General features: G+C 42.7%; 1 protein-coding gene across 1 annotated transcript; it reads left to right on the top strand.

The window, feature by feature from the left end:
• The first annotated feature begins 25,531 nt into the window (after positions 1 to 25,531).
• On the top strand, positions 25,532 to 36,886 carry UFM1 (ubiquitin fold modifier 1). Its single transcript, XM_068142466.1, has 6 exons — positions 25,532 to 25,622; positions 25,709 to 25,765; positions 26,149 to 26,206; positions 32,654 to 32,693; positions 33,116 to 33,148; positions 35,594 to 36,886. Coding segments are annotated over exons 1-6 (258 nt in total). The 5' UTR covers positions 25,532 to 25,620; the 3' UTR covers positions 35,662 to 36,886.
• Positions 36,887 to 72,089: the final 35,203 nt, after the last annotated feature.

Here is a 72,089-nt window from a genome sequence, read left to right as displayed (position 1 = left end):
TGTAACAAAATAAAACTCATGTTTGGAAGTTTTTGTCCTATGCAAACTTTTTCAATGAGTTTGTTAGATAAAAGGGTTTGTCTGAAATTTCTCTGTTCCTTTGAACTGAGAATTTATTTTTTTTCCCTGTTTTACTTTATGTGGGATAAATATAGTAGATTAGGTCAGAGAGAACTGGACCACAATAATTCATGACAATGATATAAACAGGATAATACCTTAGAGATGTTTAATGATAAAGACAAGAAGGTTTAATTTCAGGCTGGAAGAAAGAGATGTGTAAAAATGTTAGGTATGTTATTTTGACTACACTGTAAAAACAATAACCCATAGGAGCAACCAAAAAAGATATGGCAGATAAGCCAGTAACAAAACTTACACATTTAGCTTAGGCTTGGATAAATTGCTCCACATAATCACAGAACAGCTAAATTGGAAGAGTCATGGGTCAGAGTGGCTGGAGAGCAGCCAGGCAGAAAGGGACCTGGGGGTGCTGGTCGATGGCAGGCTGAACATGAGCCTGCAGTGTGCCCAGGCAGCCAAGAGGGCCAATGGCATCCTGGCCTGCATCAGGAACAGTGTGGCCAGCAGGAGCAGGGAGGTCATTCTGCCCCTGTACGCTGCACTGGTTAGGCCACACCTTGAGTACTGTGTCCAGTTCTGGGCTCCTCAGTTTAGGAAGGAGGTTGACTTGCTGGAGAGTGTCCAGAGAAGGGCAACAAAGTTGGTGAGGGGTTTGGAACACAAGCCATATGAGGAGAGGCTGAGGGAGCTGGGGCTGCTTTAGCCTGGAAAGGAGGAGAGTCAGGGGTGACCTTATTGCTCTCTACAACTACCTGAAGGGAGGTTGTAGACAGGCAGACGTTGGTCTCTTCTCCCAGGCAGCCAGCACCAGAACAAGAGGACACAGTCTCAGGCTGCACCAGGGGAGGTTTAGGCTGGATGTTAGGAAGAAGTTCTATACAGAGAGAGTGATTTGCTCATTGGAATGGGCTGCCCGGGGAGGTGGTGGAGTCACCATCATTGGAGGTGTTCAGGAGGAGACTTGATGGGGTGCTTGGTGCCATGGTTTAGTTGATTTGGTGGGTTGGATTGGTTGATGGGTTGGACGTGATGATCTTGAAGGTCTCTTCCAACCTGGTCTGGTCTATTCTATTCTATTCTATTCTATTCTATTCTATTCTATTCTTTATGGTACAAAGTCCATTCACAGCCATGTCAGCTGTCTCAACTCTCCACTGGACTTGCTCCAGTGGTCGTTATTTGTCTTGTTATATGGAGCCCAAAAGCAAAACATTGCCATCTCTTGCATGCTGAACAGAAGGGAATGATCACTCCCTTCAATCTGCTGGAGAAATTATTGCTCATACAGTCCCAATATTTCCTGTGTGCCCTTTCCAGAAATTGGTTTAATGATTCTTCCTTTCCATATTCCCCCCAAAGTGTTCTAAGGAACAGCTGACTCATGAGTTTAAGAATAAGATATACATTTACATTGCAATACTTGGGCATGGTAAATGTCCATATGTGTCTGAAGAAAAAATGAGGTACTTATTAGCAATATTCAAATATTTGTGATGAGTTGCACATCTCAAAATGTAAAACTAAAAAACAGAGAGAAAAGAAACAGAATGGAAGAAAACGTGTATCAGAGCTGACATGTTGTCTCGGTCCGGAGACACAGTTCTTTTAAATATTCCCATGTTGTGAAATTAGAGGCACAAATGAGGCCAAAATATCAACAGCTAGACTATTTATTACATAAATAAAGTGGACATAAGAAGAGGAGAGGGAGAAAAGAGAGAGTGAGAGAGAGAAGAGAGAGAGAGAAGGAAAGGAATTATATTACCACACCCCTCATGCCCCCCAAGACAGTTTGAGTCTGTGGAGGAAAGGTGCTGCAGGAGATATTGGGTCTGTAGAGAAACGGTGCTGAGGCTTTTGCTGGAGAAGAGCTGTGGTCCTCTGGGGAGATGTTGGGTTGGTACAGGAACAGTGCTGAGGCTCTGGCTGGAGAAGAGCTGTGGTCCTACAGGAACAGTACTGAGGTTCTGGCTGGAGAATAGCTGTGGTCCTACAGGAACGGTACTGAGGTTCTGGCTGGAGAAGAGCGGTGGTCCTCTGGGCAGCCTCTTTTCTCCGGAGCAGCATTGTCCTGGCTTTCCCTTCTCAGCGGCATGGTCCGTCCCCTGTGTTTTCCTTCATCTCCATTTTTCTCCTCCTTTAATCATCCAGTCCGGGAGACACAGTCCCCCACATTTTCCTTCTGCATTTTTCTTCTTCTACTAGCCAGTTGTGGCTCTAGTCTTTTATATAGTTTTTAGTATGTGTCCAAGTATTGTCCCTCAGGAATTCCAGGGGCAGGAAATAACCCTTAGGTCTACCCTTTCCAGGGTACTTGATGGGTGGAGATTATCTTGTCCTGAAGGCTTGAATGGCTGGGTCGTTGTTGTAGGCCAGCTGTGGTCCAGTGAGCAATGTTATCTTTGCACCTTCCAAAAGTCATTCCAGAGGCTCTGTCAGCTATTGTCTGCGCAAGCAGCAAGTGATTTTATCTTTGTTGACTCACACCAAGAGAGACAAACTTTTAGTCTGTCATACATGTTCAAGATGGATTTGGACTTAGCTTACCTTTTTGATGTAAGAGGACGTAGTAGAGAAGTGTAACTGAGAGGACGCTAATGGATGAGGAGCTTTAGTGGATGGAATGCCAAACTGATGATATTTCACTGTAATGATTTTGTAGTAGCACACAGTGGGGAAACAGAGTTCCAGTTGCAAAATCGAGTGAATCAGAAACATATGCAAAGAACAGTATTCATGCTTATTCCTCCTAGGAACATGGCTTTAAATGAAAAATAAGTTGTGAAATTGAGATACCTCAGAGAAAGGGGTTGCAAAACAAATTGTGGTTTCATTGTACTAGAGACAATGTGTTGATGTGCACGCTCCACAACGCAACAAAACTATAACCTGCGTTATAATTGGTCATTCAGCCTGATTTGATAGCATTTGACATATTCAGCCTGATCTGACATTTTTGTGAACTTAAGGGAACAAAGATACAATAGCAGTGTAAAGCATTTCAACCAGCATAACATATTCTAGCAACAAATTGGACTTTCTGTATTCAGAAATAGCTGCAAACCAAAATGGTATGCATTGTCTTACATGTATGGCATGCAGTGTGCATTCTCTAGCGTGACTAAATCAAAAAAATGCAGTATCCCATATGTAATTTCATGTGTGGTATCAACAAAATTAGTAAGGCCATTTCAATCTTATAAGGGTAATACATTACCTTTGTTCTGAGCTCCTAACCCTCTTAATTGTTACTCACGTGATGAATAAATAACACGCCTCATTTGAATGACCTCCAGATTATATTCACTTACATTTCAACAAACATTCCAACAGGAATCCAGGATTTTAGCTGCAGTTAGATTAATAAAAATGCATTTATATTTAGTGACAACATTGTCTACAAGCAAACAAATGTCTTGCTTCAGGTTTGAAAGACATCATAGACTCTGTTATGCAAATAACTTGGAAAAATAATCCACTGCCACAGAAAATGAGGCTTTTCATTTAGCTTAATAAATTCAACATGGCCAGTAGAAATGAAGAAATCAAACATGAGCAAGCAGTCTCTGCAGTGTGCAAAATTGGAGACCTTGTAAAAAGTCTGTGCAGAGAATGATGTACCACTCGACCAGAGTTTTCCTTGCAGCTATCTCCACTTCATGCATCTAGGTTAAAACAAGGCAAGGGAGAAAATCTGAGAAGCTCTTTTGTCACTTTTAGTATACTAGAACAGAGCCTGAAGGTCAGCAGTAGTAATTAGCTGGACAACTCCAACATTAAATAAAGTTCAAGTATGGATGGACATGTTTAACTACCCAAATGTACTCTGCAGAGCTGCTGAATGGGCAGTACCCAGAGGCTGCAGAGGCCTGAGCCCTCTCCAGCTCTACATGCGCTTGGCTAGATCTGTATGTGAATTATCCTTTTGGCTTTGCACCACAGAATCCCACTCAAGAGCAGGGCAGCTGATACCTGGTCATATGCTTTCTATGTCAATCTAGACTAAGAAGTTGAATTTTAAAGTGTTCCAAACTTGTCTGCCATCAAAAAAATAATGTGTAAAAGGCCATTCAAAATTGCTGGTTTAGGACTGCCAGTCTCGGCCTTTTGGAACAAATCTGCCTTGGCTTAGAGCAATTTTCTGATTCATATAATGAGCAGCTATGGTTTTGGTGTCAATGGTATTACTTAGGCACCTTTGCTTAGAATGATTGCAGATGTGAAAAATAACAAATGAATTTCAGTAAAACTTAAGTCTTTCTTGTGGATATTTTATACTCCTCTGCCGTATCTCAGTGTCTGTCCTCCACCTCCACTCTGAATTAGTATTTCCCAGCTCAGGAAACTGTCACCAAAAGGATTATTGAATTAGTTGTAATAAAATGTCATATCTTGCTCTCTGTTTTGACATTTTCTTGATCAATATGATGTCAATGTACACACAAAAAAAAAGAAAGAAAAGGACACAGCTACTTAACTTTCTGCATGCAAAGAAAGAATATGAGCTGTTACCGGAAGGCCAAGCAGGGAGACATGAAAGACATAGCCCACGATCGTGGAGAGCCTTGGTGAGATCAAATGGGAAGAGACAAGACAGAGATGCCACAAATTTGTAAATGAAGCAAGAAAACAAGGATGAAAAAAAAATTGGTTTTATTGTCTAAGGAATTCTATGAATACTTGAACTATTTGGGGTTTTTTTCTCTTACAGTTCAAGATGTAATGAAAGGCAACCAGCACCAGAACAAGGGGACACAGTCTCAAGCTGCACCAGGGGAAGTTTAGGCTCGAGGTGAGGAGAAAGTTCTTCACCGAGAGAGTCATTGGTCATTGGAATGGGCTGCCCAGGGAGGTGGTGGAGTCACCATCCCTGGACGTGTTCAAGAGGAGATTGGACGTGGCACTTAGTGCCATGGTCTAGTCACGAGGTCTGTGGTGACAGGTTGGACTCAATGATCCTCGAGGTCTCTTCCAACCTTAGCGATACTGTGATACTGTGAAAGAAGAGGCAGGTCTGGTCATACCACTGTAACAACTTATCTTTGATGTTTTCCTGCTTCTTACTTGAGTTGTGCATACCCAAATTTCCAAAAACTTTGGACACAGGCAAAACCACCTGCCTGTTATCTACAGTTTTTTAAAAAATAGAGATATCTGAAAATTAAAGGAAATATGTAGAAGGGAAGACCATTTTGATCCATGATCTAAACATCCTCTGGTGTGCCTTTGCTATTAGCATGATTAGGCAAAAGTCACAGAGAACAAGCTGATTTTCAGACACAGCGCATGAGAGCATTTTTCAGTCTCTTGCAAATCAGAATTTTAGGTTTGATCTTTGGAATTATGTTCTTGGCTACTTTAGATGTCAACAGTAAAATAAACCATGTGTGTGTGTGGCTCCAACAACCTGATGTTCCATTCCTTTGCAATTACAGAAATATTGCATCACACTCTCGCCAAGGTCGGGGAGTTCTTGGGAAAGTAGCCAGTGAAACAAGGCCGAGAGAGAGGGAGAGACATTTCCAACTCCATCTACAGAACAAAAAAGTAGCAGCAGAGCTCCTTTGTAACTTGTTCAGCACTGTAGCTTACAATGAAAATCCTGTTTACACTTCTAAAATACAGTGTATTGTGGGGTTTTGCTTATTTTATCATTGAATGATTGCACTGTATCATTTTCCACTCCTGTCCCAAGGTCTGGCTGAGCCTTTTCCACTTCCATAGGGCATTGTAGATATAGGGTAATATGCATAAGTCTCGTTTGTTCTAATTTTAGTTAGATAAAATGCTGTTTTCCATGAGAAATTTTCAGGAAAGCAACATACACAGCGTCCAAGCATAATTATTCCAAAAACTTATTATTCCAACTAATTCAAAAGGTCTGAGTGTTTAAACATGTATTGGTTAAATGATCCTTAGCAAGTGAGGGAAGATTGGGTTTGGAAATGCCCTGGGGAAATGAATTAGGCACAGACACAAACCTATGTTTTTTGTCTTCACTTCCTTGTTTTCTGTTTCTCATAGAGTCGAAGTGTTTCTTCACAGTATTTTCAGCTTCATTCCAATGTTCTGCTCCTTTGACCACTGGTAAAACCTGTGAATAAATTCCATATCACAAGGTACATATCTATTTTAATGACTTTTCCACATGCTGAGAACATCTGAAGGGTGCTGAGTACAATTTGGTTTAGTGTAAAATCAAGCTAATGAGAAACAGTATCTTTCTCAGACTTTCCACACAGAGAATGCAAGTTCTAATTAACAAAAAGAAAGAACACCTTTTAATCCAGAGTAGGATTACTACAATGAATAAAAACTACAGTACTTATATATATGTGTGTGTGTGTGTATACCAGAATTTATTTGCACATGAAGAAACTTACAAGTCCTAAATAAAAATGGAGTATTTAGTTACATCTAGATCTTTAATATTGTCTTATAAAGGACAAGAAAACCTGGGAAACTGATTTCTTTCATCATAGTATCACAGTATCATTCAGGGTTGGAAGGGACCACAAGGATCATCTAGTTCCAACCCCCCTGCCATGGGCAGGGACACCCCACATTAGATCAGGCTGGACAGAGCCTCATCCAGCCTGGGCTTAAACACCTCCAGGGACGGGGCCTCGACCACCTCCCTGGACAACCCATTCCAGGGTTTCACCACTCTCATGGTGAAGAACCTCCTCCTCACGTCTAGCCTGAATCTCCCCACCTCCAGCTTCATTCCATTCCCCCTAGTCCTATCACTACATGAGATCCTGAGAAGTCCTTCCCCAGCCTTCCTGTAGGCCCTCTTCAGATACTGGAAGGCCACAATTAGGTCACCTCGGAGCCTTCTCTTCTGCAGACTGAACAGCCCCAACTCCTTCAGTCTGTCCTCATAGGAGAGGTGCTCCAGCCCTCTGATCATCCTCGTGGCCCTTCTCTGGACATGTTCCAGCACCTCCACATCCCTCTTGTAATTTTCTAGATTATGAATGTGGGTTTAGTTTTTAAATGCAGGTATCTTACACCCAGTTCTCTGGATCTAGAACTTTAATACTGAAGATTCAGATTCTTAATGTTTGGTATCTGAGTAAGAGCTTTTGAGTTTTCAGTTTCATTACCTCTTTTTCAGATTCCTGTAGGTAGAAGGGAAGGCTACTTCACTGAAACATCCACATTTACATTCTTATTATGCTGTGCAACATCATTAACACCCAGAGAAGAATAATGCACACAAAATATGACTGGAGAGACAGAAACTGGAGAGATAACATCAGTAGCCACAATTAAGGCGTGATAAGTAATAATAGCAAGCCATCAAAATTATCAAAAATAATTGGAATGCTTTTTAATCTACAAACCATGTGGGTTGTAGTAAGACAATTAATTTGATGTATCATGCAAGCAGAATTTGACAAGAAGATTCAATATTTTCTATGCCAAAATCTGTCTGCATTGTTAAATTGCACTGCTGAACCGTCAAACACAAATGGAGTGGAATACACAGAAATCAGACAGAGAAACCTGCATATAGGATCCCTCAACAGTGAATAACAAAACCCAGACATTTCAGGGATGTAGCTTAAGGCAAACATTTCAAATAGTGCAGATGAATCTTACTTTAGAAGAACTGTCTTTTCTCTAATGGGAGTCTAGGCAACCAGAGAGGGATTTAGTCAGAGGTTGTGACCAGTTAACTCTAGGTGGTTAAGCTATTGTTGTCTGCAGAGAAACAGACATTATGCCAGAGCCTAAAGAACGGTTCAGTGCTCCAGTCACATGATACAGGATTCAGATGCACAATGCTGGCAGTCAGGGTCATGTTACCTGCCTTTGGGTATCCTGGGTATCAGCCTGATAAGCAAGAAGGATGCAAATCTTTCTGAAGTGTGTGATATTTGCCAGCCCCACACAGCTGGCTTAAATCAGCAAAGAGTGTTTCAAATGGCACTAGCAAGAATACTTTCAGGAAGTAGAATCTTGCCCCTATGCACATGCTGCTGTCCTGAAAGGATCTAATTAACATTAACAAAGAACATCACAGGAAAATCAGACTCTTCGTTGGTTTTCATACCCTTTCAACAGTGAGAAAGATGTATGCTGGATCATTCATAGTTTCATAGTTTCATAGTTTCATTCAGGGTTGGAAGGGACCACAAGGATCATCTAGTTCCAACCCCCCTGCCATGGGCAGGGACACCCCACACTAGATCAGCCTGGACAGAGCCTCATCCAGCCTGCTCTTAAACACCTCCAGGGATGGGGCCTTGACCACATCCCTGGACAACCCATTCCAGGGTTTCACCACTCTCATGGTGAAGAACCTCCTCCTCACATCTAGCCTGAATCTCCCCACCTCTAGCTTCATTCCATTCCCCCTAGTCCTATCACTACCTGCGACCCTGAGAAGTCCTTCCCCAGCCTTCCTGTAGGCCCCCTTCAGATACTGGAAGGCCACAATTAGGTCACCTCGGAGCCTTCTCTTCTCCAGACTCAACAGCCCCAACTCCTTCAGTCTGTCCTCATAGGAGAGGTGCTCCAGCCCTCTGATCATCCTCCTGGCCCTTCTCTGGACACGCTCCAGCACTTCCACATCCCTCTTGTAATAGGGGCTCCAGAACTGGACACAGTACTCCAGGTGGGGTCTCACCAGGGCTGAGTAGAGGGGGAGGATCACCTCCCTCGACCTGCTAGCCACACTTCTCCTGATGCAGCCCAGGATCTGATTGGCTTTGCGGGCTGCAAGTGCACACTGAGAGCTCATGTTGAGCTTTTTGTCCACCAGCACCCCCAAGTCTTTCCAACCAAGTCTTTCAGATACTGTAAAAGAAGCCACTGCCACAAGAGACACTATAGCTAAGAAATGTGGCTTTCCAAGCAGGATTTTCAGCAGGGGTTTTAGACTGAATGATCACACAGACTTGAGATCCACAAGGCAGAAGTCCATGCAGACCCGAGATGGTATAAGATGACATATGACATACTGCTCCATGCTAAAAGGCCCTTTGCCTCACTCTCCTTGACTAGTTCCTCCTTGTCAGATAACAAAGCAGGTTTGATTGCTTCCTAAAGAAAAATTGATGAGAAAGTCATACCATTGCTAATTGTTTTTTATGATACTGGGGTACAAAGTGAAGAAAAAATCCTCTAGGCTGACTAGGTAAGCATTATTACGGAGCAAAACAAGCATTTTTTGAACAAGAAAACCAAATATTAACAAACTGTTTCTTAACACGTGCTGCACAGCTGAAGTTTTTCAAAAGCAAAACCCACCAAAGCCTAACTGAACTGTAGCCAACAGCAAGAAACAACTCTCCTCAATGAAGAAATTTCCGAGTATTAAATGTGGGATGTATTCATTTTCAGTTTCCGTTAAACAGACTGGATGAAGCATCTAGTTACTCGAGCATAATAATTCTAGGCCTTTTGATCTGAATCCACTATTTCATGTGGGTCAAAACTAATCCTCTCCCTTTTCTAAGGGTTTGTAGAAGCATGTCTTATAGTTCAGTAAATATGACAAGTAAAGTATACATTTAGAAAACGTTTTTCTTCCTTTTCATGGAAATTTATTAGCCTCTAGCTTGAGTTGTAACCAAATTTTCACCACCTGCCACTGTCTTTGGCTCTCCCAACTGTCATTACAAACCAGTGAGAAAATTCTATGTCCCTTACTTGATTTTTCCACTAATTTTCTGATCTTCCACTTCCACTGTCTATCACACTGATGTTCATTATACTGAGGCAGTGAAGACTTGCATGTCTCATTCAGTTCCCTAACACATCCGCTGGACACTGCCTAATGCAATCTCTTTGCCTCCAATGAAAGAGTTTCAGTGTAGATTCACATATTTACAACTGCCCTAAAATGGCCAGTTTTCTCTTTCTTAAAGCAACTGGTTTAGTGCTTAAATGTGTTTATACTTTTCATTGTGTGCATATCATTTGAACATCTGAGTGGACTCTGTACGTTTCTGACTGTGTAAATCTGACCAGGTAAAGTGCCTGCAATTGCTAAGCCACTCCCAGGAGAAATTTCACTTTCAAACACTGTCTCTTTTTGTCACCTTCTTGCCTGCTACATGCAAAGTACACATTCTTGGTCAGAAGAATGTCTATTTTCTACGTTCCATGTTTAGAGTTTGTATGAATGTAGTCACATGGGTGGGTTAATATTGAGTCAATAGAACAATGTGTCAATCAAAAAATGGAAGGTCATCATGTTCCATTTTTTCACAGAATCTGAAGACTTCATTGAAAAAAAAAACCCCAAACAACTTTGAATGCTCTAACTTTTCAGGGTTTGCAGTTTTCTTTTAATTATTATTCAAAATCTTACTAATTTTTCTCTCTAAATCTTCAGAACTGTTTTCAAAGACTTTTTTACACTCAATTCAAAAGCAAAGTGTGTTACACATAAATACCGCAAGTGTAATTTTGCATCCATTGGAGCGAATGGCAAAACTCCTCCTCAGTTCAAAAAGTCCAGGGATCTAAGTTCTATTCTCATAAAAACCTTACCAATGGCTTGGAATTACTCTACACAAATATTAACCTATACATGTCTCTCTTTCTAGATATAAGTATGTATACAAGAAGTGAGAGAGAGGCAGAAATATGCATGCTAATGTATGATGTCTGAGATGGTTTAGTAGAAAACCTCTGAGATAAAGATACTGCTGGGGGAACTAACCAGTGTCACTGAGGAAGGTAAAGCAGGTATTTCTAGAGGTTCATTCTATCTTGAACTGCTCCACAATTCTGCAAATAATGTAGGTAACAACATAAAAAAACCTTCAGAATGCCACAAAATTGCAAGATTACCTCTTTCCTATGGACATTCCTGGTCTGAAAACCACACAAGCAGCTCTAACAGAATAATTGACTCTCGTCAGTTTGGTTTCTTAGAAAATCTACTTCCACAATGGCAAAAGAGCACTTGATAAAACATACCTTCATGGGCTTTGAAACAGAGTTAACAAGAATCTCTTTGAAATCAAAAGGACTCGTTTAGTCTGACAAAAAAAATCAATAGCAAGGAGGACTACTTTGTATGTGACAGCAGTTCACTGAACAAACACAATCATGCCAAGTTCTACTTCAGAAGAGCATTACTCCTCTTTTTATCTAGGAAGTCAAAAGGAGCTTTAGCTTAAAAAAAGGAAAAAAGAAGTCCACCTCATGTATTAATTTAGCTTAAACTGTGCAAGAAAACATCAGGCAAAACAGATCAAATGCACTCCTTTCTGATTTGGGGTGGGGTTTTTCGGCTAACAGAATGTAGAATGTAGCATGAACTTTGCTTATTACCTAAGAAAACTCCAAAACCTAAGCTTAACTAATACCTCTCTCATGCTCTCCCCCTCAAGATGAGTGTTTTTAATTAGAAACAAAATATTTTAAACATCAAAAGTAAACAAACAAACAAAAACTTCCCAAATTCCCTAAACCACCTAAACCAATTATTTCCTATATAAGTGACAAGAATTTTGGGGCCAATAGCATTTCCTTGAACTAAAACCAGAAGTTTTTCCACAACAGTTATCTTGAAGATGATTTGCCCATTTGTGATACAGAGACAATTTGCATTAAAAGCTATGGCAGAGATTTAGCAGAAGCAGTAAGTCCAACAAAAGAGTTTCATTAATTTATGAGGGGATTTGTCTTTACTTGATCTCTTATGCTATTATGATTTTGGAACCTACTAAATTATGAATGCCCAATTCTGTAAAAATTGAGTTCTTGTTACAACTTGTGTATTGACTGGCTATTATGTCATAATTAATGTCACATAGAATCATAGAATGGTCTGGGTTGGAAGGGACCTCCAAAGGTCATCTAGTCCAACCCCCTCTGCAGTAAGCAGGGGCATTCTCAACTAGATCAGGTTGTCCAGCACATCTCCAGGGATGGTGTCCAAACCACCTCTCTGGGCAACCTGTGCCAGTGTTCCATCACCCTCATAGTAAAGAACTTATTCCTAACATCCAATCTAAATCTGCTTTTCTCTAGTTTGAAGCCATTGCCCCTCATCCTATCTTTATAGGCTTTTGTAAACAGTCTCTATCCATCCTTCTTGTATACCGCCTTCAGGTACTGGAAAGTTGCAATCAGGTCTCCCTGGAGCCTCCTCTTGTCCAGGCTGAACAACCCCCGCTCCCTCAGACTGTCTTCACAGCAGAGGTGTTCCAACTCCCTGATCACTTTCATGGCCCTTCTCTAGGCCTGCTCCATCAGGTCCACATCCTTCCATTATTGAGGGCTCCACACCTGCATGCAGTACTCCAGGTGAAGTCTCACCAGAGCAAAGTGGCAGAATCTCCTCTCTGGATCTGCTGGCAATGCGTCTTTTGATGCAGCCCAGGATGTGATTTGCCTTCTGAGCTGCAGGCACACACTGTCTGCTCATGTCCCGTCTCTCACCCATCAGCACCCCCAAGTCCTTTTCCACATGATTTCTTTCTATCACCTCATCCTCCAGTCTGTACTGATAGTGAGGATTGATCTGGCCCCGGTGCAGAACCCTGCACTTGCTCTTGTTGAACCTCATGAGGTTCACTTGGGCCAACCTCTCCACCTCGTCCAGGTCCCTCTGGATGACATCCTGTTCCTCTGGCATATCAACAACACTACTCAGCTTTGTGGCATCCAGAAACTTGCCAATGGGACACCATTCGTCTCTGCTCTCCAGCTGGACTTCAAGACATTGAACACTACCCTCATCATCTTAGTTTCTGACATTTCTGAAAAAGCAGCATACATCATTGTGCATCATATAAAAATAAGGTAATTTGTTTATTATGACATATTTTATTATGTAATGTATAGGTTCTATTTTTTCCATGTGGTATTTTTAGAGTAGGTTTCCTGTGTTTGGAAATCTGCTGTTGCAGTAGGTCGAATGTGGTCTGTCATAGAGGAAAGACACTAGTCCTCTTTCTGTTCAACATTCCCATTTGTTCCTCCATATGGGTGATTAATTTGGAATATAGGGATGGAATCTCTGCCACTGATTACTCTGTATGGGAAAACAAACCAGACCCAGGAGCTTACTATCCACAACAGACAGCACATTTCCAATATTTTGATGTAATAGATAATATATATGTAACCTTATAACTTTAGGGTTACATAACAATATTGCAGCAGTCGTGTTTTGGCTTACATATTAGGGGAAAACAGATGGAAGGTGAGAACTGGTACTTTGTGCAATACAAACCACATGACTGAGTACAAGGAGCACAGCATGAGGAAGGCAGAGATAAACGAGAAAAATGTGCACAGAGTGCAAATAAGGTAGAGATCAGCCAAAGAAACTAGAAAGCAAAGAGAGAATGTATAAAGTTTTATACAGGATCAAAAACCTGAACTTGGACTAGGAGAGGAATCACAATACCCAACAGCACGATGCCAGAAGCTGGCTTTTTTCAGACTAGAACAATAAAAGTGTCCAAATGGAAACAGTACATGTGTAACCAAAAATGCAACTATGAAACAACAAAAAAATTCTATTGCTTTTTGTTTCTTCTATCATTTGAGCTTTGAGTAGACTGTGCAGGCTAACAATGTGTTTGATGTTATCTCATATTTGCCCATTTCATTTTTGCATTGCATTTAGTTTTAATTATCTCACTGCTTCATTAACAATCCTTGTGGGATTTTTTTTTGTTTCTGCTTGCCTGGGCAGTAGAAAATTTTCTATATTCATTTTCAGTCTATATTGTATTTCCTACTTCCATCATCGCTTTCTTGTATAGCTCATTTCCTCTGAATTAGGGTATTCAACTAGGACAAGAAGCAATGAGCACAACCTCTTAACACTGGAGATGCTTTCTGAATATCAGGAAACACTTTTTCACTGTGAAGGTGACTCAGCACTGACACAGACTGCCTAAGGGAGGTAGTGGAGTCTCCATCCTTGCAAATACTCAGAAGACATCTGCTCACGATCCTGGTCTACCTGCTCTAGGTGACACTGCTGGAATGGACAACCTCCAGAAGATCCCTTCCCATGTCAATCATCCTATGGTTCTGTGGTGTCTTCTTTCCAGTGAATTTTTTTCAGTCTTCCTCCTGCCTTTTGGCTTTATATTCTCTATATCCCTCTGCCCTTCTAACACTCATAATCCTGATTTCTCTCTGGGAGTGTTTCCAAAGTAGTTGCTGGAGGGAATAAAGGCTATGGAGCTTTCAGAAAAAGAGAATTGGCTGATAGAGATGCATTAGCCCAAAATGACTCCACAAGGTGAGACAATTGATCCCATTATGAGTCATGAGGACTGCAGGATAGAGGGCATGCAGTACAGATATCTGAGTATTTAAAACATCATTAAAATAATGGGTTTAGTGTTGTGGGGTTTTTTTTCCCTCTTTTTCATAACTGGAAGACCTTAAGAGTCTAACTATGCAGGTTTTACATAGATGGAAGATACCCTCTTCTGAGAAGATATCACATTAGCCTCAATTGATGTTGCTTCTGAAATGTGTAGCTATTCTTTTGCTCTTGCATAAGAATATTAATCATTATTCTATTTGTCTACTAAAATCATATTTTCACTTCTGTCTTCTTCCAGATCTTAGTTGTATTTTACCTTCATGCATATATGATTATGAACTGAGATTTCATTCTAATTAAATATTTATATGATCTGTTATTTGTTCGAGCATTTTAATTTTGAGAATACTGTATAAAAAGAATACCCCAGAAATAATTTCCCTTTGGATCTCAAAAAGTCAGAACAACTCAAAAGAGCAATTCATACACTGGATGATTTACTCTAATTTAGAATTTTTATTTAGAATAAACCAGGTTGGAAGAGACCTTCAAGATCATCACATCCAACCCATCAACCAATCCAATCCACCTAAACAACTAAACCATGGCACCAAGCACCCCATCAAGTCTCCTCCTGAAAACCTCCAATGATGGCAACTCCACCACCTCCCCAAGCAGCCCATTCCAATGGGCAATCACTCTCTCTGTATAGAACTTCTTCCTAACATCCAACCTAAACCTCCCCTGGTGCAGCCTGAGACTGTGTCCTCTTGTTCTGGTACTGGGTGCCTGGGAGAAGAGACCATCATCCGCCTGTCTACAACCTCCCTTTAGGTAGTTGTAGAGAGCAATAAGGTTACCCCTGAGTCTCCTCTTCTCCAGGCTAAGCAATCCCAGCTCCCTCAGTCTCTCCTCATAGGGCTTGTGTTTCAAACCCTTCACCAATTTTGTTGCCCTTCTCTGGACACATTCCAGTAAGTCAACATCCTTCCTAAACTGAGGGGCCCAGAACTGGACACAGTACTCGAGGTGTGGCCTAACCAGTGCAGTGTACAGGGGCAGAATGACCTCCCTGCTCCTGCTGGCCACACTGTTCCTGATGCAGGCCAGGATGCTATTGGCCCTCTTGGCTGCCTGGGCACACTGCAGGCTCACGTTCAGCCTACCATCGACCAATACCCCCAGGTCCCTCTCTGCCTGGCTGCTGTCCAGCCACTCTGACCCCAGCCTGTAGCTCTGCATGGGGTTGTTGTGGCCAATGTGCAGAACCCGGCAGTTGGATATATGATTATGAACTGAGATTTCTTTTTAATTAAATATTTATATGATCTGTTATTTGTTCAAGCATTTTAACTTTAAGTATACTGTATAAAAAGAATATCCCAGAAATAATTTCCTTTTGGATCTCAAAAAGTCAGAACAACTCAAAAGAGCAATTCATACACAGGATGGCTTACTTTAATGAGAGAGCCATATAAAACTGAGTTGAGTTCCACTGGTTGCTTAAAGTTATACGAAAGGAACTGTGTACCAGGAGCTCTGGATTATGAAGCTCTAGAACAGTATGAAGATGAGGTGAGATTCACCTCACCAGACCTTGTTGTTTGTGTAAATTAGGTGCCAATATGAAAGCTACTCAGCTTAGCTTCTCCCTTTGAGGGAACAGATCTTTTTAGGTATCTGCTTCAGAATGACACAAATTATGCCCTACAAGTACTTTCTTTGCTTTGAATATAAAGGAAGCCCAAGAGAACTAACTAGCTTGGGTATAGATATTTACAAAGCTGGCACCAACATTTGGTCAATTGAATCTTACTCTTTCTGCTTGTCATGTTGGATCTGTATTTAAAATTTATTCCAACCAGAAGACTTCAAGGTATTCCTACGTTCTCTTAAGTTTACCAGCATGTAGGAGGTGGCATGAGGACATCCTAAGGAGATAATACACTATATAAAAAAATAAAACCAGAAATTAAAATCAAACAAAAAGTTGCTAGCAGGAACTACACATTACTCTGAAACTCAGTTAGCACAACTCAAGTCTTTATGTGCTACTTAAAAGCCATTTTCTGTTCTGAGCTTGTTTATTGGTTATTTCTACCAGTGCTGCACTTCAAAGCTTCAAAATCCTTTGCACCAATATAATTTTACACTTACTAAAATTAATTTTCCTTGATGGGTAATCATCCAGAAATAAGTTTCTCACCATGTCTAACACAAAAGCATCTTAAAAGCTTAGGCATATCTTCAGCATTGTGCTAGAGCAAACACTGAATGAGGAGGCCTATTTCCCAGGTCAGAACAGCCCAGCTAAACCTCTGCTCTATTAAGAAGCCCACAGAAAGGCAACATGCAGAGAAATTCTTGGCTTTGTACCCAAAGAAATTAGAAGGCAAAGCTAGATAAAGAAAGTCAAGATTTGAAGGCTGGTGTTTAAACCACAGCAGGTTAGAAAGGCCTGTTCTAGACGAAGAAAATTAAAGGTCATGTTTATCTTCTTCCCAACCAAAGCTGCAGCAATTTAAATGTCCAGACTTCGCAAACAAAACATAAGTTTTTACTCCTCTTTGATTTCACAGAGATGAAGCACCACCTTTTGCCATCTCAGTAAATCTATTCTAATCCATCCAACCACCAAAGTAGTGATCTGTGTAACCTCACCTCCACGTCAGTGAAAACTGTCCTCTTGAAGTAATGCCTGAGACCATGTAAACTCTATTCTGGGCTTGCCATCAAAGAGAAAAAAAGGAGAGGAGGAAATATATGACAGGTATCCTCGTAACAAATGACTGAATAAATATATATATATATATAAGATGACCTTGCTTAGTGAACTGTGAGGGATATCATAGTTGACATCTTGTACTAAGCCTGTCAGAATCACAACTTCCTGGACCAGAAATTAACTTCTTCTTTAGTCTCCTCCTCTTTGCCAGTCTTTCAAAAATAGAAACACAGTTTGGCTTAACTTCTTGCTTCACTTCAACTAGAATGTGTGCAGATTTGCTAGTAAATGTTAACTGTGAAGTCACTAGAATAACCTGATTTATTTAAAGGTTTGAGGTCTTTTTCTAAAGTATCCCTCATGAAAAAAAATATATTAGACTAGATGCTTAATGAATAATGACATGCAGTAGGATCTGAATCAGGATTCTTGCTGGTTTTCTTATATAGCTGCACATTAAGGATGAAATTTTGGTCTCTCACTGAATTATCATAGATTTAGCTACAATTTAATTCTGCACATAAAGCACAGCCTGCTTAAGATGTGAAACAGTGTAAGAGAGCTACCCTGGCTACTATTGAAAACTCACATCAGTTGAATTTGTATTTAATCATAGAATCATTAAGGTTGGAAATGACCTCAGAGATCATCCAGTCCAACCTATCACCCAACACCTCATGACTAGCTAAACCATGGCTTAAAGTGCCACATCCAATCCTCATTTGAACACCACCAGGGACAGTGACTCCACCACCTCAGCACTGATTAGGCCACACCTCGAGTACTATGTCAAGTTCTGGGCTCCTCAGTTTAGGAAAGATGTTGAGTTGCTGGAATGTGTCCAGAGGAGGGCAACAAAACTGGTGAGGGGTTTGGAACACAAGCCCTATGAGGAGAGGCTGAGGGAGCAGGGATTGTTTAGCCTGGAGAAGAGAAGGCTCAGAGGAAACCTTATTGCTGTCTACAACTACCTGAAGGGAGGTTGCAGCCAGGTGGGGGTTGGTCTCTTCTCCCAGGCAGAACAAGAGGACACATTCTTAAGCTGCACCAGGGGAGATTTAGACTGGATGTTAGGAAGAAATTCTTCATAGAGAGAGTGATTGCCCATTGGAACGGGCTGCCCAGGGAGGTGGTGGAGTCACCATCACTGGAAGTGTTTAGGAGACTTGTTGGGGTGCTTGGTGCCATGGTTTACTTGATTAGGTGGTGCTGGATGATGGGTTGGACGTGATGATCTCGAAGGTCTCTTCCAACCTGGTCTATTCTATTCTATTCTATTCTATTCTATTCTATTCTATTCTATTCTATTCTATTCTATTCTATTCTATTCTAACACATACACACAAGCTTCTGAAGCCTAAAGACCTAGCACTATGACTTCTATACAACTAATACATCTGCAGTCTTCTCATTTTGACAGATGATTTCTGTAAAAATGTGGCACAAAAATTGTAATAGGCTTTTGTTGTTATTTTGTTAAAAGATGTGTTATTTTGTTAAAAGGTGTGTTAATTTGTCTGATTATTAACTTTGCATTGCATGACTCTTCTGTTGTGGCTTAAGCCCACTGAACCACCAACAAAGCACCATGCAACTGCGTGCTTGCTCCTACCTCCCCTCCAGTGGGATAGATAGGGAGGAGAAAATACAAGAAAAGGATCAAGGGTCAAGACAGAGGACAGTGAGGGCACAATCCAAGCAGGACTCTGGGCCAGCAAGTAAACATCCATGTCTTCTGCTGATTTAAATTGACTCCAGGGTGGATACACTAAGCAACAAAGCCACAGTAAGAAGCAGCAAACAGGCAGGAAGCCAGGAACAGAGAGTGGGGCAGAAGTGGAGAGGAAAGACACGACTTCTCCTTTTTCATGGAGGTTAGCACTGCTCAATCAGTCTGGTGCAGCCATGGCCTCACAAAGAGCAGAAGGAGCTGGACAATCCGTGTGCTTGGTACAGAAGTGGTTGGTTGAAGAAACACTGTTTCTTTTGCCTCTCTTTTCGCCTGCTGTAACACGTTGCTTGGCAATGCAGGTTTTGTTTGATTCATTGTTTGGGAGCACAGAAGAAAAGTTTGCCGAGTGCCAAGATTTTCTGGGTATTCACTAAAAGGCTTAACTGAAAGCTTCTTCAGCAAACATTCTTGGAAGTTAAATCTTCCTTATTCAGTCCAAAACTAACAGGGCTAAAAAGCACATTTTGCAGATGGAAGCTATTTCGCTGCATTTTCTTAACATTTCAGATTTGATACTTCCCCAGAGCTCTTAGGATGGATGCTTCTCTGGTAACCTTCCTCCACATGGGCACTTGCTTTGTAGCAAAAAAAAAACAAACCTGCTGCTCTTCAAGTAGAATATGCACTCATGAATGTTAGGAATACACAATGAGCTTAAACGATTTTAAGGCACACTATGTACCTCAGAAGCAAAGGAGTAATGCTTCAAAACCACAAACGCTGCACTTAATTTTATGACCGGACTGATCTGTGGCCATGTTTACTTACTGCTGGATGAGCAGGAAATTGTGATTTCCAGGTCTGTATTGCTGAGCTGCTCTAACTAAATACTCACCAATGTACACTGTCTAATAAAACCTACAACGTTGCGAAATAGGAAGGCAAAAGGGGAGAAAAAAACACAACAGGATAAATAGGGTTGCTTTAAACACCGTTCTCCAGCATGTTGTACATGTTGTACATTTTCCTTTACGCCTTTGAAAGTGGGCAGAACATACCATCAAGGAGCACTTTTTTTTCCCCCCATGTAGCATATAATTACTCTGATACAAAATGTTTATTAGGAAATTGAATTCTGGCGATAAACGTCTAGTAACTCAAACCTACCCACTTGAGAAACTGAACGCCTCCTCCCACCCCCACTGTGATTTTGCATGTTCCATCTTTTTTTCAAGAAACAGCTGCTTCTAGAAAAATGTTACCCTTTGATATCAAAAGCAATCATCTTGCTTTAGCAGTTAAATACTGGTAAGTAGATTTCAGTAGGGTAAGGCGGGGGGGGATGTCTTTTGGGGTGGTGGGGTTTTGGGGTATTCTGTTTGTTGGGTGGTTTTGTTTGTGTTCTTGGTTTGGTTTGGTTGGGTTTGTCTGGGTTGGGTTTTATCACTTTTTTAAATTCCACTCTCTTTCTTACTGTTCTGCTTCTTATCTCTGTGGCAGTGGTGTGAGCAATCTGGGAGCATAGGCTTAGAGCCTGACACAGTGGTAGGCCATGTTCAGCATAAGCGCAGAAGCAGCTAGCAGTTTAGCAAAACAGTGCTGTGCTAGCAGCATGTAACTAAAGCAGGGCAGTGGTACCTATAAACACAGAAAGTTATCTGGGAATAACAGGATGCACACCTGCATCAACAACCTGGCGTGTTGTTAATAGTTTGACCAATAATCTATAATAGTGTGATGTGTGGTCACTCGTGAGGAACCAATGAAGCTATGCCAACGATGCTCTCCGAGTCTATTTAAGTTGTAGAAGTTCCCTTAATAAATGAACAATACTGGGGGTGCTGGTTGATGGTAGGATGAACATGAGCCTGCAGTGTGCCCAGGCAGCCAGGAGGGCCAATGGCATCCTGGCCTGCATCAGGAACAGTATGGCCAGCAGGAACAGCGAGGTCGTTCTGCCACTGTACACTGCACTGGTTAGGCCACACCTCGAGTACTGTGTCCAGTTCTGGGCTCCTCAGTTTAGGAAGGATGTTGACTTGCTGGAGCAGGTCCAGAGAAGGGCAACAAAGTTGGTGAAGGGCTAGGAACACAAGCCCTATGAGGAGAGACTGAGGGAGCTGGGGTTGCTTAGCCTGGAGGAGACTCAGGGGTGACCTTATTGCTCTCTACAACTACCTTAACGGGGCTTGTAGACAGGCAGAGGTTGGTCTCTTCTCCCAGGCAACCAGTACCAGAACAAGAGGACACAGTCTCAGGCTGCACCAGGGGAATTTTAGGCTGGAGGTTAGGAGGAAGTTTTACACAGAGAGAGTGATTGCCCATTGGAATGGGCTGCCCGAGGAAGTGGTGGAGTCACCATCACTGGAAGTGTTCAGGAGGAGACTTGATAGGGTGCTTGGTTGCATGATTTAGTTGATGAGGTGGTGTTGGATGATAGGTTGGACACGATGATCTTGAAGGTCTCTTCTAACATGGTTTATTCTGTTCTACTATTCTATTCTATTCTACTATATTGGTCATCTGTCTTGACTCCATTCTCCATCATCAGCATCTCTCAACCCAAACAAGAGTGGCTAGGTGGCTACCCTGTGCAACGCAGGCAGGCACGATGACTCTCTCCTACATATTGAAGTATTTTTCTCTATTTGCAACTGGAAGAATTTCCCTTAAGTGTTGTCAGAGGTATTTTAATTCACCTCAGTCATATCTTAGTCACATCTTATCCAGAGGGATAGATTTCTTCATTATTTTCTGGTTTTGGTGGGGTTTTGCTCAGTTTAGGTTTTATTGGAGTCTTTTTGGTTGGTTTTTGTTTTGCTTTGTTTTGTTAGCAGTGGTTTTTTGTTGGTGGTGGTTGGGTTTTTTTCCACATTTTCCTGGCTTCAAAGCTTTCTGTTGTGCTCATGTGTTTACAGAATGCCAGACATCCCAATTGTTTTAATTCCTGAGCTTGTCATTCCATTTGTCATCTACACAGCTAGAAAAGCCAAAGCTATGTCTCATTGCTATCACACAACATATTTAAGTGTCAGTAAGAGCTGCAGGGAAAACAAATTGAATAAAGAACTTCATTTCCCCCCCCCCCCCCAGTTTCACTCATGGGGAAAGAAGGGCAATTTTTATTATTTTTTTTCAGAATGGACCATTTTTTTCTGGAGCTGAGAATGTTGTTGTGTATGAATCCATTTGTGAGATTCAGTCACCTCTTATCCATCCGTGGCTTGTTTGCAGTTGTGACATGTTAACTCTCCCAGCTGAACAAGAGAATATTCATTGTAAATGCAAGGTGTTGGTAGCAGGGGAGCGGGTAGAGGGAGGGCTACAGGGCTGGACTCTGTGAGAGGCTGCTAAAAGCTGCCCTCATGTCTGACAGAGCCAATGCCAGCTGGCTCTAAAATGGAACTACCATCAAACTCTTGATACATACTCAGAATACGGCTTCACAGCACCTTAAGCTGACTTAAGGTGAAGCATGGTATCACTGCCTGCCAGATACATTTCATGTCCTTCTTTGTTGCTGGTTCAGGAAGCTAACCAGATGCAAACTATACAAAAGACAATTTTTGGTGTTTTGTGAAATCAGTTCCCTGAACTGAGCCTCTACCTGGTCCAAAGTCTTGATTATGGCCCTGTGCTCAGTTCAGAGGACTACCCTGGTCTAGATTTAGACTGTTCTCAGCATTACAGCACACAGACTCAAACTAGATTTAACCAAGTAAATTAGGATCCAAGAAGCAGTCCAGCTTCAGCAGCAGAAATATTTGGGTGCACTTATTTCCTGCAGAGGCAAAGACATTAGAGTGAAATGCAAGAAACTAAGTTCTAGAATGATGTCTTTTATTTCAGATCTACATTAATAACTGTGGCACAGAAAATTGCAACACATTAACAGAGTTGTATAAATCAAACAGAATCAGAGAATGTTAGGGTCTGGAAGGGACCTCAAGAGATTATCTAGTCCAATCGCCCCTGCCAGAGCAGGATCATCCATACCAGGTCACATAGGAACTCATCCAGGTGGGTCTTGAGTATCTCCAGAGAGGGAGACCCCACAACCTCTCTGGGCAGCCTGTTCCAGTGTTCCATCACCTTCAGAGTAAAATAATTCTTCCTCCTGTTTCCATGGAACTTCCTCTGCCTCAACTTCCACCCATTGTCACTTGTGCTGTCATTGGGCATCACTGAGCAGAGCCTGGCTCCATCCTCTTGGCACTCACCCTTTATGTATTTATAAACATTAATGAGGTCACCCCTCAGTCTCCTCCAAGCTGAAGAGCCCCAGCTCCCTCAGTCTCCCCTCATAAGGGAGGTGTTCCACTCCCTTAATAATTTCCGTGGCTCTGCAGTTCCCTCAGGCCCTTCTTGAACTGAGGCGCCCAGAACTGGACACAATATTCCAGATGTGGCCTCACCAGGGCAGAGCAGAGGGGGAGGAGAAACTCTCTCAATCTACTGATCACACCCCTTCTAATACACCCCAGAAAGGCATTGGCCTTCCTGGTCACAAAAGCACCTTGCTGGCTCATGGTCAACCTTCCATCCACTAGGACCCCCAGATCCTTTTCCCCCTCATTGCTCTCCAGCAGGTCAGACCCCAACCTACACTGGTACATGGGGTTGCTCTTTCTCCGGTGCAAGACTCTACACATGCCCTTGTAAAACGTCACTAATTTTTTCCCTGCCCAATTCTCCAGACTGTCCAAGTCCTGCTGAATAGCAGCACAACCTTCTGGTGTCAGCCACTCCACCCAGTTTGGTGTCATCAGCAAACTTGCTGACAGTGCCCTCATCCAGGTTGTTGATGAATATATTGAACAGCACTGGTCCCAGTACTGACCCCTGAGGGGCTCCACTAGATACAGGCCTCCAACCAGACTCTGTCCCATTGACCACAACTCTCTGACTTCTTCCCTTCAACCAGTTCTCAATCCACCTCACTACCTGATCATCCAGACCACACTGCCTCAGCTTAGCTGCAAGGATGCTGTGGGAGACAGCGTCAAATGCTTTACTTAAATCAAGATAAACAGGTTAACATCATGCAAAAGTAATTCATTTTGAACAGGGCAAGAGTAAATATGGGATGACATTTAACTACATAAAATGCAAGGGTACATGCTCAGAGGTGGCTATTATTTCTAACTCAAGGTGTAATGTCTCAGAAGGAGGGAGGTGAAAAAGACATGAGATCGTTAATGGATTACAAAACGAGCATGAGCCACCAATGTGATACAGTTGTGGAAGGCAGACACAGCAACACAAATGCAGGAACATTAATGCTGTTGTACAAGCTGCAAGTGAATTTCTTCTTGGTTTATGATTTTTTTTTTTCATGCCCAACTAAGAGCAACACAAGGGTAAAAAGCTGCATTCCACAGCTGGGCACTAAGCCAGTCCTTAGGTAAGAAATTCATTACATCAATGTGTCAGCTGCCTTTTGTATATCTACCTTAACCCTAATGAGACCCCAGTTAAACAAAACACAACAAAATGTTTTGCCATGACCAGTGTGGCAAGCAGAGAAGAGGAGACTCAGGGGTGACCTTATCACTCGCTACAACTACCTGAAGGGAGGTTGTAGACAGGCTGATGATGGTCTCTTCTCCCAGGCACCCAGTACCAGAACAAGAGGACACAGTCTCAGGCTGCGCCAGGGGAGGTTCAGGTTGGATGTTAGGAAGAAGTTCTATACAGAAAGAGTGATTGCACTATGGAATGGGTTGCCCGGGGAGGTGGTGGAGTTGCCGTCATTGAAGGTGTTCAGAAGGAGACTTGATGGGGTGCTTGGTGCCATGGGTTAGCTGTTTGGGTGGGTTGATGGGTTGGACACGATGATCTTGAAGGTCTCTTCCAACCTGGTTTGGTTTATTCTAATAAAGGTTTATTCTAATAAAGTAACAAGCACCCCAGCCTGCAGTGAAAGCTGATCGAAAGCTGATCTTCCTGCAGACAGCAGAAACTGCTGAAAATATGCAAGCAGTTTGGCACTAAAAAGTCACAGATAACACAGCTGGGAACTGCTGGCTTTCTGCCATAGGAGTACCCATCACTATCCAAACAGAACTCGAACTCCAGCACCCCCGTCGCAAGGAAGATGTGGATAGCAAACAGTGGGAACCCGTGTGTATCTGCATCCGTCTTCCACCACGTAACTTCAACACCTGCCGAACATCTCTGAGGACGACACAGCGCCTGGAAACCTCAGGTAACCAAACCTAACGACGAACTACGGCCCAGTCCTGCCGCATGACACACATCTGGGATACAGATATACACACACGTACCTCCGCAGTTGCCTACAAGCCCTCATTTAAACTCAGACACCCCTTGTTGGTATTTAACCAAAAGAAGGGGGGCTCATCTTTGTTCAACAGCCTCACGCCTCCGGCCCGCTGTCAGGCGCGCAGGCCGCTACCGGCCGTGCCCCTCAGCCACGCTCGGCCCGCTGCCCGACAAGCCCTCAGGGGTCCCGCTCGGTTCCGTCCGGCCCGGACCAACCACGCTCCCTTCAGCTCCCCTCCAGGGCCACCCGGACGTCACTTCACGACGCCTACGGAAACGTGAGGGACTCAGTACCTGGGTCCTGCCTCGACACGAAACAGCCAAAGCCACTGCCTTATTAGAAATCCCCACTGCCGCTCTCCGGTGCGACTAGCGCAGCCCTCAGCCTCTCCCCTCCCCACGCCAGAGTCAGGCACGGGGACAAAATGCACTCACTCTCTCCTCCACAGTGATCGGCAGGGCATTTTGTGTTCTCCTTTGCAGTCAGGCGCGTCGCCGACAGCTCAAGAGGCGGAAGGGGCAGCGAAGGCCCCATCGGGCGCCGCGCGGCGGTTGACGTGTCGCTGGAGAGCGGCGGCGCTCGGAAGCATCATGTGAGTGAGCAATCTCACGCTCTTCTGCTCCCCTCTCTTTCCCTTCTCCCAGTACTAACCCGATGCTATCCCCTCACTCTCCCTAGGTCGAAGGTCACCTTTAAAGTGACGCTTACCTCAGATCCGCGGCTGCCCTACAAAGTGTGAGTGCTGTGGCGGGCCGAGGATGCTGCGGTGTCTCTGTGACGCGAGAAGGCCGTGGAAACCGGCAGCAGCACCAACAGAGGGGCTCCTAAGTCGAGTGGCATTTAGTGGTCAGCGTGGCAGGCCTTTTGCACGAGGGGAAAAAGCAGTTTGTCCCCTCGGTGTGAAACGAGAGGCGGGTTACCGTTCTTCACTCGCCTATCAGCGATTTTTTTACTTGTTCTACTGCCATGTATTGTCTTAGGCTTTGAACTAGAGCTTAGGTATTACATGCACGCTCTTGGCATTGGTAAAACCGAAGTTTTAATTAGTAGTTTAATAGCATTTAATGTTGCTTTTCAGGTTGTCAGTAGTCTCATGCTTACCTGTGTTGTAATTTCAGGTTAAGTGTGCCTGAAAGTACCCCCTTCACAGCTGTCTTGAAGTTTGCTGCAGAAGAAGTAAGTAGAAAGTGATGACGTTTTTTAACTTGTTGAGCATTCCTGAATGCAGAAGTTTGCCCAAAGAATGCTCTCCTTAGATACATGTGGACACAAGCCTTGCTGTTGTCAGTGGAGGTGTGCTAAGACTTTTCAGAATCATAAACTTAGCAATTCTTGCACAACTTACACATTGAGCAGGGGTATTGATGCCATTCCTATTCGTCTTTGCAGTTGTATTAAACTATTTGATATCATTTGTGACACTGAGCATAACTAAAAGATACTGCTGTTGAATATTTAATGTTTCAGATTGCTTGGGTAGAATATGCAGAAAAATCTCGAGAATCATTCAGGAAATCCTTAAACTCTTCTTGTGTTCAGTTTCAGTAATCTCTTACTTGGGAGATGCACAGCTTTTGACTATAGGAGGTACTGAGTTTAGACATATGGGCTAGGTTGAAAAAAACAAAGACAAGTGAGTAGAACATGGATAAGGTGTTCTTGGACTTCTGGATGTTTGATCTTTCACGTGGAATCCAAAACCAGTAGGTGCCTAAATCATCTATGTAATGTCTTTGAAGAGGTGCATCCTGTTTGTTTCAGATTAAGAAATATTCACAGTATCACAGTATCTCCGAGGTTGGAAGAGACCTCAAAGATCATCAAGTCCAACCTGTCATCACAGACCTCATGACTAGACCATGGCACCAAGTGCCATGTCCAATCCCCTCTTGAACACCTCCAGGGACAGTGACTCCACCACCTCCCTGGGCAGCACATTCCAATGACCAATGACTCGCTTGGTGAAGAACTTTCTCCTCACCTCGAGCCTAAACTTCCCCTGGCACAGCTTGAGACTGTGTCCTCTTGTTCTGGTGCTGGTTGCCTGGGAGAAGAGACCAACCCCTTCCTGGCTGCAGCCACCTTCCAGGTAGTTGTAGAGAGCTATGAGGTCACCCCTGAGCCTCCTCTTCTCCAGGCTAAACAATCCCAGCTCCCTCAGCCTCTCCTCATAGGGATTGTGCTCAAGGCCTCTCCCCAGCCTTGTTGCCCTCCTCTGGACACATTCAAGTGTTTCGATGTGCTTCTTAAACTGAGAGGCCCAGAACTGGACACAGTACACAAGGTGAGGCCTAACCAATGCAGAGTACAGGGGCACAATGACTTCCCTGCTCCTGCTGGCCACACTATGTAAACAGTAAAGTGCTAGATACATGGTGGCTTTTTTGTTGTTGTTGTTGTATCTGATTAGCAAGCGGATTCAGCTGAGAGCCCATTCCTGCAATTCCTTTTCTTTCTTTTTAGGAAAGCTTGCAAAAGTTTTGGGTTGCTTAAGGTTTCAGTTGTTAGAGCATTAGAATTGTAAGAAAATAAATAAATAGGAAGGATAATGGGGTTTGTGTCTTGAATCTTCTTATGTTGCTAGTGTTATGTAGCACTGCATGACAGATGTTCTTAGTGAAAACACAGCTTATGAGAGAGGGATGCGTGGATTTTTTTGTTTGTTGTAACTTTGCTTGAACAACATACAGAATAATAAATCCTATAGAATAGACTAGACCAGACCAGGCTGGAAGAGACCTTCAAGATCATCGTGTCCAACCTATCAACCAGTCCAACCCACCTAATCAACTAAACCATGGCACCAAGCATCCCATCAAGTCTCCTTCTGAACACCTCCAATGATGGTGACTCCACCACCTCCCTGGGCAGCCCATTCCAATGGGCAATCACTCTCTCTGTATAGAACTTCTTCCTAACATCCAGCCTAAACCTCCCCTGGCACAGCCTGAGACTGTGTCCTCTTGTAAAGATACTTATTAATTTAATTGGGGTTTTTACTATATTTCTTCCCTATTTTTTTTTTAATCTCAACAACTACAGATGTGCCTACAAAACCCATGCATAGAAACCTAGACTGAAAAGTCTAATAGACTGGAGTTGTTCCAGGAAATATTGGAGTGGGACTGAAGAGACACCAAGAGTAAGGGAGCCACTTCTGGTGGGAGGGTTGCCATCAAAGGTATTAACTTGGCCTACTCATGGAAGCACAGTGTGAGTTGGTGGTAGGGTCTTCTGTGAAATAGATTTAGAGAAGAATTCATTAGTTAAGTATTCACATTTACCAAACCACTCTTCTAGTTGATGGGGGTTTTTTGAGCATCCATGGGAGTTTTGCTGTTTGGCCTCAGACCACTCTCCATCAGCACTGAGCTCTTTACATTTCTAGGTGACTAGGCAGAGCAAAATCCTTTGTAAACAGAGAGCAAAAAAAGGCTGTTAGACTCTTCCCCAGGAATGAAGGTTCTTGTATCCTTTGTGAACTGACATTGAAAAGAATGAGAGAGAATATTTGTCATATATAAATGTGGTGTTGTTTTGGGTTTTGGTGTTGGGTTTTTTCCTCTTGAACTACATAGTATAACATTAACTTAAGCAGTATATTCAATTCAGTCATCAGTTTCACAATACCTTCTATGAAACACAGCAGGAAAAGATCAGAATGTAGCCCTGGATTTTGGACAAAGTTGTCTGTTGGTCTCCAGAGAAGTGCATTATGCTTTCAGTGACTAAAATTCTTGAAGCAGAACAGGATTTAGATTTCAGGTGTTTAGCCTTAGCAAGTTTCTGTTGAGTTGCTTTTCAGAGTCTTGGAAGGTTGGTCAAGTAATGATCAGAATTCCACCAGAAGAGTAGAGCTGCAGCATGGTATAGAATGGTCATCTTAAATATCAGATTTCAATCACAGTGCTTTGTCAAAGGTTAGTTTCGATTTTTTTCTGTTTGTCTTCCAGACTATATATTAAAAATGTAAATTTAAAGTATTGCAAACACTTCTGTCTTCAGTTTTTATCTATCTGTAGTTCTTTTCATGAATGTCAAGGTTTATTGTGACAGTGATCAGGTTTTCATTTACAGTGTGTGATACCTATCCCTCATGTGTTAGAGGTACTTATTCATAGATTCATAGAATGGTTTGGGTTGGAAGTACCATTGCTCTCTACAACTACCTGAAAGGTGGTTGTAGCCAGGAAGGGGATGGTCTCTTTTCCCAGGAAACCAGCACCAGAACAAGAGGACACAGTCTCAAGCTGTGCCAGGGGAAGTTTAGGCTCGAGGTGAGGAGAAAGTTCTTCACTGAGAGAGTCATTGGTCATTGGAATGTGCTGCCCAGGGAGGTGGTGGAGTCACCATCCCTGGAGGTGTTCCAGAGGGGATTGGACATGGCACTTGGTGCCATGGTTTAGTCATGGGTCTGTGGTGACAGGTTGGACTTGATGATCTTTGAGGTCTCTTCCAACCTTGGTGATACTGTGATACTGTAATTACTGTGATACTGTAAATACTGTGATACTGTAATTGACTAAGCTGTCAGCCTGTGGATTGGACCACTACACTCTGTGCTGGGTTAGGAACTGGCTGGAGGGCCGGGCCCAGAGAGTGGTCGTGAACGGTGCCGCATCCAGCTGGAGGCCAGTCACCAGTGGTGTCCCCCAGGGATCAGTGCTGGGCCCTGTCCTCTTCAACATATTCGTTGATGATCTGGATGAAGGGGTAGAGTCAGTCATCAGCAAGTTTGCAGATGACACAAAGTTAGGGGCAGATGTTAGTCAATTAGAGGGTAGAAAGGCTCTGCAGAGGGACCTCGACCGACTGGAAAGATGGGCAGAGTCCAATGGGATGGCTTTCAACAAGTCCAAGTGCCGAGTGCTGCACTTTGGCTATGGCAATCCCATGCAGAGCTATAGGCTGGGGTCGGAGTGGCTGGAGAGCTCCCAGACAGAGAGGGACCTGGGTGTGCTGATCGACAGCCACCTGAATATGAGCCAGCAGTGTGCTCAGGTGGCCAGGAGGGCCAATAGCATCCTGGCCTGCATTAGGAATAGTGTGGCCAGCAGGAGCAGGGAGGTCATAGTGCCCCTGTACTCTGCTCTGGTTAGGCCGCACCTTGAGTACTGTGTCCAGTTCTGGGCTCCTCAGTTTAAGAAGGACATTGAGACACTTGAGCGTGTCCAGAGAAGGGCAACAAGGCTGGTGAGAGGCCTTGAACACAAGCCCTATGAGGAGAGGCTGAGGGAGCTGGGATTGTTTAGCCTGGAGAAGAGGAGGCTCAGGGGTGACCTTATTGCCCTCTACAACTACCTGAAGGGTGGTTGTAGCCAGGAGGGAGTTGGCCTCTTCTCCCAGGCAACCAGCACCAGAACAAGGGGACACAGTCTCAAGCTGTGCCAGGGGAGGTTCAGACTCGAGGTGAGGAGGAAGTTCTTCACCGAGCGAGTCATTCGGCATTGGAATGGGTTGCCCAGGGAGGTGGTTGAGTCATCGACCCTGGAGGCGTTCAAGGGGAGATTGGACGTGGCACTTGGTGCCATGGTCTAGTCATGGGGTCTGTGTTGATAGGTTGGACTCGATGATCCTCGAGGTCCTTTCCAACCTAAGTGATACTGTGATACTGTGTGATACTGTGATACCTAGTTCCAACGCCCCTGCCGTGGGCAGGGACACCTTCCACTAGACCAGGTCACTCAAGGCCTCATCCAGCCTGGCCTTGAACACCTCAAGGGAGGGGGCATTTCTGACCTCCCTGGGCAACCTGTGCCTCACCACCCTCACTGTAAAGAATTTTTTCCTAATATCCAGTCTGGATCTACCCTGCTCAAGCTTAAATCCATTCCTTCTCATCCTATCACTACAAGCCCTTGTAAAAAGTCTCTTCCAGTCTTTCTTACAGGCCCCCTTCAGGTACTGGAAGGCCGCTGTAAGGTCTTCCCAGAGCTTGCTTTTCTCCAGGATAAACAGCCCCAACTCTCAGCCTTCTTGGTACATATCTCAAGTATACAATACTTAGAAAACCCCTTTCTTATATTTGTGGAAATACTACTGAAACAGTCTTCTAATTCCATTAAATAAATTTGATTCTTTTGTAAATATGCATATTTTGGAAGCTATTCTTTTGTTGTTCTAAAGCTACTCTCAATAAGATGAGCTTCAACAAGGCCAAATGCCAGGTCCTGCACTTGGGTCACAACAACCCCAAGCAGCACTGGGGAAGTGTGGCTGGAGAGCTGTCTGGCAGAAAGGGACCTGGGGGTTCTAATCAGCAAGCAGCAGAATAGGAGCAAGCAGTGTGCCCAGGTGGCCAAGAAAGCCAGTGGCATCCTGGCTTGTATTAGAAATGCTGTGTCCAGCAGGAGTAGGAAGGTGATTGACCCCTTCTAGTCAGCTCTGGTGAGGCCACACTTCAAGTATTGTGTTCAGTTTTGGGCATCTCAATACAAGAGAGATGTGGAGGTGCTGGAGTGAGTGCAGAGGAGGGCAATGAAGCTGGTGAAAAGCCTGGAAAAGAAATCTTACGAAGAGCGACTGAGGGAGCTGGGGCTATTTGGTTTGGAAAAGAGGGGGCTGAGGGGAGACCTCATTGCTGCCTACAAATACCTGAAAGGATGTTGCAGAGAGGCTGTGACTGGGTAGGTTTAGACTGGACATTAGGAACAAAATTTTCACAGAAAGAGTGTCCAGGCATTTGAATAGCTGACAGCTCTTGCTATCTGGCCCAGTATTTTGGGCTAAGGTGACAAGTGCAGTATGCAGCACATGGCCTTCTTGAACCTCATGCCACTGGCCTTGCTCCATTAATTCAGCTGCTTCAGATTGCTTTGTAGAGCTTACTCATCCTCAAGCAGATCAATGCTTCTGCTTTCAAACTTACAAAGGGTGCACTCAATCCCCTCATCCAGGTCATTGATAAAGATGTTAAGCAGAACTGGTCCCAGCACTGAGCTGTGGGAACACCGCTTGTGACAGGCCACCAACTGAATTTAACTCTCATTCACCAGCACTTTTCCATCCAGCCAGTTTTTCCAAAGCAAAGATTAAATGTTCCTTCAAACAGTGAGCAGGAAGTTCCTCCAGGAGAATGCTGTGTCAGAAGTCTGTGGAGGGAGGCAGATCTGATGCAGTGCATCTGTTAGTGCTTCCTTATGTAAGCAAGTGTTAGGGTGAAGTCTTGCAATAGTGCACTTGGAGAGCTCCCAATAGAGCCAGAGAGAAAGCTGGGAAATTAGTCAAAATTAACCAAGCCTAGCTCAAGATAATTCTTACTTAATTCCTGTTATAACAAGTGGAATTCTTAGAAGTTCATTTCCATACTTCTTTATAGGTATTCCTCTATTTAGTATAATATTTCTTAACTTTGCAGATGCCTAACTTTTCTATTTTATCCCATAATAATAACTGGATTTAATGAACTGTTTAGTACTGCTAACTTTGCATTCTCTATTGAGGTGTTGTATCAGCTTTGACTTTAAACCTGTAGTTTGCTTTACCCATGAATCTTGACAGGAAGCTTCTCATGTTTTTTGTACCCAAACCAGCTAAAATTGTAATTGCTCTGCTTATTCCCCATATAATTTCTGCTTTAAGTACACTTCATATGTTATTTTGTCCTTCTCTTCTTTCCTATAGTTCAAAGTTCCTGCAGCAACAAGTGCCATTATAACAAATGGTAAGAGTATAGGTTTTTTTAATCTATATTTTAATAGTTTTTCTAGTGTAGTTTCAGTGAAGGGAGTATTGATAAAAGCAAATGTGTCTGTTCTTTCACAACCTCTACAGACTGCAAGTTGAATTTGGTAATACCACAGCTTTAGTTAAATTGCTTATGTGTGGGATGAAAGTATTAAACCACTAATATTAATAATTTGGTTTTGTCCAGCTGTATAGTTTGGATTTTCTAGTCCTAGGGTTTCTTGTTAGCTCCTGTGATAAGACTGTTTGTGATTATAGGAAATAGCTGCATGGAGACCTGATGTAATAATTGTATCTTTGGTATATTATATTTGTTGAGGTGCAAGTTTAGGGTAGCTAATACATCTGTTTGATCTTCCCCTCTTATTTTGTTTTCCCCCCTATTTTTTGTTTTTCTAGATGGTATAGGAATAAACCCTGCACAAACAGCAGGTAAGTTATTACTCATGAAGCCCAGAATGAAAAACCTCAATTAAGTGTATTAAAGATGTATAATAAAAGTAATAATGTGGCTTACCTACTAAACCATCACACACATGTAAAGCCACATTTTCACATGACCACTCAAGAAGCCTCAGGCAAAACTTGTGAAGTCAGCTGGCTGAGGTATACTTACACTGCTTCTCTTCCTCAGAAGGGTGCTTCCTTTTTGTATTATGGAGCTCAGATTGGTTCTGTGTTAATCCTGCAAAGTAAACATACTTAGGACTACTTGTCTCCCAAATGAAAGCATCCGTATGGTAATTTGTCCTGCTTGACATTGTGCTCAGTGAATTCACATCTCTTTCATTTTATAAATGCTGAAGAATTGCTTAGCAGTAGCATGACATAATCTCATAATCAAGGACCAGGTAAATCCAAAGCATCTGTATGCAAAATATTTTCATCACAGTCTTAATCTTACCTGCAAATAGAAGATTAGGCACATGGATTGCACATGGAATTTTTGGGCTTGTTTTGGTTTGGGGTTTTTTTAGTATAGAAGATACCATTGCCCTGAGAATTCTGTGGTATTGCCCTTAAACTGAAAAAAAACAAACCCACAGCAATAAAAAACCCAACAACACCTCCCTAAAAAAGCCCAAAACCCAGCAACACAAAACCAAACACAAACAAAACAACCAAAAAAAAAAAAACCCTGACCTAGACCAAACCCAAAACCCAGATGAAAATCCATCCTTGGTTTACCAGTAAACATACCTGATTATGATATAACCTTGTGTTGGGCCTCATTAATTGGTATCTCAGAAACTTGGTTGGGTAAAACATGCTTTGGGTTTTCCTTACATTGCTTTGTTGGTTTGGTGGTGGTGGGTTTTTTTTCATTCATTAAAGTTCCTGTAGATTGAACAGGTACTGTAGTCTTCCAAAACTTCTCAGAATAAGATGATCTGGGAATGAAGCATAGACTAATCTTTGGGGATTTCAGAGGTTTTATGTTGTTCCACTATTTCCCTACCTGTCTGAATAAAAGTACTCAAGTATGACTTTCTCTCGTTCCTCCTATGTAATTCCATGGAGCAGGGGAAATGAAAACTGAAATAGCTAGGCTTAACACTTAATTCTTGTATTGATTTCTATTTTAAATCCTCCATAGTTCAAGGAGCAGTGTGTCACAACTGTAATAAAACCACTGTGATATTAATGATAGAGACAGAGGTGAGGTGAACTGCATGAAAGGCAGCTGTAGCCTGTTTTAAAATTTGGGGGTTTTATGATGGCCATTGCAGTACAGGCACTTTTCATTTACAGTAACAAGTTTAGCTCTCTGGTTTGCTGGTGTGACAGATTGTGTTCAGGGGGTTTTTTAGACCTCTTCACTATATGGTCTTGGCAGATCTCTAAATCTGGAACAGGTTCTTCTAACACCTCCCTTTGAACTCATTTCCTGATCCACATGCTGGAAAAGTGAAGATTGCAAAAGGCTGTCTTTGTTCCATAGACTAATTTCATGAACAATTGTTAAGTGTCTTTATTTTAGGAGAGCACTCTACATTCCTGCAATGGGGTGCTTGGGAGGGAAGTACACTTACTGTGGCTTCACAAGTCAATGCAGAGACGAGTAAGAACAGCTAGATATTACAAAAAGGGGATAAGGCAGAATTATATGCAACCTGCTTTGTTTAGTAGCAGTATGGAGTAGAAAAGTTCCATATAGTAATTAAATAATCCATCACTTGTAGCAGTGTGGTTTCATTTTCAAATGTTGCATTTAAGAGAAGAAAATTAGCAACCTGAATGACAGCCCTGCATACATACAGGAAATATTCTGGAGGGCTAAGTGTTAGAAACTTGTAATTTTCATACTATGTCCTCTTGAAAAGACTGTCATTATTAAGACTATACAGTAATAAATAGAAAATCCAAGATTTTTTCCTAATGCTAAAATGAGACTGACTTCCACTTGGGTATGTGAAGAGCCTTCCTACAAGACAAGTACAGTTGAGGTGGTGAAGTGAGAAGCAGATAAGTACTGAGTCAAGGAGAGGATTAAGAATTAATAATATGCATGAATGATCTCAAGATTAAAAAAAAATAGAATTTTGATTTCCTGGTCTTAAAATTATTATGGTATGTAAGTGAAATCAGATCTTCAAGTATAGAGATGCAAAGCTTGCAAGGCAATGGCTTGCAAGTTTCACTGGGTGACGCTGGGTCTGGTATTCTTATTTAAAACCAAAAGCTCCTTGGGGTAAGAGTGACAAGATGAAATCCCATGGAAACGTAAAAAAAATGCATTTCTGGTCTATTAAAGGAGTTGCTACAAAGTTAGTTGAACGTTGACTTAACATTATTGTCCTTTAAATGTCTGTGCCTGTTCAGGTAACGTTTTAGCTGGTCGACTGGTAACATGTTCTGGTTTGTCTGTTTGCTTAGGAAACGTATTTCTAAAGCACGGTTCGGATCTACGGATCATTCCCAGGGATCGAGTTGGCAGTTCTTAACATTCCCTGAAGGCTTTGGAATAAGTGATAAATGCATCTTGAATAAAAAAAAAAAGGTCTATTTATTTTGGAACTCCCAGGTGCAGCTGATAAATTGACCTTTCTTAAAGCTAGCAAAAATGACTTCCCAGGTTTCCATTTCACATTAAATCACGGACTGATTCTTCCCTGAAGGATGGGCTGGTTACACATCATGTTCCTGAAAGACCATAGGACAAGAATAAATACGTAGCCACAATCCATAAATCTTTAAATTACTGGGTATCATTGAGCCTATGTCATGGAAGGGGGAACAGTGTTACAGTTTTGCTACAAAGAATTTGTTCCTACTAAGTGCTACAACTTTTTTTCCCTGAACTTAATTCTGTGTTAAGAGGAGCAGTTTTCACATGGTTCCAGTATTAAGCTCAAAAAGAAGGGAAATGGGAAGAGTTTATTACTCAAATAGGTAAATAACTGCCATATGTTCCAAAGTAATTGTACAACTTGCTGCAGCTATTTCAGACAGCAACAGACAGCAACCTGTGTTTTCTCCTTTAAAAGCTTGACATATTGTGAAGTTAAATGCAGTTTCAGAGAATTGGAGAGCTAATTTTCTCAGATGAAATACAGCTATCTGAGAAGGATGCAGCATAATTTGGGAGTGTGTAGGAGGTGGTCAAGTGTGTCATTCCTTTTTCAGTAAACTTAACACTGGTTCTTTCTAAAAGTCTTGCTTTGTAACTGCGTGTTACATGGGAAACGGCGTAGAGCTCACCGAGATGTTTGTGTTCAGATTATGCTTCTGGTTTATAAACTGCCAGGGTTAACTGGCAGTTGTGTATTTTAATTAGAGAAGTTGCTGCCTTCTTTTTGTTGTTTTGAAGTGGTGAATCTACTTTGTGATTGAACGTGTTTGGCAAAATCTTAACCCTGTTGCTTTGTTTTCCTGTCCTGCTAAGTTTTAACAGAAAGAACAATGGGGCACTCCAGTGCTTGTTTAAATGAGTATTGTCACAATGCTGTCAAACTGTCCTGTACAATAACCATGCTCTAGGAGGATGTTCAGATAATGTGTCAGACAGTGCAGAAGTACAAAATGCCCTTCTGATTGTGTGCAAATTGAGTACAGACAAACGCTCTTCTGAAAGTGATATTTAACTATGAACATTTTCCGGCCCTAAGATGGATTGTAAAATTCTGGGGGGTTCTTTATTTTAATAAACAGATATATGCAAGAAAAAAAGTGCAAACTTTGTTCTTCTCTTATATTCTTAATTAAATTTTGACAGCAATTAAAGACTCCACCCTTCGTGCTTGTGACCAACATGCTTTGAGACTTCATTTCAAGCCAAAAGCTGCTGCTTCGGAGGAATTCAAGAGAGCACTGCCCTTAAAAGGCAGAGTGAGCAGTTTCTGTTAATAGATCACGACAATGTAATTAGGATGAGCCAACTTATTTAGGATGTCTGGTTTGTGTTGCAAACACACTCTGTGAAGGGAAATTTTGGCAGAATCATAAATGCAAAAAGCCCCCCCCAACCTTTTAAAAGAGCTGTGATCATTCTATGATATTGTTTGAACCAAGTGGAATCTTAATTTTCTCAAATCTATTGTTTGAGTTCAAAGACAGCATGGACATTTTGCAGGAGGGAAAAGGACAATGATTTGGTCAAGTACAGAAGAAATGGAAGATGTGGAAATGGTCCTGAGAATCACAAAAACACTCAGGTTGGAAAAGACCCTGAGGATCACCAAGTCCAACCCATAACCCTACTCTACAAAGTCCACCCCTAAACCATAGCCCCAAGCACCACATCCAAAAATAGAATAGTTCTGTCAATGGTGTTATGGCTTTCTTCCGTTCCTAAGTCACAAAATCCAACTTTATTTTGTCTTTGAGAGTAAAAGAACATTTTCCTCTCTTATTGCTACTAAATAATAACAGCAAAAATTGTTGACAGCAGGTCTTAAAAGTTGAGAATTTTTCTTCTTTGTATTTAGGTTGATGGTGAAAACCCAGCTCCCCCTGCTGCTTCAGAGATACAATGAGTAGTTAGAGCAAGAGAAGAAGCTGTGCCAGTACAACTGCAGAATGTTAGTGGATTCTGAAGGTGCAGAGGGCACAGCAGTCTTTTGTATGGCAGCAAGCAGGTGGCCATCAAATGGAGCACTTTAATGGGACAGTGGAAAAAACTAAAGCCTGCAGTCATCCTGGTAGCTTTGTGGAGACTGTTCAGTGAGTATGGCGGGAATGCTGAGCTCCAGCTGGGTAGAATTCAGTCCCTGTGCAATACAGATTTAAGTACAATATACTCAACTGTACATCTCAGTAGTGAATTTCAGCCTCTGTTCCTACTGGTGGAAGGTAAATAGCAGGGAATATTAACAAAGGCTAGTGCAATCTTTTTCACACTAAGCTCTGCAGGCTGTTTCTGAAGTTGATGGAAGTGAGAGACCCCTAGAGAGAGAGCCAGAGTAGCTAAATGAATCTTCAGTTCTGAATCGCCCTTTGGAGGAGCCTTTCTCTCTTTACTAATTAGAGAAAACCATTGAGGCATTAGCCTGCAGGGGCCATGGTGCCTCATCCAGTCTCTTAAACACTTCCAGTGTTTAATACTACTGGAGAGCGGCCAGGCAGAAAGGGACCTGGGGATACTGCCTGACAGTAGGCTCAACATGAGCCAGCAGTGTGCCCAGGTGGCCAAGGCAGCCAATGGCATTCTGGGCTGTATCTGGAACAGTGTGGCCAGCAGAATCAGGGAAATCATTCTGCCCCTGGTTAGCACTGGTTAGGCCACACCTTGAGTACTGTGTCCAGTTCTGGGCCCCTCAGTTTAGGAAGGATATTGACTTGCTGGAACGAGTCCAGAGAAGGGCAACGAAGTTGGTGAGGGGTTTGGAACACAATCCCTATGAGTAGAGGCTGAGGGAGGTGGGGTTGTTTAGCCTGGAGAAGAGAAGGCTCAGGGGAGACCTCATTGCTCTCTACAACTACCTGAAAAGAGGTTGTAACCAGGTGGGGCTTGGTCACTTTTCTCAGGCAACCTGTGACAGAACAAGAGGACACAGTCTCAAGCTGTACCAGGGGAGGTTTAGGCTGGATGTTAGGAAGAAGTTCTTTACAGAAAGAGTGATTTGCCATTGGGATGTGCTGCCCAGGGAGGTGGTGGAGTCACCCTCACCGGAAGTGTTTGAGACTGGATGAGGCACTTAGTGCCATGCTTGAGTTGACTAAATCATGTTGGGTGATGGGTTGGACATTTCCAACCTGAAGGTCTTTTCCATCCTGGTTAATTCATAGAATCATAGAATTGTTAGGGTTGGAACAGACCTCAAGGATCATCTAGTTCCAACACCCCTGCCATGTGCAGGGACACCTCACACTAGGTCAGGTTGTTCAGAGCCACATCCAGCTTCGCCTTAAAAACCTCCAGGGATGGAGTTTCTACCACCTCCCTGGGTAACCTGTTCTGGTGTCTCACCACCCTCATGAGGAAGAACTTCTTCCTAATATCCAGTCTGAATCTCCCCATTTCTAGATTTTTTTTTTTCCATTCCCCCTAGTCCTATCACTACCTGACACCCTAAAAAGTCACTCCTCAGCTTTCTTGTAGGCCCCCTGCAGATACTGCAAGGCCATAATTAGGTCTGCTTGGAGCCTTCTCTTTCCCAGACTGAACAGCCCCAACTCCCTGAGTCTGTCCTCATAGGAGAGGTGCTCCAGCCCTCTGATCATCCTCATGGCTCTTCTCTGGACACAGTTCAGCACATCCAGATCCTTCCTGTAATAGGGGCTCCAGAACTGGACAGAGTACTCCAGGGGGGGTCTCACCAGAGCAGAGTAGAGGGAAAGAATAACCTCCCTTAACCTGCTGGCTATGCTTCTCTTGATAGCAAATTCTGTATAAATTACAGCATTGTACTACCTGCTCACTGTTGCTTGATCTTGGTGTTTAGCACATCATACAATGCTTCCAAAGACTTGTTCAAATCTAAAATTACAAGAACCCATTTGCATGAAAACCAGCCCACATTTTTATGTGATATAATTAGCTGAATGCTTTTGGAGTTTTTTGGGGTGTTTTGTTTTTACTGCAGGTTCAGCAGCCTTGTGGCTGATGTGGGAAAGGCTTGTTCTTCACAGAAAGCTTTTTCAGGTTAAAATTAGTTTGATGCCAAGGTGTCCAATCAAAGCCACTCTATCACTCCTCAGCTGGATAGGGGAGAGAATACACACAAAAGTCTTGTGGATCAAGATAAAGACAGGGAGAGATTGCACATTGATTACTATCATGGGGAAATCAGACTTGACTTGGGGAATTAATTTCATTTATTGCCAATTAATTTGGAGTGGGGTAATAAACCCAAATATTAAATCACCTTCCCCCAACTCCTTCCTTCTTCCTGGGTTTCTGATTTCTCTACCTTCTTCTTCCCTAGCAGCACAGCGGGTTGGGGAGCAGAGGGTGCAGTCAGTTCATCAAATGTTGTCTCTGGCTCTCCTTACTCCTCTCCCTCCTTCTTCACTGACCTTGGTGTCTGCAGAGTTGTTTCACATATCCTCACTCCTCTCTCCAAATTAAGCTGCTGGATTTCTTTCTCCCCTCTTCTTGAATATGTTGTCACAGAGTCGCTACTGCTCTTGCTCTTGGGCTCGGCCTTTCCCAGCAGTGAGTCCATCTTAGAGCTGGCTGGCATTGCCTCTATTAGACATGGGGGAAGCAGCTTCTCACAGAAACCACTCCTATAGCTCCCCTAGTATCAAAACCTTGCCATGCAAACCCAATACAGAACCACAGAATGCATCAGGTTGGAAGGGACCCTCAAAGGTCATCTTGTACAGCCCCCCTCCAGTGAGCAGGAACATCTTCAACAAGACCAGGATGCTCAGGGACCCATCATGTTTGACTTGAATGTCTCTAGGGATGGGGTCTCAACCACACCTCTAGGAAACCTCTTCCAGTATTTCACCACTCTCATTGTAAAGAGCTTCCTTATGTCTAACCTATGCTACACATCTACAAAGAAGAAAATCTGTGTACTGAAGAAGAAAAAAAGAGTATACTGCTTTGGGGTTGTTTTTTTCAGAGTATAGAATTGTTCTCCTTTATGTCCCTGAAGAGATTAAATGTTCCTGGAAAGCAGATTGTAAAGGGTTTGGAATGTATATGAATAGCCACTAATAGAAAGACCAGGTGCAGGTATTCCTGTTTATTACTATAAAGAAAATCCTGAGGCTGTGAATGGAAAGTGTCATTGTCTTTCCACTGATGAGAAGTACCAGATGTTGTGTGTAAGAACTCCACCAACCTTGGAGGCTTTTAATCTTTTTAAGGGAGAAAAATAAATCTGTATTTTTTTATACAATAGGTCAAATTTATCCTATAATCAAGTTCTCTTTATAGACCTTGAAAGTAGTCTTTGTGTAGTGGAAATGAGAAGATTACTGTCCACAACCCCTTTCACTGTTTAAGAGACTTGGCAAGAAATAAGTCTGGGAGAGTCTGGACATTAAAAAAGGTTCAGGATTTGTCCCTGTGGAATTCTCCCTCAAAGGTGAAGTGTCAGCTGAAAAGCATGATGTCTTTGTCTTCAGAAGGCTTGACTGTGATAAAGATTTGTTGCCTTCAGATGAAAAGTGTTGTAGTTTTGGGGGGTTGGATTTTTGGTTTTGGGGTGGGGTTTTTTAAGTGGAGGATATGAATAGTGTGGCCTGCAGGAGCAGGGTCTCTCTGCTTTGGTTAGGCCGCACTTTGAGTACTGTGTCCAGTTCTGGGCCCCTCAGTTTAAGAAGGACATCGAAACACTTGAACGTGTCCAGAGAAGGGCAACAAGGCTGGTGAGAGGCCTTGAGCACAAGCCCTATGAGGAGAGGCTGAGGGGGCTGGGATTGTTTAGCCTGGAGAAGAGGAGGCTCAGGGGTAACCTCATTGCCCTCTACAACTACCTGAAGGGTGGTTGTAGCCAGGAAGGGGTTGGCCTCTTCTCCCAGGCAACCAGCGCCAGAACGAGGGGACACAGTCTCAAGCTGCACCAGGGGAGGTTTGGACTGGAGGTGAGGAGGAAGTTCTTCACCGAGCGAGTCATTCATCGTTGGAACGGGTTGCCCAGGGAGGTGGTTGAGTCATCGACCCTGGAGGCGTTCAAGGGGAGATTGGATGTGGCACTTGGTGCCATGGTCTAGTCATGGGGTCTGTGTTGATAGGTTGGACTCGATGATCCTCGAGGTCCTTTCCAACCTAAGCGATACTGTGATACTGTGATATGCTTTGTCTTGCCTGTTGTGGCACGTGCTCATTCCAGACTCACTCTGCATGTCCTCTCATAGGAAGAACCACAAGATTTCAGTACATAAGGGCTATTCTGTGTGCACTTCTAAGCATGTTAGTAATTCAGTTAAAGAGCTGTGGCTATTTATAAGATTGCAAATGCGAGGGGAAAATGTATCTGAAGCATATAATCCACATCCAGTGAGCATTCTTGCTGTAGATGATTGGAAATAGTTTGGTATTGGTACTGATTCATGCTTCAGGCATTACTTCAAACTGCTTTTCATGTATGTTTTTTTCTGACGTGGTTCACACCCATGTGGTGGGTTGAAATTCCTCCCCACACACACCCAACATTAACTTTGCCAGACCAGCTCAGTATGAAGCAAATGGAACCTGTATTTACAAGCAAAACTACACTCTACAATGGAATGCAATAAACATGTACAAAATATACAGTAGTTACAATATTATACAGATATTTACAATTGGCAAACAACACAAAAACACCCCTGGTCAAAAAGACCAGGGAATCTGTTCCACTGCTCTCCCCCTCACCCTCCTGTCCCAAAGGGAGAAAAGGAGCAGAGAGAAAGCAATGGTTAGACTTAACCAAAATACTGCAGCCAAGATCAGACAGAAGCAGATTAATCTCTCCTGAGCAAAGCAAGCAGAGAAGAGATCAGAAAAGAGAGAGAATTGTTTTGGTACAGCCAATCTTATACTAGGTATTTTCTCCAATGAAATGGTTTAGAATAATCTTTAGTTTTCCTTTTTAGACTCAATAGTGATTTATTAGTATTTTTCTACTTTTCTGCTCAAAATCTGTAACAAAATTTTAAAGGCATAGCCTACAACCACCACACACCCAACAGACACAGAGTCATAGAATTGTTGTGTTTGGAAAAGACCTCTAAGATCATCAAGTCCAACCATCAGCCTAACACCACCATGACCATTAAACCACACACTGAAGTGCCATGTCTACGTGTTTCTTGAACACCTCCAGGGACAGTGACTCCACCATCTCCTCAGGCAGTCTGTTCCAATGCCTGACCACTCTTCCCATAAAGAAATGTTTCCTAAGATCCAGTCTGAACCTCCCCAGGCAGCTTCAGGCTGTTTCGTCTTGTTCTATCACCTGATATTAGAGGGAGGAGACTGTCCACCCCCTCACTATAGCCTCCTTTCAGCCTCCTTCACCAGCTTTGTTGCACTTCCCTGGGCATGCTTCAACAACTCAATGTCCTTCTCGTAGTGAGGGGCCCAAAACTGAGTTCAAAGTGTGGCCTCACCAGTGCCAAGTACAGGGGCACAATCACTTCCTTACTCCTGCTGGCCACAGTATTCCTGGTCTAGGCCAGGATGGTATTGGCCTTGGCCACCCACCATGATGCTGTCTCCTTTTCAATCATCTGTCAACCAGCACCTCCAGGCCCTTTTCTGCCAGGCAACTTTCCAATCGTGTTTGCAGAATGGAAATTTCCTATTCATTAAAATTGAATAAGTATTCATAGGGTGCTTGCACACTGGAACTAGTTGCTAATAGAATCTGTAGAGTGTCCATCTTTAGTGATACTCAGAAGATGATTGGATAAGGCCCTGAGAACTGATGTAACTGCCCAAGATCTGAACAGGGCTTGAACCAGGTAAATCCCAGAGGTCCTTTCCAACCTAAGCTAATGCATGGCTTTTTCTTTCCTTAATCCATCCCTACTAGCTTTTTCCTTGATAAAGTGATTCATCTTGCTTTGCCTTAGGTATCAGCCCAGAGAGTGGAAACATTGTGGAGCAAGAGCCCTTCCTACTTGACCACTTTTTGCCCTCCACACACCTGTACTTTCTCAGAATACCTATAAAGAGTTACAATCTTTTATTGCCTGCTGGATTGGCAGCAAAAGTATGACCGGAGGGAGCAGTCAAAATCTTGGTATCATCCACTCTTGTGTAGATGCTGTGATGCTGTGACAGTTGCATGAGAAGTTTGAAGTGGGATAGATGAAATATGAATGCGTGTCTATTCATTGTGATGTTAATATCAGTCATTTTGTAACTTACTTTTGAATCAAAAACAAAAAGACAATGTAGCATGTAGCTAGCCAGCTAATGTTTATTGCAGTAGCTTTCTTAAATAACATTTTCCTCACAAGGGTGGGGGAGGCCATACAAATACTGTAATAAAATGCTGTCAGAGGATCCTTGTTGCTTGGAAAATTAACATCTTTCAATTAATTTTTACACTGACATTTCCAGTTAGCAGTAGTGATTTAGCAGTAGAGACCCATTAACTTGTGACAGGGTTTTGTTCTATTGCTGTGGGCTCTTGAGTAGGATACAAATAATACTGGTTAACAATAACAACAGCCAGGCATCTTTACCCCCAGCATGAATAGTGTAAGATCATACAAGCACTCAATGTCAATAAGCAGCACACATGCAGAGCAGATTATTAGTACATGAACAACAGCACAGCAAGTCTTGCCAACTGTACAGTAGTCAATGTTATCCACTAGGGGTGACAAATCAAAGTGGCCCAATTATTTATGTCAGACTCATTTAATTCCCACTTCTTGACTTTCCAGATGAATGCATCTGCAGCAGAAAGTAAGAGCAGCAAAAGTGAGTTCAGGTACCGATTATTCTTATTTCATGGCTCTGTTTTGGACAACCCCATCAGCCAAACCTCTTCCAGAGGGGGTCTGCAGGATAGTCAGTGCCATGTGGCCTCAGGTCCTGGAATCTGTTGTTTAAAAGCTGGTCTCAAGTTCACACATTTCATATTTATTTCTAATCATGTGGCCATAGAAACTTAGGATGGAGATCTTCCATTGATTTTCAAACTTTAGGGGCAGGGGCTGCTGAAGATTTATGCACCATGTCTAAACATCTTCAAATGAGAGAGGAAAGCGATTTTAACCATATGCTTTTGTGAATTACCCTCTGCATTTTAAATGTATTCTCTCCTACTGAAATACCAGAGGAATGCATAATGCCATAAAAATTTGCAGCCACAGAAAAAAGCTTATGGGAACTCTAGATCCTCTCTAGAGAATCTTCAAAGCGAGAGCAAGGACTGAGGGATCTTTGCTGCAGTTCTCTCCAAACTTTCATTGGTGAGCACTCCCCTGTGGTTGTTCTGTTGCTCTAATTCCAAACACTTCCAAATATGAACTGTAGATGTGATTGGTCCCCAGGCATCTCTAAAAAAAAAATGATATTTATTTCTTTCCATTCTGACCTTTGAACACAGTCATCTGCCTGATATTAGTGATGCTTCCCTAAGAATCACAGAATCACCAAGGTTTACATACATAGAATAAATCACGTTGGAAGAGACCTTCAAGATCATCGTGTCCAACCCATCAACCAATCCAACCCACCTAAACAACTAAACCATGGCACCAAGCACCCCATCAAGTCTCCTTCTGAACACCTCAAATGATGGCGACTCCACCACCTCCCCAGGCAGCCCATTCCAATGGGCAATCACTCTCTCTGTATAGAACTTCTTCCTAACATCCAACCTAAACCTCCCCTGGCACAGCCTTGGAAGAGACCTCAAAGATCATCAAGTCCAACCCATCACCACAGACCTCATGACTAAACCATGGCACCAAGTGCCACAGCCAATCCCCTCTTGAATACCTCCAGGGACGGTGACTCCACCACCTCCCTGGGCAGCCCATTCCAATGGCTAAGGACTCTCCCAGTGAAGAACTTTCTCCTCACCTCGAGCCTAAGCTTCTCCTCGCGAGACATCACGTATCTTGTCATCAAAGTACTGTAGACTTTTATCACTAAATAAAGTAATGCAGTTTACACTGGGAAGCCCTCACAGCTAAGAAAACCATAGCAAACACATAGAGTGTCTTAGGTCCTTCTCTAAAAATATTTAACGCTATCAGTTACTTTTATCTCTGCAATAAAAGGAGAAACCCTGTAACTTTACCACTTAATACTAAAAGTGGCAGCTATCCATGTAAAATATGCATTCATTTTTATTTTCAGTTTGAACATGGAGAACACCTGGAAGACAAAGCTTTGTTACCTTGCTGCTCTGATATGCTTACATTGCTTGATGACCTCAAATTAGAATGGCAAGGAAGTGCTGTAACAGCTTCCAGTGTTCATCACAGAATCAAGATGTTTACAAAGCTGGTTTAATTCAGGTCTTGTCTATTTAGTGGAAATTATTTTAATTAAACCCTTGACAGTTTTGGGGGGGTTGTTTGGTTGGGTTTTGGTTGCTTGGGGTTTGTTTTTTTTTGAAGATTTGATGTTTGATGATGCCAAAGACAGAATAAATTCCTGCTTATTAGTGCTCAAATATAAGTTTTAGTAATGCTTCCTTGAGATGAGTGAGGGTGTTACTAGATTTTTGCTGTACTGCAATTCATGTTCCAATATAAAGGCTGAGTGAAGACTAAGAATTACTTCTGTTACCCAGAGATGGTGGACTGAAACATCACTTCTCTCCAAAAAAAAACCCAAACAAACAAACAACAAACAAGCCAACAAACTGTGAGATGGCAAGTAAGTAGCTATATCAATAATACATGTTGTAAGTAGGGTGGAGAACATCTCCAGCTGAAATGCACTGCCTCAGCTTTTGGGTTGCCAGAAATAGTGTCAGCATTCTTCTGTTTGACTTAATGCAGAAGAATCAAAGAATCACGGAATGGTAGGGCTTGAAGAGTCCTCTGCAAATTATCTTGTTCAACTCCTCTGCAGCAGGTTCATCTAGATAAGTTGCACAGGATTGTGTCCAGGTGAGTTTTGAGTATCTCCAGAGAAGAAGACTCTGCATCTCTGGACAGCCAGTTCTAGTTCTCCATTGCCCTCATAGTAAAGAACTTTTTCCTCATGTTCAGATGGAACTCTAGTTCCCTAATCATCTTTGTAGCCCTCCACTGGACTCCCTCCAGTAGTTGCTTATTGCTGTTGAAGTGGGGAGGTCAGAATTGGACACAACACTCCAGAGCTGGTCTCACTAGGGCAGAATAGAGGGAAAAGAGAACCTCTCTCAACTTGCTGGTCACACTCTTCTTAATGCACCCCAACAGACCATTGCCCATCTTGTCCACCAGGGCACATAGTGCTGGCTCATGTTATCAGGACACCAGCAGGACTCTAGGTCCTTCTCTGATGAGCTGCTTTCCAGCAGGTCAACCTCTAACCTGTACTGGTGCATGAGGTTGTTCCTCCCTAGGTGCAGGACTCCACAACTGCCATTACTGAACTTTATTAAGCTCCTCTCTGTCCAACTCTGCAGTCTGTCAAGGTGTCACTGAATGGCAGCACAACGTACTGGTGTGTCAGCAACATCTCCCAGTTTTATATCACCAGCAAACTTGCTCTGTTCCTTCATCCATTGTTCTAACTATTAGCCCTGAAATAGTTAAAGAATAAGGCAAGAATAAGTCAAACTTTGCTAGAAAGTCTTTCTGCAAACACATTATAAGTACTGGTAAAAAAGGTGCTGCAGTCTTTGGAGGTTTTTAGTCCAGTGCTTTGCTATGCTTATATTTAGATTTTTTTTTTCCCAATCTCCATTCCAATTTATGAAAATTAAGCCTTCTGCTTCTTCCTCTTTCCTCAGTGTATATTTAGAACAGCTGATGGGACCAATGACTGCATGTGCCTATTTCTAGTACAGGAGAAGCCTCGTCAATAAATTTAGACTAAGTGGACAGGTAAGATGGATTCCAGTCAGGGAGGCTTCTCTAGAAAACAAACTGTACTACTAACTGTATCTAATGAACAGTGCAGGTGTGGGAGAAGATGCTTTCTATTCTCTGCAGATCACTGATTGTATTAGCTTCCTAGCTACCTGCAGTATTGCTGGTCATAGTCTTAAGCAGATAAAAAAGCTGTTTGAAACTAAGACAAAAAAAAACCTCTGTAGCTTCTGTTTTAATTGAATTCCTGTCAGAGGTATTCAGGCAATAAATTAATTTGAAATCTTATAAATAGCTCTGTCATCATAGATCTAAAGATATTAATCTTTCTTAAGGTGACTTTTTAATTTCACTTTAATGCTTCCATTTTTGCACTTCATCTTAGGTTTATTTCCATAATTCTCTTCCCAGCTATCTTTTTATAATTTGTTTTTTTCCTTCTTTTAATCTTATTCTTTGTCTATCATTAGTTTGGGTATTGTTCCATCCCAGCTCTTTGAATTCCATTTTCACTCCGCACTTGGTTAGGAACTGGCTGGAGGGCCAAGCCCAGAGAGTGGTGGTGAATGGTGCCACATCCAGCTGGAGGCCAGTCACTAGTGGTGGTCCCAAGGATCAGTGCGGGGCTCCATCCTGTTCAATATTTTTATTGATGATTTGGATGAGGGGATTGAGTCTATCATCAGTAAATTTGCAGATGACACCAAGCTGGGGGCAGGTGTTGATCTGTTAGAGGGTGGGAGAGCTCTACAGGAGGACCTTGACAGGCTGGGCAGATGGGGAGAGTCCAATGGCATGAGATTGAACACATCCAAGTGCCAGGTTCTACACATTGGCCACAACAACCCCATGTAGTGCTACAGGGTGGGGGCAGAGTGGCTGGACAGGGGCCAGGCAGAAAGGGACCTGCAGGTACTGGTTGATAGTAGGGTGAACAAGATCCAGCATTGTGGCCAGGTGGCCAAGAAGGCCAATGGCATCCTGGCCTGGATCAGGAACAGTGTGGCCAGCAGGAGCAGGGAAGACATTCTGCCCCTGTACTCAGCACTGGCTAGACCACCCCTGGAGTGCTGTGTCCAGTTCTGGGCCCCTCAGTTTAGGAGAGATGTTGAGTTGCTGGAATGTGTCCAGAAAAGGGCAACAAAGCTGGGGAGCGCTGTGGAACACAGCCCTATGAGGAGAGGCTGAGAGAGCTGGGGTTGTTTAGCCTGGAGAAGAGGAGGCTCAGGGGAGACCGTATTGCTCTCTACAACTACCTAAAAAGAGGTTGTAGCCAGGTGGGGTCTCTTCTCCCAGGCAACCTGTGACAGACCAAGAGGATACAGTCTCAAGCTGCAGCAGGGGAGGTTTAGCCTGGATGTTAGGAAGAAGTTCTTTACAGAAAGAGTGATTTGCCATTGGGATGTGCTGCCCAGGGAGATGGTGTAGTCACCATCACTGGAAGTGTTTAAAAAGAGCCTGGATGAGGCACTTAGTGCCATGGTTTAGTTGATTAGATGGTGTTGGGTGATAGGTTGGACTTGATGATCTCAAAGCTCTTTTCCAGCCTGGTTAATTCTATTCTATTCTATTCTATTCTATTCTATTCTATTCTATTCTATTCTATTCTATTCTATTCTTTTACCAAGGTCTTCCCTCAGTCTTCATTTTTGTTATTTAGCACAGTTAAAATGGTCTCTGTTGCTGGCACCATCCCACCTCAAATACACTGCAAATCTTCCTCCCCTTCAAAACTGTGGAAACTAATATGGGGTTTATATTATTAGAGGGTACAGCCCATGGGTTTCATCCTGTGTGCCCCTTGCAAGGGTGCACAAATTGGTAGGTTCTTACTACGCTGGATCCTGCCACTTTTCAGCATACTGATATTATTGTTAAACAAAACACTTTGCAAAGCTGTGTAGTTTGTTGAATAGCAGCATTCCTATTATTAGTGTATTGTGGAAAGTAGCCTGTGCCAGTATGAACTTTTAGCTTTGTGGCTGACTACCTCAAACTGAGGGTGTCTGATTTGTTACAGGAAATTCCCTAGCAATTAAACTGTCTGCCACTAAGAAATGTTAACATTTTGATCCACCTTACAGGGAAGTGAATTAATACACAAACCTCTTTAGTTATGGTTGCTTTCCAACTGCTGTGCTTAGAGTACCTTCCCTTGTCTCAAGCATAAACCAACATGCACATGGTGGGATAAAGAAAGAGAGAGAAAGTAGACACTACAGATGGTTCTTTTCCACCTCTTTTCATCACAAGGGCAGGACTGTAAACTTTTAAGTTCAAGGGCACATGTGTTTCCCCAGAAAATGGGGTAGAGGTGGTACAAGGGCTCTCTGACTCCAAAGATATGATAATATTGGATGATTTCCGCTGTTTGTTCTTGACATGTTTCCCTTCATGGACTGAACTGAGCTACAGCCAGACACTTTTCTTCTAGAAATGAGAGCTAGATTACTTTGGCAAAATGCCTGTTGTCGGTACTGGAAGCTTTAGGAACTTGTTAAATCAGTAGATACAGTTGTAGGAAACAGGTAATAATACCAGGTAGGAGAGCCTGCAATAAAGGAAGCATAGATGTTATTTACATACAGGTGAGAAATCAAACAGAACAAGATATGTTTGAAGCTGATACAAATTTCCTTTCTGGTGCAATATGTACATTAGCCAACAAGACTACAGTAATATTTAGTTTCCAGTTTCTCAGTGTGCACTTCCTGGTTGCTCATTTTAAAGTAAGATGTGGGGAGCAGTCTTGGTTTTACTGGGGGTGGTTTGGTATTTTGGTTTGGTTTGGTTTGGGTTTTACAAGAAAAACAAACCAAAACATGATGTTGATGAAATTGAAGGACCTTTCCCTTAAAATCATATGATGGGGTGGGGGAAATAAAATCAACCCACGGAGGGAAGTGCTTCAGATGACAAAAACGAGTGTGCCTGCAATCATGTCCCTGTGAACATGGGCAGTGACTGGCTGGAAAGCAGCCCTGAGGAGAGAGACTTGGGGGTGATGGTGGACAAAAAGCTCAACATGAGCTCTCAGTGTGCACTTGCAGCCCAGAAATCTAATCAGATCCTGGGCTGCATCAAAAGAAGTGTGGCCAGCAGGTCGAGGGAGGTGGTTCTCCCCCTCTACTCAGCCCTGGTGAGACCCCACCTGGAGTACTGTGTCCTGTTCTGGAGCCCCTATTACAAGAGGGATATGGACGTGCTGGAACAGGTCCAGAGAAGGGCCAGGAGGATGATCAGAGGGCTGGAGTACCTCTCCTATGAGGACAGACTGAAGAAGTTGGGGCTGTTCAGTCTGCAGAAGAGAAGGCTCTGAGCAGACCTAATTGTGGCCTTCCAGTATCTGAAGGGGGCCTACAAGAAGGCTGGGGAGGGACTTCTCAGGATCTCAGGTAGTGATAGGACTAGGGGGAATGGAATGAAGCTGGAGGTGGAGAGATTCAGGCTGGAGGTGAGGAGGAAGTTCTTCACCATGAGAGTGGTGAATGGGTTGTCCAGGGAGGTGGTTGGGGCCCCATCCCTGGAGGTGTTTAAGAGCAGGCTGGATGAGGCTCTGGCCAGGCTGATCTAGTGTGGGGTGTCCCTGCCCATGGCAGGGGGGTTGGAACTAGATGATCCTTGTGGTCCCTTCCAACCCTGACTGATACTATGATACTATGATACTGGCACTCACTTCTGTGAGCGAGCCCCATGCTTTTAACAACTTCATGAGCAATATCTTTTAAAATAGTTTAATTATTTTGAATTTCTAGATAGAAGTCAAGATTTCCAGGCAGCTATAAGTCACAATATTGTATCAGAAAGATTTGCCTGGAACTTACATATGCACATTTTGTAATTCTTCTTATGTCTGACTTACTTAGAACTGTTATTTTGCATAGTCTCGAAGGGTAAAATTTATGGTTTTGAGAGACAAATGAAGCAGCAGACGACGTATACTGCGTTTGTAGCCATTTAAGGCATTTTCCTTCACAGACAGCTACAGCATGAAACATTCATTTAAACTCTCACCTGCCCTCTGCTACATGAAGAACTGTACTCAGAAGGCAGGCCTAATAAATCCATGAAGTTTAATTAATGAAATTCTCCTGTCTTGCTTTTTCTCTAGGAATGTAGAAATCCACGATTATGCCCTTCTGTAGTCATAAATCTGTATAAATAAATCCAGAGCCCCAACTCTTTCAGTTTGTTCTCACAGGAGAGGTGCTCCACCCCTCTGATCATCCTCGTGGCCCTTCTCTGGACATGTTCCAGCATGTCCAGATCCTTCCTGTAATAGGGACTCCAGAACTGGATGCAGTACTCCAGGTGGGGTCTCCGTAGGATGGAGTAATTGTTTGGCCAAGGCCTGATCTTCTATATCTGCTATGTGATAGTCCATGGTATTAGCAGTGACAAACTTCTGGCATGTTCATTAGGTTACAAAACAGATCCATGAAGGCCATCAAACCTCCCCTTCACTGCCTTCTGAGGAACTGCCCTAAACAGATCAGTCTGCCTCAGATATATAGAGAAAGCCAGACAAAATTAGATAAAGCAAAGAAAAAGTAATTCCTCTGTTTGTGATAGGATTTCATCCAGCATAGCAAAAGTTTATGATATGGAACAGGAGTGACCACGAAGTGGGCCTGAATGACTAGCTCAGGTAGAAGTATCTCCATTTGGGGGAATGTGGATCTCACCCTTTTGGACTAAATTGTATACATTTTTTCCCCACTACACCCATTTCCTTCAAACAACGTGTTCACAAGTTTTACAAGTTTATCATTCAGCAAAGTGTACAGACAAAAAAAACCACAAAAAACCAACAACAAACTCTCCCCAACAGACAAAAAAAACCCCCAATCAAACAAACAAAAAAAAAACACCCCAAACCAACTGTGGCCGTTTGAGGCTGTGCCTTTAAGAAAAGGGACAGTGCTGGGACAGTCTGGATGAATGCTTTGGTGAAGGCAAATTAAAACATCCATATTCTATCATTGGTAGATTGGTAGAGTGCAGTTTTAAGTTTTGTGCAGCTGGGATTTCCTCTCAGTTCGCTCCTTTCCTTCTCCTTTCCAGCTCCTCTGCTTCTGGGCTTCCTGCCAGAGTGACCCTGAACAAATAAGCCACTAATTCGCATGAGGTCTACTAAGATTCTGCTTTATTAATAATTACCTTTTCTCTCTTTCTAACCCTCTTTGGGAAAAAGGGAGGTAGGGGGAGAGAAGGGAGGTGCAGGGGGGGAAACCCTCCTCTGGAGAAGGGAATTTTGTTCCTGTATTCTTGGTTTTTTTTACTTTGCTGTATATTTCTGTGTATATATTGTAAATACTATATATTGTGTACATATCTTGCATTTTCCACATTGCTTGTAAAATATAGCATTCCCTTTTGCTTCTCCAGCTGAGTTAGCTGTGGTTTTCTTTCGTCTTTGTGGGGGAGAGAAAGCTTAGGCCTTCTCTCCAAGCCACCACACCAACAAACAAAACAACATAACACCTGTTTGAATGCCTGCATTTGGCTGTGAAAGGCTGAATTTAAGGGACTTAAACAGTCCCCTAGGGCTGATGGAAGGATGGCATCTCAGGACACAGCCTGATAAAAAAATTGGGAGATCACCACACTAGTTCAGGCATCTGATCCCAGGGCAAATCTCAGACTCCTGATTCCTGTACAAGACATGCATTGTAGAAAAGGTAAAATACTACAGAGAAAGATGTGCGTTTAGCAGTCCATCGTAAAACACCAGACCATGGACTGTCATATGAGAAATGTTAGCTAGCAAATAGCCTCTGCAAATCTAGAATTAATGCAGGGCACTGCTGGGACCCTGTCTGTGAATGCTCCCTACAACTTCAGGTTTTAGCAATTGTAGAAGAATCTTAATAGGAAGAATACAAAGACAACTGTCAAAAATGCTAAGGGAATTTGTTAGGTTGTCTTATGAAAAGAAATACTAAAAGCTGGACTTGTTCATTCTTGCAAAATGAAAGCTAAGAGTGGAGGGAGCTGGGATTGTTTAGCCTGGAGAAGAGGAGGCTCAGGGGAGACCTCATTGCTCTCTACAACTACCTGAAAGGCGGTTGTAGCCAGGAAAGGGTTTGTCTCTTCTCTCTAGCAACCAGCACTAGAACAAGAGGACACAGTCTCAAGCTGCACCAGGGGAAGTTTAGGCTCGAGGTGAGGAGAAAGTTCTTCACAGAGAGAGTCATTCGTCATTGGAATGGGCTGCCCAGGGAGGTGGTGGAGTCACCGTCCCTGGAGGTGTTCAAGAGGGGATTGGACGTGGCACTTGGTGCCATGGTTTATTCATGAGGTCTGTGGTGACAGGTTGGACTTGAAGATCTTTGAGGTCTCTTTCAACCTTGGTGATGCTGTGATACTGCAACCCAGGTAGCTGACGCTCTGAGATAGATCTGCCTAGACTTTCCCAGGTAAGACTGAAAAGCTTCTAAACTCAAAAGGCTGGATACTTTGTTTTCATAAACCAGAACAGTTTATTTCTGAAATATTGAAAACACAAAGATGCTAAATAAATTAAAGAAAAATAAAAAAGGCTTTGTACACAATTGTCTTGCTTGTCATACATATTTGTCTTGCTTGTCTACTGTATCCTGGTGGGGCAGGTCCTCATTTCCAGGCAGCTCAATGATACTCTGACTTGCAGAATTGCCTGCTCCATCCCTCTGGTTTCACGGAGGCATTTTAGTGGCTAGCCTGGCATCTTCCAGTTCCTAACTACACTCTTGCCTCTCCCAACCAGAGTTTCTCACTGTACCCAGCTGTAGGTCTCCTAGGAAGGTGGAAGCTTCCCCTCCTTCCAGGTTATAGTTTTTCAATCATTCATTCATATTATTCAGCTGGAATGATATAACTGCAACAGATACCATCAGACACCTCTGAAAGAAGTGACAACAAAGTACCTCTGTAATTTAAAGTCAGACCAGTTATGAAGTGGAAAATGAAATATGGCTGCCTGTAAAAGCAGAGAAGCACACTGACCTTTTCTATATTTCTGAAGTATGGTAAAAATATCATAGAAGCATACCAATCACAGAACAAGAGACTCTGCACACAGTAAAGTGAAATACATCTGTGGCTCACTATGAGCTGTGGATATAGACCTGCTCAGCTGGGCTCAGAACTGATTTTTTGCAAGGCTCAGCTTAAATCCTACAGATGAAAAGAATTTCCATATCAAGACTAAGACAAGACAAAGGAACAATGTATCCCTGCTTCTGTGCCAAATCCATTTCTGTTTCCTCTGACTGCTCTGGGGCTTGGAAGTACTAAAATGAATACATACTTACAGAGGTCTCCTTGTGCTTCTCAGGATAGCAGAATGGAAATGGAAAGACTCCTGCCTAGTCCCATGGACCAGAATACCCACACTAAATGTGACTTTAGTTACTGTTAGGACACCACTGTATTTCTAGGTGAGACAGAAAGAACGATAAGTTCTGTAAGAGTTTTTCTAGTCACTATTTCTTCAGTTATTATTTTTTTTTTAGACTTTTTTTATTTGGTAAGACTTCTACAAGGTTTAGATCTCAGATACAAAACAGCTAGGTCACTCCTGAACAGGGAATGATTTCACTTTGTAATGTAAGTATTACTACCAATCTAATTGAATGTCCTGTCATTCTGCCTCGTTCCTCAAATTGTTTCCACACCCACATCCTACCACCCACTTTTTCTTCTGTGCCAACACAAGAAGAATGAAATTCAAAAGGTAATTTTCTTTGTATTATGCAATAAAATAGCATCTACTATATAAAAAAAAACCAAAAACCTTCATAGCTGTTAGTCCAAAAATGCACTTAATTCAGTAGGCTTTTCTTGTTGGACATTTATTTTATTACATCAAATGTAGTTAGGTTAGGCAATAGGATTTATTTGTATTATTTCTCTCAATGCATTATCCTGTTTCATCTTACAACCTTTTCCCCCCCATTGTTTTCTTGATAAGCAGAGCCCTATGAGTTGAAGTTTGTAGCCTTCTGCAACCTTTCCACTGCTCAAAGTTCCTGACTTTGACAACACAATCAGCTTCTTATCCAGTGATTGTATGAATAACTAGTATCTGGCTGCCAAAGACAGCAGGTGCTTTGACTCATTCATCTGCCTACTGACTCAAATCACAATCCATTACATTACACATCAACACATTGGTAGTTCTAACATAGCCCTAAGTGTATCGTGTGCTCAACTCATTTAGATGTTAATGAAAAGTTACTAATGTGAAACTCTGGAATTTGGCTCTAGAGGCTCCAGTGGTGAGCCATATCATTGCAGAATGCTGTACCTCATCCCTCTATTAGCCATGACCCAAATTTCCCTTAGTTCACTGCTCTGTATTTGTAACTGTAGTAGCCCAGGGAACATGTCAGCTGCCTCAATGTAGGTCACTTTAAGATTAGATTAATCATTTTCTGACCTCTGTTGATTATATGAGTTATATATCTAGTCATATGGGAGAACATTTGCATCTAGAAGGTTGATTAAATACCTCAAAACACTTCAAATTAAACCAGATGCCTATGCTTATGCAATTAAATTCTTCCCTAGATGTTCATTGATTATGATAGATGCTGACACAAAAACATGCTATCCTTAAACTGTGGCTATCCACCTCTAGTTATACAAATGGACCCAAAGAAGGTACTAGGAAAGGTGGTACACAAAGAGCTCATGACCAGTGTATCAGTAGTCAGAGGTCAGGGCTATACCAACAGAAATCTTGTTTTCAGAAAGCACTAGCAATATTCTGTAGCTTCAAAATCAAATGAACAGCAATCTCAGATATTTGGAGAAAATGAAGAAGGGTGTCACTGCTTTCAAGATTTATTTGTGTCATAAGAATGTCCAGATAGACACAGTTCTCAAGATTATGTAACATGAGGAATTGTCAGCATAATAAAATACTACTCTCTCTTTTATTATTCAGCCAGTCAAATTACTATTTATTCTCTAAAAGCACTTTTCACAAGTTTAAATATTCAATACATTTAGCCATTTTGTTTTCAGTATACATGTATAGGGAAAATAATAGGCTGGGCAGCAACTGGTTTGAGAGCAACCCTGAAGAAAAGGACCTGGGGGGCTGGTGGGTGAGAAGCTCAACATGAGCCACCAGTGTGCACTTGCAGCCCAGAAAACAAATCGCATCCTGGGCTGCATCAAGAGAAGCATAGTTAGCAGGTCAAGGGAGGTGATTCTCCCTCTCTACTCCACTCTGGTGAGACCCCACCTGAAGTAGTGTTCAGTTCTGGAGCCCCTATTACAGGAAGGATCTGGGCATACTGGAATGTGTCCATAGAAGGGCCACAAGGATGATCAGAGGGTTGGAGCACCTCTCCTATGAGGACAGACTGAGGGAGTTGGGGCTGTTCAGTCTGGAGAAGAGAAGGCTCCAAGGAGACCTTATTGTGGCCTTCCAGTATCTGAAGGGGGCCTACAAGAAGGCTGGGGAAGGACTTTTAGGGTGTCAAGTAGTGATAGGACTAAAGGGAATGGAACAAAACTAGAAATGGATAGATTCATATTGGATTTTAAGAAGTTCTTCCCTATGAGGGTGGTGAGACACCAGAACAGGTTGCCTAGGGAGGTAGTGGAAGCCCCATCCCTGGAGGATGTTAAGACCAGGCTGAATGTGGCTCTGGGCAACCTGATCTAGTGTGTGGTGTCCCTGCCCATGGCAGGGGGATTGGAACTAGATGATCCTTGAGGTCACTTCCAACCCTGGCAATTCTATGATTCTACGATTTATTTTCCTTAATTACAGAGGGACTTTGTAACAACTAGCTCAGATATAGCCTTCTACATGGTAAACATCTAAGACCTTTTGTTGCCAACAGTGTACATTCCCACCAGGACTAGAATGAGATGCCTTTAGGGAAACCTTAGCATGTTAAAAGACAATATAGTGTGTCAGGAATTCAGTCAAGATATACATGGTTTCCTGATGCTGTTAAAGGACCAAAGTGCTCTTCTTTCAAGTCAAGAGGTCATTTCTTTTAGCTAAACCAATGTATGTAGCAAGATACCATCAGTCTGGAAATGAAACTAGCACACCGAGTAGTTCTGCCTCACTGGCTGGAAAAGGAGCTGTGGGAGCATGTCAGAGAAGAGTCTCACTCAGCTTTACTATATTTATTGACATGGAGGTAAAAGTGATTTTCTTGTGCCTCGCCTACATTCTTCCATGGCAATAGCTAACCTGAATCAGCTGTTTCAAAAGCAGCGTGTGTTTTTGTCTACCAATGACACAGATTAAATACAGGGTGACAGCTATTATGTACTCAGGCAAGCTGTATGCATTAATAATACACTTACCATTACCAGACAGCACATGCACTCTCTCAGGCCTGCATGAGTGGATGTGACTACACTAATAGCTGTTTTGCTGTGCCTAAAAAACTCCTGATTTTTAAATATTTAACATTTTTTTAGTAAACTGACTTTTACAGTTAATATGCTTCTGATGTTGACATGCATTAATTTCTGACAGCACAGAATGAAACCATGAAGGAGGATCCCAGTTCTCCTTTTACTTACATCTGTGTCAACATGGAATAACTTCATATTCAAATCAAGTACAGCTGCAAGTGTAACATGGGAACATAAGGAGATCAAAAGTGTCCAGCTTAGTGTGTGTTTGCTTTCTGTATCTCTCTTGTGTGCTTTGTCACAAAGGATTCCAAATTCCTACCTTGAGATGAAATTACATCAAATACATTACTGGCCTGGATCAGGAATGGTGTGGCCAGCAGGAGCAGGCAAGTCATTGTGCCCCTGTACTCAGCACTGGTTAGGTCACACCTGGAGTACTGTGTCCAGTTCTAGGCCCCTCAGTTTAAGATGGGATGCTCGAATATGTCCAGAGAAGGGCAACAAAGCTGATGAGGGGTCTGGAGCACAAGACCTATCAGGAGCAGCTGAAGGAGATGGTGGTGTTTAACCTGGAGAAGAGGAGGCTCAGAGGAGACCTTATTGCTCTCTACAACTAACTGTGACCAGGACAAGAGGACACAGTATCAGGCTGTACCAGGGGAGGTTTAGGCTGGAGGTTAGGAGGAAGTTTTACACAGAGAGAGTGATTGCCCATTGGAATGGGCTGCCTGGGGAGATGGTGGAGTCACCATCACTGGAGGTGTTCAGGAGGAGACTTGACAGGGTGCTTGGTTGCATGGTTTAGTTGATTACGTGGTGTTGGATGATAGGTTGGACATGATGATCTTGAAGGTCTGTTCCAACCTGGTTTATTCTATTCTATTCTATACCTGAAGGGAGGTTGTAGCCAAGTGGAGGTCGATCTCTTCTCCTGGGCAACCAGCACCAGAACAAGAGGACACAGTCTCAAGATGTGCCAGGGGATGTTTAGGCTGGCTGTCAGGAAGAAATTCTTCACAGAAAGAGTGATTGGCCATTGGAATGGGCTGCCCAGGGTGGTGGTGGAGTCACCATCACTGGAGGTGTTTACGAAGAGACTGGATGAGGCACTTAGTGCCATGGTTTAGTTGACTAGATGGTGTTGGGTAATAAGGAAGGAAAAGAAAGAAAAGAAAGAAAGGAAGAAAGAAAACAATTTCTACTTCATGTACTAAACCACATTATTTTAAGAGTTACTTTCAAGAAATATAATGGGGAAAAAATTTCTCTCTCCAAGAAAAAAAAAAAGAAAGAACATGTATATCAAATATTTTCTGTCAGATGCAATTTGTTCTCTACAAGATCAGCATAAATTCCATAAATAGGAAATGCTATCAGAAAATGGTAATATATATCATTCAAAAAGATACCTTTTTTCCCTGACTAGGTGTTTGTCTCAGGCTGACTGTGTTTCAAACAAAATCTTTCTTCCATGTTAAGGAACAAAGCTGCAGGGTGCCCATTAACAATATGATAAGAACTTCTGCAGCCACCACAAGCTTGCTGCGATGTCAGATATGATGTTCATGGGGATTTTTATGGTAAGGATGTGCTTTTTGTTACATTATGAAAATCACAGTTCAGGCATGATCAAGATAAAAATTATATTAGGAGTTAAATCTCCAAGGGATCTGTTCTCTAGCTTAATTATTCCCAGAGTTAACCAGACCTTTCTGATGCTACCCTTGCACTGTGGTATCATATTTAGCTTTATTCAAAATATGTGCAAGAAATTCTAGGCAAATAATTTCACCTGAACCTAAACCAGAGAAAGAAGATTTACTGCATGATTTGTTTTTTCCTTCAGTCTTTACTGCTAGGTCTGGCCTTCAGTCCCTGGAGGTCAGAGAGAAAGTCCAGAGGAAGGAAGAATAGAATAGAATAGAATAGAATAGAATAGAATAGAATAGAATAGAATAGAATAGAATAGAATAGAATAGAATGGAATGGAATGGAATGGAATGGAATGGAATGGAATGGAATGGAATGGAATGGAATGGAATGGAATGGAATGGAATAGACCAGGTTGGAAGAGACCTTTGAGATCATCGAGTCCAAACTAGCATCCAACACTATGTAATCAACTAAACTATGGCACCAAGCACCCCATCCAGTCTCTTCCTAAACACCTCCAGTGAGGGTGACTCCACCATCTCTCTGGGCAGCCCATTCCAATGGCAAATCACTCTTTCTATGAAGAACTTCTTCCTAACATCCAGCCTAAACCTCCCCTGGTGCAGCTTGAGACTGTGTCCTCTTGTTCTGGTGCTGGTCGCCTGGGAGAAGAGACAAAGCCCCACCTGGCTACAACCTCCTTTCAGGTAATTGTAGACAGTAATAAGGTCTCCCCTGAGCCTTCTCTTCTCCAGGCTAAGGACTGGGTTAGAGATCATCTAGACAAGCTGGACACCCATAAATCCATGGGCACCAATAAGATACACCCACAAGTGCTGAAGAAGCTGGCTAAGGTTATTGATAAACCTTTCTCCAAAATTTTTGAATGGTCATGGAAAACAAGAGAGGTGCCTGAGGCTTGGAGAAAAGCCAATGTCACTCCAGTCTTCAAAAAGGACAAGAAGGAGAACCCAGGAAACAACAAGCCATGCAGCCTCACCTCCACTCCTGGCAAGACAATGGAACTAAGTGTGTGGAGAAAAATAAGTTTATCAGGAGTAATCAGCATGGCTTCACAAAGGGGAAATCATACTTGACCAATCAGTTAGCCTTCAATGATGGTGTAAGTAGTTGGGTAGATAAGGGGAAAGCAGTGGATGTTGTCTTCCTCAAATTTGACAAGGCTTTTGACACTGTATCCCATAACATCCTCATTGGTAAGCTTAGGAAGTATGAGTTAGATGAGTGAACAGTGAGGTGGATTGAGAACTGGCTGAACGACAGAGCACAGAGGGTTGTGATTAATGTTGCAGGGTCTAGTTGGAAGCCAGTGGCTTGTGGTGTTCCCCAGGGGTCAGTACTGTGTCTTGTTCAACACATTCATCAATGACCTAGATGAAGAAAGGGAGTGTACCCTCAGCAAGTTTGCTGATGACACAAAACTAGGAGAAGTAGCTGACACACCAGAAGTCTATGCTGGCATTCAGTGATCTGGACAGAATGGAGAGTTGGGCAGAGGTGAACCTCATGAAGTTCAAAAAGGGCAAGTGTAGAGTCCTGCATGTGGAGATAAATAATCCCATGCATCAGTACAGGTTGGGGGCTGATCTGCTGGCAAGCACCTCTGTGAAGGACCTAGGAGTGCTAGTGGACAGGTTCACCATTAGCCAGCAATGTACCCTCATGGCCAAGAAGGCCAACAGTATACTGGGGTGCATTAAGAACAATGTGGCCTGCAGGTTGAAGGAGGTTCTGCTCCCCCTTTATTCTGCCCTGGTGAGGCCACATCTGACGTACTGTGTCCACTTCTGGGCTCCCCAGTTCAAGGAGAGGGAACTACTGGGCAGAGTCCAACAGAGGATCACAAAGATGATTAGGGGAATGAAGCACCTCTCTTACAAGGAAATAAAGACTGACAGGGGATCTCATCAATGCATAGGAATATCTAAGGGATGGAAGTCATGAAGATGGGGCTGGCCTCTTCTCAGTGGTAGCCAGTGATAGGACAAGGGATAGCAGGTACAAACTAGAACCTAAGGAGAAACGTTACTTTGAAAAGTGATGGAGCAGTGGAGCAAGCTGCCCAGAGAGGTTGTAAAGGCTTTCAAAACCTGCCTGGATGTTTTCCTGTGCAACATAATCTAGGCATACCTGCATTAGCGTGGGGATTGGACTAGATGATCTCCACAGGTCCCTTCCAGTCTCTACCATTCTATGAAGTCATGTTGCATATACAATGTGTTGGATAAGCTCATTTGCTCTGATAATTAACTTCTAATTATTTCCAAATTATCCTTCGAAATTAGTGTAAACTTTGCATCTCATTTTCTTCATATTTAAATTCCAGAGCCATAAAACTCACATTCATATCACCTCTTCCTGCTCTCAAGCTTGCACAATGTATTGTATTAGAGCACAGAGCTAGTTATACAAAAATAGGAAATTAAGCATAACCGCTCATTAATTTGAATATAGCAACTCTTCCTGCTAGTGTAAGCAGTGACCTTTCCATAATATGCAGTCCTACACTTATAGGCAAAACTGTTAAAAAGAAAATTCTGGCAGTCTTCTTTCTGTCACTTCCCAGCTTTTGAATTCTCAGCTTTGTTATTCTAATTGTGTGCTTTTGATGTGGGGGTTGGGTTTGGGTTTTTTCTTTATTATTCTGCAGTTTCAGCTGCTAAAACAATAGACTCCACTTAGTATGAAGCCTCTGTTTTCACATGAGGACATGCAGGAATTTGATGTCATCTTAGGACATAGGTTTAGTACGAGGCGAAGAGGGAAAAAAGGTCCTTTCTTTACTACCTATGCAGACTGGATCACCTGCTCTTTGTTGCCTGGATGAATGGGAAATCCTTTGGGAGAATATAGTTCTACCCTCACAGAACTAGTGTTCTCTGGTAAATGGAACTTCAAGACCATTTCTGTCTGATTTGGTTTATTTGGTTGGTTAGTTTGGGTTTTATCTCTTTGAGCACAAGTACAAACTTGTGAGAATGGAACACACAACTCCGTTTTTTAGTAACGTGGTTGTGCTACAATTTGTTATGTATACTGTGATTAGAAACCAAAATGTCAGTGCTTGTCTCTCCCAGGTGAGTGCTTCTAGGGCCATTAGGGTGCAACTCAAAGATACCTTTCATTTATTCTCAAGTTCACAAGGATAGTTTTGAATTTATTAACTATATTATTACTTCAACACAACTCTGTCACTGCCTGGATCAGAGTTGTGATATAAATGGTGAGTTTTATGTCTTCCATTAAACTTAAAAGAAAATAGAATCCGCGGCCACTTTCACTGCAGACCTGGATCCTGTCACACCATGTAAAGAGCCTTTGGAAATCATCTGGTGGATAATACTTTACAAAACCAAGGAGGATTTGGTTTGAAAATGAGCTAGGACTGAGGTGCTCAGATGGGGCAGTTCTGAACAGACTTGCCCCACAGAAATATCAAAGCAGAGAATGCATGCCTCTAGCATTCAGCTGAGACAAGTATTTAAGATAGATACATATATGAGGTATTACTGGGGCCCACTTATTTAAATTCACCCCCAACTTTTCTCTCTCTGTCCTTTCTGGGTTTATCAACATCTGTGCTGTGCCATATATTTGCAGTGTGGCAGATGGGTAAAATTTCTAAGACTTTCCAGCTGTAGGTCAAGGCAGTTGGAGAGAAAACATCAGATCTTCCACAACCTCTGCTGACTTTGTTGGTCCACTAATTTAAGCAAGCTGATGAGTGAGCTGGGAATCTAGGAGCCGGGGGTGTGTGTCATAGTCTGAAGCAAAGAATGATGCTTTTGTATTAACTTAATCCTTGTTGCTTGGTCTCATTCAGTCTAAGTTATTGTAGGTGACAAAGAAGGTACAACTGGTTTTTGTCAGTCCAGCAGTATAAGAGTTTAGGCTGCCTACTTTAAAAAGTATTTATCTTTGCACTGCTTTACATTGGTCTTCAGCAGACAGCACACGTCACCAAGACAGATACATCTTTAAATCTTACTGAGTCTGGTAGAACTTCTTGGAGGTCTGGAAAAAATGTGTTATTTTGCACATGACAGTGATGGGTTTGGCCCATCCTTCCTACATGTGAAGTAAACCACTGCACACATGACTTGCAGGCTGGACTTAGAGAAGTCTTCCAGTATCTGAAGGGGGCCTACAGGAAGGCTGGGGAAGGACTTCTCAGGATCTCAGGTAGTGATAGGACTAGGGGGAATGGAATGAAGCTGGAGGTGGGGAGATTCAGGCTAGATGTGAGGAGGAGGTTCTTCACCATGAGAGTGGTGAAACCCTGGAATGGGTTGTCCAGGGAGGTGGTCAAGGCCCCGTCCCTGGGGGTGTTTAAGAGCAGGCTGGATGAGGCTCTGTCCAGCCTGATCTAGTGTGGGGTGTCCCTGCCCATGGCAGGGGGGTTGGAACTAGATGATCCTTGTGGTCCCTTCCAACCCTGAATGAAACTATGAAACTATGAAGTCCATTGCAGTTAATCAGAAACATTGTGTATACCAACAAAAATTATTGACAGATTTTTGTCGGGGATTGTAAGTACCTTTAATCACAAATAGTCAGAATGTACTAGTATCCTAGATACAAAAGAGGCTTATTGATGTCAACTGCAGTTCATATTCAAGCCTTCCCACACAAATAGCAAACAAAAATCCTATATTCTTCAGGTCCATTTCTGAAAGGAAATAGTGGTATAATGGCACTCTGATAAAAACGTTCCAGAAAAAGCAGCCAAAGGCATAATTTTTCTCAAGTTAATGACATTGAACTGTGTTCCTTGTGGGGGTTTTTAGACCTTACTGTTGAGTAAGTCATTGTACTAAAATTTCAGGTCATTGAGAAACCACTGCTTTTGTAACTGTTAGCTTCAGTCCCACACATGAACCCCCATCAGTTGTAGCTGCTTGTTAGGTGTAATTATTTTTTAAAGTACATTGTGTGGAATAAATCCTGTGACACATTATGCACTTCACTGTTATTTGTATCCATCTTCCATTCACTCTTTTTTTATGCGGAGCAACATGTTAATCCACCCTAAGAAAAGCAGAAAAGGTCAAGAAAAAACATCAGTGACTGCAAAATAAAATCGAGCCACAATTTTCTGTCGGTAATCAGAGATATTTGGCAGCAGAACTTGAAGAGGAGAGGACCAGGCTCTTGTGAACAAGTCAGAGAAGGAGTGAAAAACAAGAGTTCTGAAGCCAGCTAATACTGAGAGGTTGCCCCAAAGAAGTCACTGTTCTTCGTTTATTAAAGAATGAATGATCTTGCTAAACAGTCCGTGTTAAATTTGAAAAGCAGAGTTTAAGATATTCTTATGCTCAGCTTAGCTTTACAAGCCTTTGACAGATTTGTCTCATGTCAGTGATGCAAATGGTATCAAATCCAGATTCTCACCAAAATTGAAGAGTACTTGGATTTAACATTGCAGCTCGCATTCAGATGAAAATTGTCTTCAAGTGATAAAAATTGCTTTGGGGCATTTCTCTCAAATGAACACCGTATGAAAAGCTGCATTTCTATGTGATTCTGGGTCAAGGAACAAACTATTTGCAATTCCCCACACAGGTTTGCCAGATCTGTAAGCTATAAAAAGCATGTGACAGCTCTGTAACGATGCAACTTCTCTGCCGTTGCATGACCAAGTGGTATTAGCAAGGGTTAGGGAAATAAAACCTCTGCATACTTTGAAGAGCCCACCCCCCCACACCATATACACACAAAATAACCTATCCCTTCTTCTAAAACAAGCCTCAAAAAGCTTTTGACTTGTAAAAATTGCCTAGTTTCAGTTTTCCTACAAGGCTGAAACTTAACCAAGCTTTGAGTCTGTACATTTACGGATACCTTCACACATCACTGCATTCTACTGAAATAAAGGCGGTGTATATAGTTAAGCACGTGCATCAAGTCTTTGTCATGTCAAAACGTTTATTTCTTCAGACTGCTCTCTTGCTTTTAGAAGAAATAAGAGGTGGAAGTTTAAATAGCGTTTTAAAATGGGTTTATAAAAGGAACGTATACAAAACCAGCTTTTACTTTCAGGTTATGAATGTGGTGAGATTCTTTTCTGCCCCAGCCTTCTGATCACTTTTGTGGCCCTCATCTGGACCCTTTCTGTCAGGTCCATGCACTTCTTGTCTTGAGGGCCTCAAAAGGAAATGGTCTTCTCTTTAATATCTTTGTCAACGATCTGGATGAGAGGATTGAGTACAAGCGTCAGTAACTTTGCAGATCACACCAAACTGGGTGGCTGTGTCAGTCTGCTAGGGGGTAATAAAGCTTTACAAAAGGATCTGGACAGGTTAGATTAATGGGCCAAGGCTAATTGTAAGAAGTTCAACAAGGTCAAGTGGCAGGCCCTGCACGTGGGCCACAGCAACCCCATGGTAAGTTAAAGACTTGGGGATGTGTGGTTGGAAATCTGACATGGAGAGGGACTTTGCAGTATTGGTTGACAGTTGACTGGATATGGCCAGTGTTCCCTGGGTGGCCAGGAAATCCAGTGGCAACACTGTGGACGGCAGGAACAGGGAGGTGATCATCCCCCTGTAGTCAACACTGGTAAGACCACACCTTGAGTATTATATTCGGTTCTGCAACAAGGCTGGTGAAGGGCCTGGAGCCCATGACCTATGAGTAGCATCTGAGGGAGCTGGGGTTGTTCAGCCTAGACAAGAGGAGGCTGAGGGGAGACCTCATCACTATCTACAACTACCTGAAAGGAGGTTGGAGCAAGGAGGGGGCCAGCCTCTTCTTGGTGTCAAGTGACAGGACTAGAGGAAATGGTTTCAAGCTGCACCATGGGAAGTTCAGGATGGATGTTAGGAAATATTTCTTCATTGAAAGGGTTATCAAACATTGGAATGATCTGCCAGGGCAGAGGTGGAGTCACTGTCCCTGGTGGTAAGAAGTGTGTAGCTCTGGCACTGGGCATGGTTTAGTGTTGAGCCTTGAGTGCTGGGTCAAGGGCTGGATTGGATGACCTTTGAGATCTTTTCCAACCAGGTGTATTCTGTGATTCAGTAAATCCCTGTGAACAGAAACTACAGAAATTTGCAGATCTTGGATGAGGTCTGTATTCCCTGTTGCAGGTAGGGTGAAAAGTGGTCCTTTCATTGTTTCTGTGTAAAAGGAATAAGGAAGTGTGGTGAGATCCCACCTTGCATACTGTGTCCAGTTCTGGAACCCCTATTACAGGAAAGATATGAACGTGCTAGAGCATGTCCAGAGAAGGGCCATGAGGATGATCAAAGGGCTGGAGCACCTCTCCTATGGACATAGATTGAGAGAGCTGGGGTTATTCAGCCTGGAGAAGAGATGAGACCTCTGAGGAGACCTTATTGTGGCCTTCCAGTATCTTAAGGGACTCTACAAGAAAGCTGGTGAGGGAGTTTTTAGGATGTCAGGTAGTGATAGGACTAGGGGGAATGGAGCAAAATTAGAAATGGATAGATTCAGATTGGATGTTAAGAAGTTCTTACCCATGAAGGTGGTGAGACACTGGAACAGGTTGCCCAGGGAGATGGTGGAAGCCCCACCCCTGGAAGTTTTTAAGGCCAGGCTGAATGTGGCTCTAGGCAACCTGATCTAGTGTGAGGTGTCCCTGCCCATGGCAGGGGGGTGGGAACTGGATGGTCCCTTCCAACCCTGACAATTCTGTGATTCTGTGTTCATGTTATCCTTTTAGCTGGGAAGAGGAATTACTAGGCATTATAGGAGATAGCTGTAAAAGAAACCTTCAAAGTTCTCATATGTGACTAACAACATGTCCTGGAGACACAGGCTGGATGAAGGAGAGAGGCGTTTCAGGGAGAAAATTACAGGTCATGCATGAAATAAAGTGCTGTAATTTATAAGTTACATAAACACAGATAGCATGACATTCTGCCACGCTTCACATGCTTCCTAAAAATGCCATATCCTCACAGGCAAAGATCTCTAACTGGCCTAAAAAATCAATTGCAGTATTTGATTTCCAGCCTCCAGGCACCTGCCACAGCAGCAGCGGAAGCAGCTCCATTGCAGCGTTCCTTGTAGCACGGCTGTTCGCACCTAAGCTGGTCAGGAGAGGAGCTGGTTTTCCTCCTCCCTTTCTCCCACTTTTCTTAGCATAGAGCTTGGGACATAGCCAAGCAGTGAGCCAGTTGTGCTCCCTTCTCCAAGCCCTCCAAGTGGGTGAGGATTCTTGCAAATAGCGCAGTTTCCCAGTGGTGAATCACTGCTCTGCCAGAACATTACACTCTCTTCCCTTTTCACCCTATGAGTTTGGTTTTTTACAGTGCACGATGTGTATTCATACAAAGTTAACTCCTCTTTCTTTTCTTGCAATGTGTGATATTTATTTGGACATTTTTAACCCCTCTGGTTCTGCATAGGAGATCTGATGGCAGATAGAAACACTGAGAAGTGTTAATGACAAAATTCTTCCTGCACTTGGAAGGGGGCCGATTCACAGTAAATAGGTCTGGATGCTGGCCAAATGTGAAGCTTAATTGATTAACATCTAATTGGTGTAGATAAACCTATACATGAATCTACCACAACCTAAACAGTATCAGAAAGAGGCAGGACCTAGGATCAAAGACTACCCAGGGGTATTTAATAATTGAGGTTTAGTATGGTATTAACATGGCGTAGAAGTTACATTGTCCTCCATCCACAGCTGCACCTTGCCACGAGCTTAAATGTAGGTCATATTCAAAGGCCCCTGCTCTGCCAAGTTCTGATATCAGGAGGATTTTTGCAGTTGTGCCCATATTTTAAAGCTCAAAGCTATTTGGTTTCACTTGAAGGGGAAGAAGCAAGTAGCTGCAAAAATACCCAGGCAAGAACAGTGAACTGAAATGACTTTCCTTCATGATAAACTTTAAGGGACAACTTTTCTCACATAAATATCAGTGTCACATTTTCAGGATGATGCTGCATGCATTCTCCTATTGCATGCAAGAATGTCTGCAAAGCAAGCAGTTCAATAAGCACTGACCTCAATGTGTCTAAAATGCACTGAAAGTAATGTACTTCTTTAACTTACTGCTACTAGAGGTGCAGCTACTAGCATGAGCAGTGTGTTTGGGGGTGATTTTATTCTCAGGACAAGCTATTTAAATTATCCAAAGAAAGGTTTATGTTCCCAGATAATGATGCAACATTAAAGGCAGACAAAGAAGAACCAGAATTACCTCCAAGGGATATTCTGGAGGCAAGAATAAGTAACGGAAAGGAAAAGAACTGTTTTGAGGGGATTTCTGTTGTCAGTAAAATCCTGCAGAGATAACAATTTATGAATTGGGCAGGTGTATTGAGGCAGTATCTCTGCTTTCACAGAAATTCTCCCAAGGGGGAAAAAAATAATAAAGGCATTTACTTTTCATATTAATCTGAATTAAATTCATGTGTTTAGAGGGAAATATGCAGTCTCTTCAGCCGCTGCTGGTGTGAGTGAGTCAGAGCCTCCAGAGATTCCTTCTGCCGCATAATCCCACTGCAGCCTGACTCAGGAACACAGACTTTCACATAAGAGCTGCAGCACAGTTATTCTTTTATACTTCTGATGACAATTTAAGGAATATGTGCACAAACATCTGAGCAAGTAACAACTTCTCAATTACATCAGGTAACTAATTATCCATTGGCCACTGTTAACGACTCGTTGCACGCCTATATCCAGAGATAACTAAATCAAGTCCAGGTCTTGATTCTTAAATCTGCTAGTGCACAACTATGTGCCAAAGGAATAAAATCTGCTTGCAAAAGAACAATGAGGTGAGACCAGCTTTGAACCCTGCAAACACAGATTTTCCATTACTGTTGTATATTTAGATAACCTTACTTACAAATGTCTGGAGTTCCAAAATGTGTAAGAAAGGGTGTATCTTCAAAGGAGGACAGAGACAGAGTAGAAAAATAACCCAAAGTCTTCTGAAAAGCAGCTAGTCTTGTGGGCAGGGGGACTGAAATTTGGGTTGCTGAGTTTTTGTGACCTGTGACTGCAGTAGCAAATACTCAGTTAAAGGCAGATCCCAAGGTAGCCTGCTTCTGGCACTGTGTGAGCCACAAAGTTTCTTTCCTGAGGTATATTAAGTCTCATAATATAGCTGATCTGACACTGCAGACTGCCTTCAGCAAACCAGTCTTTGTCTTCTCTGTTTATCTCATGAAACATGAACTTTGTCCCATATCACCTTTCAAAGTGCTCAAATCTGGCTGATATTAGAGAACAATTTTAAGGTGTTATTGTTTGGAGACCAGTAGGCAGCTATGTAGTATGAGTGCACATATACTATTTACTTGGGGAACAGTCAAAGGAATGGTTTACTTTTAATAACTTCTGGAAAAGCTGTATAATATGGCCTTTATAGTTTCTATATGATTCATCCTTTCTTAGCCTAGCACAAAACCATATCCAATTTGCTCATATTAGAGAGGGTTTTTTCTCAGAGGTAGGTTTGTATATCTAACCTCACCTGTTGTTTTGTTCTTCTGCTCTTCCTGTCATTAAGCTCAATGCATCTATATCAATTAATTGGATAGAAGTTAATAAATAATAATCATTTTCTCTGACAGGGGGAGGAATGGAATCTTTCTCCTGGCATTGCATAAATAATGAAAGTTATACAAATCTGATGCTAAAGATGGTTTATTCCGTTGCATTATAAAGAGCAATTAGTCAAGCACACTTAGTGAGACAATTCCTCAATTTTCTCAGATGACTAAGAGCTTTGATAGATGCCACATGGAAATCAAATAAAATTATAGCAATTTATCAGGTATGCCACTGTAACTGGTTTATACATCCCTAAATAGCCAAACTGAAACAACAGTTTATGATTGATAGCTCGTCAAAATATGAGTTCTCTGTGAGGAGTACCTATTCCCACTATTTTCATCATTCACACCAATAGGTCTTAGGCATTTCCATACATGCGCCATTATATATTCTGTATTCAGCTACTGCCTATGCTGGACAGTTACCTGGTCTGCCCCTGTCATGTCATCTACTCACCAAGCGTCTTTTTATTAGAATAGAATAAACCAAACCGGGTTGGAAGAGACGTTCAAGATCATCGTGTCCAACCCATCAACCAATCCAACCCACCCAAACAGCTAACCCATGGCACCAAGCACCCCATCAAGTCTCCTCCTGAACACCTTCAATGACAGCGACTCCACCACCTCCCCGGGCAGCCCATTCCAATGGGCAATCACTCTTTCTGTATAGAACTTCTTCCTAACATCCAACCTGAACCTCCCCTGGCACAGCCTGAGACTGTGTCCTCTTGTTCTGGTACTGGGTGCCTGGGAGAAGAGACCATCATCCGCCTGTCTACAACCTCCCTTCAGGTAGTTGTAGAGAGTGATAAGGTCACCCCTGAGTCTCCTCTTCTCCAGGCTAAGCAGCCCCAGCTCCCTCAGCCTCTCCTCATAGGGCTTGTGTTCCAAGCCCCTCACCAACTTCGTTGCCCTTCTCTGGACTCGTTCCAGCAAATCAACGTTCTTCCTAAACTGAGGGGCCCAGAACTGGACACAGGACTCGAGGTGTGGCCTAACCAGTGCAGTGTACAGGGGCAGAATGACCTCCCTGCTCCTGCTGGCCATACTGTTCCTGATGCAGGCCACGATGTCATTGGCCCTCTTGGCTGCCTGGGCACACTGCAGGCTCATGTTCAGCCTACCATCGACCAGTACCCCCAGGTCCCTCTCTGCCTGGCTGCTCTCCAGCCACTCTGACCCCAGCCTGTAGCTCTGCATGGGGTTGTTGTGGCCAACGTGCAGAACCCGGCACTTGGATGTGTTAAATCTCATGCCGTATCTAGGTTTATGTAAATGTTACCAGCCATAATTCTTCTGACACTTCATTGAGTGTTCTGTTAGCTCTCCTACCCCCACCCCCTAGTGTGCATTCCATTCCTTTGGTTGCACGGTTTGTCTCTTGACTTTGAAGATCTTTAGCTTTCTTCAGAATTTTCCAGGTTTCAGACTTCTAATTCATTAGACTCGGGCTTCTTCATTTTGGCATTTAATTCTGAGGTGTGGTAGGCTCCATGAAGAACAGAAAGCAATGCAACATTGCTGTGATTCATGAACTTCAAGCATACTTGTTTTATTGATCTCAGTAAAAGCACACAAAAAGCCAAGTGCAGCACTGAATCAGAGCCACAGATAGTATATCAATTAAATGAAAACATAAATGCTTTGTAACTAAGTATTTACTTCCCATATTCCTCAAGGGATGCACAAGTCTTTGACAGTCACACTTCCCTCTCATTATCTGCTTGCTCTCCTATTTAAAGAAGCTCACTATTCTATCAGCTGGAGCTAGTATTATCTTTGCAGTCCATGAGTCAGTGAAAACCTAACTCAAAGCAGTAACCATTACCTGCCCTCTTTCTCAATAGCTGTTTCTCATCTGTTACCTATAACTGTAACTCTAATGATCCTGGTATTGAATTCT

Source organism: Melanerpes formicivorus, unplaced genomic scaffold (genome assembly GCF_026170545.1).
Source record: "Melanerpes formicivorus ecotype bairdi unplaced genomic scaffold, bMelFor1.0.p_v2 SCAF_1, whole genome shotgun sequence".
NCBI classification, from domain to species: Eukaryota; Metazoa; Chordata; class Aves; order Piciformes; family Picidae; genus Melanerpes; species Melanerpes formicivorus.
The sequence above is the reverse complement of the archived record's forward strand: the minus strand, read 5'-3'. Positions and strand labels throughout refer to the sequence as shown.

What these genes read in the sequence shown, in the direction of transcription:
- UFM1 (XM_068142466.1), top strand. An exon ending in CCGCGGCTGCCCTACAAAGT is followed by an intron (nt 25,766 to 26,148) that starts GTGAGTGCTGTG and finishes TTGTAATTTCAG; the next exon opens with GTTAAGTGTGCCTGAAAGTA. An exon ending in TGAAGTTTGCTGCAGAAGAA is followed by an intron (nt 26,207 to 32,653) that starts GTAAGTAGAAAG and finishes TCTTTCCTATAG; the next exon opens with TTCAAAGTTCCTGCAGCAAC.